This window comes from Nothoprocta perdicaria, unplaced genomic scaffold (assembly GCF_003342845.1).
Source record: "Nothoprocta perdicaria isolate Ctin4 unplaced genomic scaffold, notPer1 scaffold_0, whole genome shotgun sequence".
Taxonomy (NCBI): Eukaryota; Metazoa; Chordata; class Aves; order Tinamiformes; family Tinamidae; genus Nothoprocta; species Nothoprocta perdicaria.
In genome coordinates this window covers 11206838-11276820 of record NW_020454092.1, presented here as the reverse complement: position 1 = coordinate 11276820, position 69983 = coordinate 11206838, and the positions used below count along the sequence as shown (strand labels likewise).

Genomic DNA, 69983 nt, shown 5'->3' with positions numbered 1-69983 from the left:
TGTGCCTAGCCCTAGTTTTGCAGTACTTTTTGGTGGGGCTCTCCCTGCTATTTCCCATCTTGGACCAGCCTTTCGCTTGTGCCAGGACAACAGTATGTTCAGCTTCCTAGTGAACCAGATCGGGAACTTACCTGGCCCAAATACCTACTTTTTTTCATGATGGAAAAGGAAGAAAAGGGAGATTTTTAGCTTATTTTTAAGTTTATGCAGGAGACTTTGGGGACAAACTCCAGTTGTGCAGCCTTGCAGGGAGTTGCTGTGGGGCTGCTGATGGGCAGCAAGGGCCTTGCTTGAGCCAGCTCCCCCAGAGCTGAATATATGTGAATCCGTGGTCTTGGATGCTGCTGGGAAATCATAAGCCAAGAATTTAAGCCCTCATTTAATGAGGGAGCCCCATGGAAGCAGCATTTTCAGCTCTGTGTCAAACTCATTTCCACCTGGGAATATCTCAGGTGTTGCTCATTCACGTGAATAACTTGTCTCCCTTCCCAGGTATTGCCCAGAACTGCCTCCCTAAAGGCCACAGCTGGGCCCGGGGCCAGCACTTGGCCCAAAAACGTGATTTTCTGTAATTTTCCAGCAGATGGTGCTGCCCTATGCTGCACGCTAGCGAGGCCCAAAAGAAGCCAGGAAAATAATGTAAAGCCAGGCCTGCAAGGGGATGTTTATTAGGGCATCTTATATCAGCCAGAGGAAAACTCTCAGGAACACAAGATGGCTTTTCTGCTTTTCTTCCCCAGTGAGCATTAGGTGGTCTAATAGAAGTTACTGCCCTATAAACCTTGCTTTGTTTAGGCGCTAGCCCAGCCCCTGGGCAGCCGGGTTATTTCTTGGCAGTCACAGGGACCGTCAGCGCAGCCACCCTGGGGCTCTGCCGCCCTTTCACACCCAACTTCTGTGTGTTTTTAATGGGGTTTCAAGGTTTATCAGGGAGGCTGGGGGGTGAATGGCCCATATGGATACTCAGAGGTTCCGAATATGCTGCGGCTCGCACTTGGGTGCTGGTGTTTTGCTTCAGCTCCATAGGGGGAGAAGCCTTTTTGGGCAGGTACTGCAAAATGATCTGTGCTGACCAAGCAATAAGCCCTAAAAGGCCCTAGGACTCAGCAAACCCCATCTTTCAGGCTGTTTTTCAGGTCATCTGAAACTGCTGCTGCATGAATGCTGGTTTCCATGTTTCCATTTCCATAAGAAAGGCCAAAGTTAGGCAAGAGCTGGGGAAAAGAGACAACCCTGTCAGGTGCAGGGAGTCCCCAATGTAATAAACTGCAGCAGCCCCAGCTGGTGGCTTTTATAAACTGATCTAGAAGGGCTCATCGGAGCTCAGCCAGCCAAGATGAGCTAGAAGCAGGACCCAGCGGTTCTGCTTGTATTTGTATTAATTACAGCAGCTTTCACAAGTCCTTGTGAATCAGATGCGTTTGTATTGAAAAATGCAATTTTCAGGCCAGGTCGGTGCGGTTGGCCAACGTGGGTTGAGCTTTTCTCATTTGCTCCTAGCTTACCTGATGCACCAGCCAGCTGCCGGGGATCTCGGGACGTCCTCTGCCGTGCAGCACGATGTCTCTCATGGTGTCCACGCAGGGCTGCTCCTGCACTTTTGACCCAAAAGGGAGCTCATAGTTCTTTACTTCTGCAAGGAAGCAACAGGAGCGTTACAGGAGGTTTCTCGTACATTCTCTGCACTGTCTTGGTATGGCCCAATGGATAGGAATAATCTTGAACTAATCAGATAACCAAAAAAAAAAAAAAACTTATTTGGAAACTTTTTAGGGTTTAAGCATGGAAATAAAATGCTGGGAGATGGATGGTTCATTTTCATGTCAAAGGTGTTTTCAGAGATGGCATCGATGGGCCATCTTACTCCTGGACTCAAAAGCTTCTCCTTGGACTCAGTCTTTAAAYGAAGCACATTTCTAGCAGGTAAAACTTGGTATGCAGGAGAGGCAATTAYAGAACCAACCAAGCATCTGTACCAAGTTCCTGGTACAGACAGCAGCTCGTTTAGATGGGAAATGATTCTTCCATAAGAGCAACCTCCAGGCCAACGAGAAGTTTCATTCTGCACAAGCGCCTGTCTGCTGCGATTTCAGCCAGTTGCATTGTTCCCCACTGCAAGTACCAGGATGAATATGATTCTGGTCACAGTTTGAGGTGGTATATGAGGCTGTGAACCAAGTCCTGCTGCATCTGAGGGGCTACAGGCAGGTGAAACACGRTGGCCACAGCGGGGAAGGGCAGCACGCAGTGTGAGGGGTCTGGATCTGCAGCRAAGGGGAGCGATGTGGTGTGAGCTAGGCAAGATTCTTGGGTAGGGAGAAGATTCGGGGCAGCTTTCCTGCCAGGGGTCAAGAGTTCCTTCCAAGTCCATGGGCACAGCAAGAAAATGGGGGAAAGAAAAAAGGAAAAGCAAATAGCAAAAACAAAGGAGAGAGAGCTATAAAGAGAAGAGAGAGGAACAAGCAGGGTGACAGTCAGGGGATAACACCAAGGTGGTTAATTAAACGTTTTATAAAGCAAAAACTCTGTGGCAAGGATGTAACTAGGGAAGTGGCAGGGAACGTGGCATTGCTGGAGGCTGGAGTCCGTGTGTCTCTGCTGCAATGTAAACTCTCTGGCACGATCTTTAAAAAAATCCTTGCAGATGAGGAAAAGGGGGAGGTAGGAAGGCAGGAGCCAGCTCTGGCTCTTCCTGTTTGCTTGTTTGCATCATCAGCAGTTACTTGGATTTAGCTTCAAGATTGGCCTCACTTTGAGCGGGGGCTGGACTAGATGACCCCCCTGAGGTCCCTTCAAACCTCAATTACTCTACAAGCAGTGTTAGAGTTTGGATCGTTTCAGTGCTGCGGGGGCCAGACTGCAATTGTGTGTGTAAGGCCAAGTGACTGGTGCCTTTCTGTGTTTCATTAGTTAAAACAAAGGGATAAAGTCCTTACTCACCTCGGGTGAGTGTTTGTGTTACGTGTGTGCATGAGTGTCCCCCTGGGAGAGACCTTGTGGCTGAAATTGTGAAGAGCAGGGAGCTACCCTGGCTATCCTCACTGTTGAGGAGTAGGGTCCTGGGCCTCCCACTGGACTTTCTGGTCTAAATCAGGTCACTTTTGGAACAGAATTCTGGATCTGCATTTGCTGAACTGGACGTGGATCTGCCTGGAAATCTGGGATAAAATCCTGGCTTCACAGAGCTCAACAGGGAAAATCCCTCCAGGCTTCAGAATAGTTGTGATTTTGCCTGTGACCTGTTTTCAGTTGCATGTTTTCCCCTCTTGTTCCCATACTCTGCTTTGTAATGTTTTGTTACCAGGAAATACTGGGATAACAACCCCCCCCATCACAACGGAGAGCCAAGGAGACCTCTCTGAACTATCCCCACCAGGCCTGGAGGCCTCTCTAATTCCTGCAGTCCTCTGTGAGGTTCCTCGGGATCTTGTCACTGTGGTGGGAACTGTGGGGGACCATCTGGTCTTGGGACAGGAGAGAGGCCTTTCCACAGGACACAGGCAGAGCTGATGCCTTTGAGTGGGTCGTCCTGGAGCATGAGGCATTTGCCCAGCTGTGGACAGAAGTAGTGGTATCCCCTTCCCTGCTSCTTGACCACGGCGCCTGTTTCCCTCGTGTTGTGACACATGAGGCCATTCGCTGGCTCTGTCACCACAGCCCTTGGGGGAATCTGCCACCATCTACCCTCGGCAGCCCTGTAGAGAGAAGTCATGCGAGTCAAGTGCTGCACAGGGTGAGTCCCTGCGGTGAGGCAGAGCGGAGTCATCGCTGCTTCGGGGAAGGATGGTGTGAACCMCAGAGCAAAGCTGGCTCCTGGGACACCAAGACAGCAAAAATGCGCAAAAGAAATACRGTGCAATGCTCCTACCTCCTACTACTTCACATCTGGAGGCCATTTCCCATAAAACCAGGGCCATGGAGTAGACATCCATTTGCTTGAAGGACTCCAGATCCTCCAGGTTTACTCTGGACTCCAGGACCTCGGGAGCCATRTACCTGGCGGTGCCCACCTGCCCACAAAGTGGAGAGACATTAGCAGAGACCAACATGTGGCACCGCATGGGTGCAAAGCCCGGTGCCCCGAAGGGATGCAGCTTCTGCCTGGTGTTTGAGAGCCCAGGAGCACATGTGATGTTAGCAAAGCGCTACCCGGGGRTACAAGGAATTTGTATTCCATGTGTTCCCTTCCATGCCAAAGGGAYGGGGATCGGGTCGTACTTGCCTGCCCGCTGTTGGCAAAGTCATCCACCGTGAGGGAAGGGTCGAGGCGGATGGCGATGCCGAAGTCGCAGAGCACGCACTCCTGCTCGTTCTTCACCAGGATGTTGGTGCTCTTGATGTCCCGGTGAGCGATGGGGATCTTGGGGCGGCCGCAGGCGGTGTAGTCGCTGTGGAGGTGAGCCACCCCGTTGACGAGGGAGCCGGCCATTTTCTGCAGGTCCATCCAGCTCAGGAYGTGCCTGGACAGGTAGTCCTTGAGGTTGCCGCGGCTGTGGTAGGCCGTGATGAGCCAGTACTCCCTGCGGGGCCCCGAGCCCCTGTCCTCGGCCGTGAGGAACTGCAGGACGCTGTCRTGCTTGAGGCTGGCGTCCGTGAAGATCTGGCTCTCGTTTTTCCAGGAGGAATATTCCTCGCAGGGGAAGATCTTCACAGCCACTGTCTCGTACTGCCCCGAGCTGGYGTGGTTTAACTTGGCCCTCCAGACCTCTGCAAACTGGCCTTTGCCCACCATTTCGTCGAGCTCGATGGGGAGCAGCTCAGTGTTGTGGTTGAGGCTGTTGGCGCAGGTGGAGCTCAGCGCGGCCTGGTTGTCGTCCGCCATCACGGAGAGCTTCTCGTCGCGCTCGGCGGCCTTGCCCCGCTCGGGCAGGCCCGGGTGCTGCGGCTGCTTGTGGCCCCACGCCTTGGCTCGCTTCCTCCGCCTCTGCGTGCGACACAGGTAGAAGGTCACCGTGATCRCGACGGCCACCAGCAGCGGGGGCAGCAGGCTGATGGCCGCCACCGGGATGACCTCTTTGCTCTGCAGCATGGAGTATCCTRCGGGAAGGGAAGCAGACGTGAGCGCGCCGGAGCACGGGCTCTGCAACATCTTGTTCTGATCACGCGTAGGAGGAAAATATGCGAGGCGGGTAAGAAGGAGCAGCCGTTTGCAGGGACGCAACGCACCCCGCGCACAGGTCCCCTCGGAGCAGAGGGTAAGGACTCCGATGGGAGCCACCGCTTAGAGGGACACTCGTTCTAGCTCCATTTATCCAGGGAGGACCCAGGACTGCAGGGCTGAAAGAGACGCTGGTCCTTGGAGGACCATGGAGGTCTCATGAGCGTGGCCAGTGACCAGCACCTTCTCTTGTGGATGTCTCCTCCACAAGCCCATCCAAGGAGCTACTGGAGGTGTCTCCATGCAAGTGCCAGCATGAGCGGGCGGCCGTGACAGCCGCAGGTGTGAAGGGCAGGAGCTGCAGCCACGGGCCAGTATCTGTGTTTGGCTCCGCACCGTGCTGCGGCGCTGGCACCCGTCGGTAGCCCCGGAACGGTTGATTTGGTTTAGTKCTTCTGAGCCCCCATCAACCTTCTGATCATTGGGGAGAAGGGGGGAAAAAAAACCCCAACAACTCTCGCACAACATATAATTGTCTGATCCTTTGATGTCCGCAATTCCTGGAATAAACATGCTGACTTCAGTAGGGATATTCAAGTAAAATCTTACTCAGAGGTTTTCCTGCCAAGTATAATAACCCAGGGGAAGAGGGATAAGAATCATTCCATAAGCAAAGCTCTTGCTGTTTGACCTCAGTGTGTGCAGATCATAATTCAGGTTCTGGAAAAACAGAGCATTTAGCTATTTTACTTGGCAAATTTCAAAAAAATCTGCTGCAGCTAATTTCTGCAAGGCTGTGAAAGCGTTTCTAAAATAGGCATCAAGTTCAAACCACAAGATCAACCTAAACTGATATAAATCAATAACTAACTCAGGAATATGTTTATTTTGGAAAGCATTAGGCCTGGATATCACCTACTGCTTTAATGGATTTACCCGATGCTTAGGATCACATCTCTGAAACTTGAAAGAAAGAAAGAAAGAGAATTCTTTTTGAGAAAAAAAAAAAGGAGTTATGTGCACGAGTGCTGCAAACAGTAACTTAACACAACCTCAGCAAATTCCTTGGTGAGGATGCCCCTGCCTCGTGCAAAGCTCCTTGGTGCACTGGGGTGGTGGGAGAGCTTAGATCTGTCCCTGGAGAAATGGAGGGGGCTGCTCGGCTTCCTCTGCACGTAAATGTGGACCTCTAACCCCAAAGTCGTTGAGTGCCGCTGCTTGGGTCCATCCTCACGTGCCTACCTCGACCCCCAGCGCTCATCTGCATCCCTTATTTCTTTGTTCAGAGTCAGTCCATAGCAGCGGAGGCTGCCGTGAGTCAACATTTCAAGTCAAACACTAAAAAATTACTTAAATCGGGAAAGGGGATRCGAACAGCCCCTTCAGAGAGGGTCTTGCAAAGCTCTTGGCGTCGTTGGCGCTGCGAGGTGCTGATTTAGCCAGCGGTCTTTTGGTGTGAAGAGCTATATCCCGGTCTCAGCCTTGGGGTTGGAAGCGCTCGTCCCTGTTGTGCTTGGCCTGGGCCACCGGGCTCGGCATCATTTCCCTTCGTTAGAAGCAGCTCGTTTGCTCGGCCAATTTGCCCTTCGTGCCGTGCCCCTGCTGCCCGCCTTGTGCTGCCCGCTGCAGGTTATACTTAGCCTCCTTTTTGGCATTTTTTTTTGCTCTGTAATTACGGAAAACCAGAGGAATTTGGGGTTGCTTCTCTTGCGGGTTGGATTCAGCGCGGTCCACTCGACTGGTGCCGGGGGAAGCCTGTGCCTCCCTCCTGCACAGCAGAGGGTTAAACGAGACCCCAAAGGTTCAGGATTGAACAAGGAGCTGCATTTTCCTTAATGTCCATGCCTGGACCCTGGCAGTTCCAACATAGGGGCAGGGTTTGCTCAGCAAAGCTTAGTTCRTGCTTCGAGAGCACCGACTTGCTCGGGGGTCACATCAGCGCTGGGGTTTTGATGGCCAAAGGGCAGGCCATGAGCAAGATGGTGGCTTTTCCATCTCCTGATGTTTTCAGCACCAAATTGAAGGCATTTCTGGCATGGGTGGTTGGGCCAAACTGTGGTAACTGGCTRAAAAATGTAGCTACAGGAGGTCAAAGAAGATGTTGCAACAGCTCTACTTTTCCCTTGGAAGTGCAAGTCCTGCAGCTCCCAGTGCAGGAGTCAGGTACTGCGAGCGCCAGGCGCTTCTCGCCACCTTCAATRACATTCATCTCAGTGATGAGATCTTCACTCTTCTCAGTGGTGGCCAGTGACAGGACAAGAGGTAATGGGTGCAAACTGCACCACAGGAAGTTCCATCTGCATGTGAGAAGAAACTTCTTCACTGTGAAGCTGACAGAGCCCTGGCACAGGCTGCCCAGGGAGGCTGTGGAGTCTCCTTCTCTGGAGATCTTCCAAACCCACCTGGATGCCACCCTGTGCCGCGTGCTCTAGGTGTGCCTGCTTGAGCAGGAAGGTTGGACTAGCTGATCTCTAGAGGTCCTTTCTAACCTTAACCATTCTGTGATTCTGGTTCCTCAAAGCACTCACCGTTGGTGTGGTTCTCGAAGAGGAGCCTGTCATTGCATTCCTGCTCGTCCACGCAGCCGCAGATGTAGAGGACGCCGTCCTCGCTGGGCTGGTGGCTCATGACGCAGCGCGAGGTGTTGTAGTTGGGGACCATGAGGTTTTCGATGGGGTGCTGGGGGTTGTGGCACAGCGTGCTGATCCTGATGCTCTCGTTGTCTTGCCTCCTGCAGGGGACAAGGGAAGGGAGAGAGCATCAGATGAGAGACTCAACCTTCAGAAAGCAGCAGCCCTGGACCTGTTGTCCCAATGTCACCAGGATGCCATCCTAAGCTGTTTCCATTCATGAGTTTATAAGTCATGCAGTTGTTAACCTATTTGCAGGGGTATAAATTTTTACTCATATTTATGCTTAGAAGGGACATTTCTAACACTGTTTCCAAATGGTGACCTTTTCAGCACCCATCAAAGGCAGGACCTGAGCCAAAGACCCCAGTGGTTTCCGTGAAACCATTGCCATGGTGTTGTCACCATTCCCGACGTGCCAATTCCCGCCCGTGGCCTTCCAGGAAGCCTGTTCCTGCCTCGCACTGCGGTGCCCGTGTTTGTGAATGGCTGCAGTTCCTCAGCCGCTGCCGTGCAAAACCCAACGCGTTTTGCACCATGAGGTCTGGGTGCAGCTGCTGGTGGACACCAAGGAGGAGCAACCAGAAAGCTCCTGGTGGGCCAGGACAGTCACTGAGCAGAAGGTCTCCCTGAAACACTGGGAGAAAGTGTTTCAGGTCTCCCTGAAACACTTTTCCCTATCTACAGTCGAGATGCAAGATGTCCCAAAGCGCCCGTCGCGCTGAACTGCTTGCAGGTGTTCGGGTGGCACCACAGGAGCGAAAAACATSTCCCAGGGCCCAGTCCTGAAAAGTCACATCCAGGGCACCCCAAACACTCCCCAGACCCAACGCAGCCGGTCCCGGCTGCCGTCATCTCCCCCACGAGCCCCACACGGCCCTTATGGACCCAAGCGAGGCGAAGTGGGGGAGCCTGGAATGGGGGGATTTTTTCTTTTGGGTTGTGTGGGTTTTTTGTATTTTTTTGTAATTTTGTTTTCTTTTTGTAATTTTGTTTTCCTGTCATCGTTTTGTTCTGCTTTTGGCTCCTAACGTGGCAATTACGTTGAGGCAGGATGCTGCAAAGGGCCCGCGTGGCTTTGCCCCTAACTAGCAGGTTGAGCCGAAGTGCCTGGCCCATTTTCCCTTCTTCAGACAAATCAAAAGGGATAGAGGGGAAAAGTCGCTTTGCGTAGACCCTARATGGGCATTTTCTTTTTGTTGGTTTTCCCCCTGGGAAGCAAAATGCATCCGGGATGGCAAGTGGGGGATTCCAGAGCCTGCATTTAAAGCCATCTATAGCTTGCTYGAAAACTTTGTGGCCTGAGGACCAGAAGCATGGGCTGGTTTTGCCCGATGGATTCAACTTATGAAGCTACACAGGAGATTTCACGCAAGCGAAGCAGGCTCAGCACAAACCCACGGGGTTTCGCGTTGCAAACTGCATTTAATGCAGTCCCTTCGGGAAAAACAAAACGAAACAAATCACAGGCAAGATGACGTTCTTGCTGCGCGCTGCACGTGCAGGAGGGTGGCGGGGACRCCGGCGCTTACCAGATGGCCACGCAGATCTCGTAGGGGCTCTCGCAGTAGGAGTTGAGGTTGCAGTTGCTGTAGCAGACCCGCTCCTCGCAGGCGGGCGCCGTCGCGTCGCACCATTTGCACAGGTTGGTCTTGAGGCTGCGGCGCGCCCCGGCTGCGGGCACAAGGGGTGCRCACGGGTGAGCGCCCTAGGGCTTCCCTCTCACCACGGATGCTCCTTTGGGATAGGGCATCCGCCCGGAGCAGATGCGGCTGCATCGGCCCCGAGGAAACACATGCCGTGCGAGGGGAAGATGCCGCCTGCGCCCGGCCGCGCTGCGCGTCGCACAAGGGAAAAAGAGGGTCTATTTTTATACCGAGGGTGAATGAGCTGCTCTGGGGTACGGAATAAGGCCCAGCTAAATTTAAACTTCCTGCTGCAAGGCTGCTGGTGTGCCTTCAGAAAAAGAAAAACATCCAAAAYGAAAAATAGCACAAACAAAGCAGCTAAGAGGCTTATATATGTGTATATATTATTGCCAATTTTTGGTCTAATTTAGCAAATGTCCTTGGTGATGTGCTGTGGGGTCCCAGCTACCTGCTGTGGGGGCCTGGGGAGGCACTTGTGGGAGGGAGGGTGTTTTTGGTGGCCGCATCCCTGGATGCTGCAGCAGGAGACCTGACTACCGAGGAGCCCCGAGGACCAAGCAGGGTCTGGCCTGGGCCGTGGAGCCCCCTGCCAGGACGCGGTCCCGGTGCCGGGGCTGCTCCGGCCCTGCTGAAGCCAAGGGGCCTCTTTGGGGTGACCCGACTGGGCCCAGCTGCCCGGGCACCTCGGCAGGACGGCACCGAAAGGGTGACGGGGACCTGGGGCGCCCGGGCCGGGGTGCAGCTCCCTGGGCCTGGACTGGGCTTGCGGGCTTCAAACCTCAGCAGAAAAAGGGTTTGATCTGTGTTTGTATTTATYTGTATTTCTATGTATTTGTAAAATCAGGTTGATAGATATAAATAAACAGCATCACAAAGGTGCTGGTGTGAAGGTAGGGTCCTGCACGGCAGTGAGAGGGAGGCTAAAGAGTTAAATACAGGAACGTGATCCAGAAGTGCAGCGGTAAGCGGACCAAACGCTCGGAGACGAAGTGTTCCGAGGCAGCTCCGCCTGCGCCGCCGGCTCCGCTCCGGAGGAAAGGTCAGGGCGGGAGGATCCATCTTTCCTGCCCTCTTTCCATCTCTCCCGGCRGGTCGTGGAGGAGGATGCCAGGAACCCCGGAGCTCCCTGGACATGGGGTGTCCTGGAGCCCCCGGCTGCCGGGTGCGCTGTGGGCGCCGCAGYGCTGCCCTGCTCAGAGCCAGCTGAGCACGCTCGATATCGGTACACGGATGGTGTCCTCGGGGCGCGCGGGCGGCGAGAGCMGCAACGCGCTGCTGCCGCAAAGGGCTTCCAGATGTCGCCGGGGCGAAGGCGAAACATCAAAACACAAACTCCAAAAAAGAAAAAAACAACAACAAAAAAAGGGATAAGCAAAACTTGGAACAAACTATAAACTAATTAAATGTGGGCTGAGGAGCCCAGAAATAAATTGAAGCCATACGGAGGTGGCGGGAGCCAGTGGGGAGCGGGGTCGGCCGAAGCGGCTGTGCGAGGGCTGGAAGCGGCGGCTCGGAGCGTTYGCGGGCCCCGGTGCCCTGTCGAGGCGCAGGGCCCTTCCCTCGGCCACCCGTGTCCCCTGGGAGGCTGCGGGCGAAGCCGAGCTGCTCCGCAAGGGACATCCCCTGCGGTGCCCGCGTCGCGGTGCCGGGAGCAGCCGGGCCCGCGCAGCGCCGGCGCCTCGGGGAGCTTGGGGCACCTCGGGGCGCTCGGGGCACTGAGGGCACCTTGGGGTGCTCGGGGCACCTCGGGAGCCAGCAGCGCCTGCCAGGAAGGGAGAGCAGCCGGGTTCTGACCGCGCTTGGCACCAGYGCTTCCCCACGCCAAACACCCGTGCAGGCCCCACGCCCGGTCCCGTTGGCCCCTCTTCAAACAGGCTGGTAACCGCCACTTATTATTATTATTTTTCCCCGCTTTGTGCAAATTTCCCTTCCAATGAAGCGTGTAGCAGGCACCGCCGAGGCCGATTACGCAAGGGGCTGGGCCCGGGCCGGAGCAGCCGCCTTCCCAAATCTGTTTCAGATGCTGGAGTGACACCACGAGGCGGCCTCCCCTGGGCAGGGACGAGCCCGCAGCTCTGCAAAGCCCGCGTCTCCCCGGGGAGATGGGTTCTGCATTTCCATTTCCCCCACGGCCGGGCCAGGGGCTCGTGCCCGGGGTTACGTGGCGGCTGTGGGAGCCGCGCGCTGCCCTCCGAGGCGCCCGCCGCGCTCGCCCAGCCCATCGCGTGCGCTCGAAAACAACAGCAGCTCCCCTGACTCACCCGCCCCACGGCCTCCTCTGAGTCAGGTTTTTATTTCTGGGCTTTTTTTATTTATTTCGGGGGTTTTATTTCTGCTCGGCCCTGTGCGACGTGGCGGGCTGCCCGTTGCACGCACACACACACACAATCCGGCTTCACGCCTGTTTTTCCCCCGCAAAAACACAAAGATATCCACGCCATTAAGGAACAGGAATCATCTGACCCTACCTACCCTGCCTTTTATTTTCCCTTCTATAAACTCTGCAGATGAACTAAGGCYGGCTGTAAAGTAAACCTCCTTCCTATTTTTTTTCTTCCCTTTCCAGGCAGACTTTTTCTTTCAAAATAGCAATAGGGAGTCACTCACATCTTGGCTGGAGCGCTGAGCACGCGGCCGTTAACCCCTTCCTGCCCCCCTACAGTCCCTTGCTGGCTGCGAGCGGTGATGCCGAGGTGGGACGAGCGCCCTGGGCACCGAGCCCGTGGGCTTCACCTGCGTAGAGCTCTTCCCTATATAGATCCCTGCCTATAGGTCCCTTCCCCGAGGTCCTTTGCAAAAAGGTCCTTGCCTATAGGTCCTTTGCATCCCCCCAAAGCAGCAACTCCATGTACCAGCCCCAGGTCAGGAGCAGGGAAAGGGCACCAGCACTGATGGGGCATCCCCATGGAACGCCTTCTCTCCCACCACAGGAAGGATCCACAGTAAATAATTTAAATGTCACATCTCACTCATTTTCAAATGGGTACCGTGCTACAAAATCCCTGTGGGTTTCTCACTGGTGGAAAGTCAGCCCCAAAATGTTCTGCAGGGGCCAAAGTGAAGCTCCTTTCCAAAGACCCAGACATTCCTGCAGGGTTTTCCATCACTTCCATGCAGGCAGCRTGTGCTGGAGCACAACTGCAAGATGCTAGACAAGAGTGATGGAGACATGGGAGGTTCGCTGCTCCAGGGCCTCATAAACAAGTGCTTTGTTTACTCTCTCCATTAAAAARTTAAGGTAATAAAGTTCGTTTTGCTCTGCATTTTTAAACATCTTCCTGGATTGCTGGTGCTTCTTGAAATGTGCTGTGCTGAGATACCTTTTCTCTTTCACTTGGAGACGTCTATTAAATATAAAAATTACTGGACAGACAAAGTCTCACAAAGAAGTTCTACAGAAAGGACAGTAAAGTTTTTGAGAGCAAACAAAGCCCACTGGTCCAGAGGTCCTGGAGCTCCCTAAGTCCTGACCTAGCGCCGTGGGGAGAACAGCAAGGGATTTTCAACACCGGCCTTTGCTGTGTCTTCAAAACGATAGAAAACCACTGAAAACGCTTTGTGTGTTTTGAGTCGGTCTTGCCAATGCCCTTGTGCCTTCACCAAGGCATCGTGGAGTAAGGGCTGGCAGGATACCCTGTCAGTGCTGTTGACACCATTGTCCCTCTGGGCCSCTAAAGCACCTGCTTCACTCAATGCACCCCTCCTTGGCCAAGAGGAGTCATCACAAGTTCACCTGCAATAGCTCAGCTGACCATTAATCATTCATCAGCTGTTGGCTAATTAACAGGACCCACCGCGTGGGGCTGGGAGCCAAGCGACAGGAGGCAAGGGGCAACCAACAGCTAATGCTACTGCCATCATTTCTGTTGTGCTTGTTTCTCAGAAGCTACCAAGAGTTGTGTCCTATCACCTGGCTTATTTAAGTGCAGCTTCTGCCCCCTTAATATCCTTCAGTTGGAGGAAGGTCCATCCCAGGTGAGACCATAAAGCTGACAGTGAAAGAAGTTGAGCTGCAAGTTGGTTGCAGATATTGCTCTGGTTTGACTATCTCAGTCCAAGTAATGGTACCRTATAGAGGATTTTTTTTTTTAACATTATTACTGTTATCATGTTATGCTGTGATGTTTAATTTTTGGGTAAACTTTCCAGGCCCTGCAGGACTCCTGGACCTTTGTGGGTAGATGGAAGTGAAATTTAAAGATATCATCCAAATAGGTAAACATGTCAGAAACACTATCTGGGTCACATTTGGGCAACAGGGTTTGCTCTGTTTTAAGTAGAAAGGGTTTACTGAAGATTTAGATGAACTTCCTGAGGAGTGTTTGAAATTCCTGGCACCCATTCGAGTTACCATCTGGTGGAGGGCCTGTGATGAGCCAACACAGAGACATTAGGCTGGAGCTGCTCTTAATATCTTGCATGGAGTTCTGTGTCTGGCTAGGATGTATTTTTTTTTTTTTTTTTTTTTTTTTTTTTTTTTTTCACTTGGATTTGTGGTATTTTGTTTACCTGAGGAGAGCAGGGCTTGTAAGAGCCCGTGTTGAGCTCTGGGGCAGAGATGTCCTGCAAACTCTCCCTCTGCCTGCTGTCATCAAGCTGCTCCAGCACCGCCTGTTCCTCTCGACCGCTGAAATTATCATGTACAGTCGAGTTCTGCCCTCATTTAGAGCAGATCTACCAATAATTAAGTAATTAGTGCTGTTGGGGTGARCTTGGCCTTGAGGGGAGGCTGGGTGCAGATGCTGCAGCTTGCTCGCTTTTCCCAGAGCATGCACAGAGATAAGCCGGCCTGTTCTTCCCTGCCATTTCCTTCGTGAGCTCTTTTAAAAACTCTATTTTAAGAAGCTTGGGAATGCACTGTAATCTACATAAAGGCGTTGTTCATTGCGGGGTTTGGGTCGATCTGAATATTTCTCGTTTTCTGAAACAAAAAGGACCTATTGCAGCCTGGGCATATGTTGCTATCTGAAAGCAAAGTGGGGTGGTTTTTATGGGAATGGGACTACAGCTTTCCATGCATCCGGTGGGTAGGGCACAGGGAACCACTGGTTCTTGCCCGTGGGCGCTGCTCCTCTCTGCCCTTCCCTCCTGGAGGAATGGGCAAATGGAGACAAATTGTTTCTCAGTTCGTTATCCTCCCCTTGGAGACCTCATAACTTTGCCCTGCCTCTTTTTAGCCCAGCTTCCTGCCCGTGAGTGCCACCAAGAAATAACTTTTCCCAACATCTTCCTTCCACCCCGCAGACCTTCACGGGTGACGGAAAAGCTCGTGGTGCCACTTTGTGAGGAGGTGAGCGCGGAGCAAAAGCGGAGTCAACATGAGAGCCCATGTTCTCCATGGCCGGCGGGAGCCCGGGGCCGCTTCCTGCCTCCGTGCCTCTTGGCACACTAATGCCCCGGCAGGAACCGCGCTCCCAGGGGAGCCCCGGCCTCGTTGCTGCGGCCGCTCGTCCCCTCGGACGGTTTGAAGGAGGATGATTAATTTGACCGCTCGTGGCTCTGTGCGTCACTTGCTGCCGCGAGAAGGGCCCTGTCTGCTGTCCTGGGCTGGTTGGGGCTAGTTTAGGGATAGCTCTACCATGGGAAAGAAACCCTGGCTATGGCAGGACAGCAGCTGAGCCTGTTCCTTTCACCTGCATGTTCACCTTCTCCCAGGCAGAAGATTGCTGAGTGGCACTGGACAGATTTCTCTGGTGTCCCAGTTGCGTTGGTTGGTGACCCACACAATTCATTCCACCTACAGCCCCAAAAGGCACAGTTGCACTCTACCAAATGAGCCAAGAATTGGGTTGGTTTTTTTTGTTTTGCCTCTTTAAAGGTATCCCTGTACCTGTCTCAAAGCCTGTGGGAGCCCAGGGATGCTGTGTGGGAGCAGGTCTGAGCTCCCCAGCATGTGCAGAGCGGGTGTCCATGTGCTGGCCTGGCACAGGAGGGTACAATGACCTGGGAAAGGGAGGAAAGCGGCCCTGGATATCCACACTGTGAGATCACACAGCTGGTACTGGCTCCTCGAGGGGGTATATGGTGTGTGGATGGGGGCAGAGCACAAAGCACAGTCCCTCTGTCTCCTTTGGGAATGGCTGAAGCAAGAAGGGATCTGATGTAATAACTACCAGGGCAGAAACTTGGGTGTTTCCAGGCTCCCAGAAGCAGAGGCCTAGGAAAAGAAGCTGATCCTGGAGGAGGCATCTTCACTGGCCTGCAGGGGACCTGAAAAGSCTGGGGGTCTCGCACCTCGGGGCAAGGATGTGTCTCATCAGCAACTGGAGGAAGCCACCAGAGTCTGGGACTGGACTAGCGCCATGCTAGGCGCTTGCTTCTGCAAATAGCTACAAGTTGCACATTGCAAATGCTGGAAGAGTTTCAGTGTGTGCTTTAATCCTAAATCCAGCTGTAAACAGGCCTATTTGGGCGATGGTAACACTTTGGTTAAGGGATGTTTTCAGAGCTGCTAGAGTCCACATGRGTGATGGCCCTTGGTTCACCGTAGGGTGGCAGATGGCAATGTACAGTGGGGACATTCACTGCCCCGAAGATGAGACGTGTTTGCTCTTGAGCAAGTCACCTGTCAGGCGTGTTCCTGGCTTACCCATGGGAAGCAAAACACTGCCATGTAGCAGCTCCGTGGAAGGGTACGTCCTGGCCAGCGCCGCGGCGGGGAGTGCAGGATGCAGAGGGGGTTACCAGATRAGCAGGCTCTCCCACATCTCCCAAAACACTGACAGCCAGCAGCAGCTGGAGGAAGCTTCAGCCCTACATGGACAGCAGTAAGAAGTGGAAACCCGAAGAAGAGCAGGAAATAGAGCACTGATGGACCTCGCAGATCTTCTCTGGCAGCAGGACCATGACGGTCTTTTCCAAACCTGGGCATGCGCATCCRAGCAGGACCACGAGAGCTCGGAGCTACCCCTCCAGTACCCCACGCATCYCTGAGGATCCTTAGGGAATCGTTATCCTCCAGCAGGGTCCGGCACGGTGACAGTGCAGTGCTCATCCGCAGCTCTGATAAGCCGGGCCGCCGTCAGCGGCCTTATCTCCCTTGTAAACGGAGGCCTCTCCGGCGTTTCACTTGGCATGTTTGCTTGGAGCGCAGCAAAGTGTGTGGGAGCTGCTCACTGTCTCCTTGATGGGACTGCTCTTGTTCATGTATACATACACATAAATATATGTCTTTTTTGCAGTAAGATCAGATGTTCCCCCAAGTCATGACAATCCATGGGAGAGGTCACTAGCTCCTGGCAATCTGTGACATGGTGGCTCTTGACAGAAAGCAAATGTTTTTGAGGGATGAGTTATCAGGACGTGCTTTCCTCCCCTTGCAATGGGCAAATAAACCAGATAGAGCAAAACAAGGAATAACATGAAGATTTAGGGAAAAGGCAATGGAGCTGAGGGCTTCCTTGGGATAAAAACCACTGCCATCCTCCCCTAACTCAAAGATTGCTTCCTTGGTACTTGGGAGGACACTGGCTACATCTAGAGGTCTCCACCTTTAATAGGACATACAAATATCATGACTGCAGCTGGTTGGGTTTTTTACTACTATCTTTTTCACCCACAAAAAAACTTCGTGTTCATTGTTAAGTGTTGATAGTGGCAGGAGCAGGAAAAATCAACTTTGATATATATATTTTAAAGGTGCTCTTTGAGATATATATATATATATATTTCATTCTGCAGAATCACCTTTTAGAAAGAGATTTCCCTTCAAAGCCCCCCACTAAGATGCAGACCTGGCCGTTCCAGGGATGAGCAACCTGCCAGGAATCTGACTGATGTCTTTGAGATGTGAGGAGCGGCCAAGCCCTTTCTGTGACTCCGATGCAGCTCTGCACCACTGGCTTTCTTAGCGTTGAGGTCAGCCTGACTTGCGCCGATGGCCCCAGGAGAACCTCAGGATCCCTCCCTGCCTTTCCTCCCTGTCTGCCACGGCTGCAGCATGGCAGAGGATGTAGGCCTTGTGTCACCAGGGTTTCYGTGTCCATTTCCCTGCCTTCCTCGAGGGCTCCGAAAGGAGCCTGCCTGCGCAACGAAGGCCGGCGCTGCCTCCCTCATCAGCTCAGCTCTGATCCAGTGCTCCCCAGCCCTGAGCCGGGCCCTGCCTGGGCACGGCCCCCGTTATCCCCCGGCCCTCGGGGTTTGGTGCTAGCGCAGTCCTGTGCTCGAGCTCTGCTGACCTCAGAAATCAGAGGCCGACGTCTTGAATGTCCTGCCTGAGGAGCCTGGGATAGGTCAGGGATTTCTCGTGCAGATCAAAAGCGGGAGATATTTTGCTGACAGCCCCGGAGCCCCCCGTGGTGATTTATGAATTATATATGCTCTATATGTTTAGCCAAAGAGGCTCGCTGTGGGGAAGAAGGGCTGGCTTGTATAAGCAGGAAGGACCACGTGGCTTCAGATGCTGGCCTGCCAAGAGAGGGTCCTGTGAGAGGCACCGGGTGGTGGGATGTCAGCAGAGGGGCTGCAGCCTCCCAAGGGTGAGTGGCCAGGAGGGATGGGTTTGGATGGGGGATAGTCCATAACTACTTGCTGGAGGCTCTGGACAGACCCTCCCTAGCACATCCCGTGTGGTGCAACCTCCTCCTGACCAGTGCAATGTGCTGTGCTGCTTCTGAGCTTCACATCCTTGAGTGCCCAAGGACATCATCCCGACAGACTTCTTGGGCACTTCAGGTCCCCAGAGCTGTTGTCACCCCAGTGACACTTTGCCCATGTTTCTGAGAAACTGCTGCAAGACGTGTGGGACTCCTTCTTCCTCCCCTATGAGATCACATGTGTCTCCCTCCCATGCTCRTGACCTGAACCCTATTTTTGATCCACAGAAACAGAGGGAGATGTTGAGATTCTAAGCCAAACCAAGAGAGAAAAATATCTTAATCGTAAACTTTTAGGCCAGAGTGTTTCTGTAGGTACAATGCAGTGATCCCTAGAACAAGTGCCCAACTTCTGGAGACATCGCAGGACTCTTGGTCTTGCAGCCGCTGAAGCCTTCGAGCAACAGAAAAGGGTAGGAGATATTGCRAAGCAACACCCTCCAACCAGGGAGAGCTCCTTGTTTTTTAGTTCTGTCAGATGGCAACCTGTCCTCCCATCAGAGGATGGAAATGGTCGGGCACCCTCTTTGATTACAAGGAGAGACAGAGCCCGAATTCAGGTCTGGACTCCCCTGGTGCAGCCTCTTACAGGGAAGCAGTGAAGATCCTGAGGACACTTAGCTGGTGTTGACAGAGTTATTCTGGGAGAACTGGGATGAGACCAAGGCCGTTTTCATCACAGTAAGGCTTAAATCTCCACACTAAGAGCAGCGACTTTGCTGTTGTCACCAAACTCCTGCTGTTCCTCTGGGCTGGCTAAGTGCTGGAATTTGTTGCTTTCAGGATAATTGAATGCATATTTCTGGTCATTTGGGGGAACTTGCTGTTCCTTTTTTTGCTTAATGTCAGCACAAAGTGGGCACCCTGGGTACCTGCAATGTCTTGGGAGGGCTGCAGGGCTGCCCTCTGAGAACAGGCACGAGGGAGACCCGGGTAAATGTCACCAGGGATCGGGATTAGTGAGAGAGCCTGGCCTGAGCCTTTTTCCCCYCCTTATTTATCTCTTTTTACTCATACTGAGACAAAATTTTGTCATCATATCGTTCACGTAACCTTTCAGATGAACTCAGTAATCATGATCTGTTTTGGTTTGGCTTTTCTCAGATTAAAAACCTGCCTTTTAGAAAAAGGAAACCCTAAGACAAATAACTCCAAAATTAGGTATTTCTGAAGGGTAATTAGCGGTTGTCTGTCTTACCAAAAACAACCCCAGACTGTGCTTTAAGTAATGACTTCTAGCAGTACTTCCTTCAGTGTGTGCTCCAAATATGATTAATTTAGCAGGGTAACGTTATCAGCACAGCATCCTACATCTCAACCATTCTTCAAGGCTTTATCTACAATAAGGAATGGTACTTTTTTTTTTTTTTTGCCTTTTTTTTGGTTTTTTTTTTGAAAATCAGTCTGACCTTATGCTCTGAGTTTTCTCATCTGGGGCTCTCTGGCTCAACAGTTGCCTTTGGAGTCGTATTTGTGTGTGAATACATCGCTGGCTGCCCATCTACTTTCATTCCCTGCTTTGGTAGATAGGGGGACCTATATAAAGCAAATGTAGATGCAGAATCCCGACCACGGTTACTTCATTTGGGTGCAAAAACAAAAAAAAAAAAAAAAAACCCAACCAACCAAACAAAAAGCCTGGAGTTGTAATCCTAATACTTCCTTGCTCTGCTCACAAAAAGCAATTTTAGTTGCATTGAAATTTCTGTGTTGAGAAGAATGAGTCTGTTTTTGCAAAAGATTTCCCTGCAAGAAGTCCCATTGTCCGTGCAAATCTATAAATACATCCTGTATAGCGCTATACGAGTGTGTACACACACGTAGGTCCTGTATAAACAGATAGACGTGCACACGTACTTAGGAGATGTGTATATAGCACTCACTTATACACAAATCTATCCCCCGTTATGAAACAATCATCAAGATATAAACAAGAGAATTTAAGCTGCGGATGGGCACGTTTTCAAGTGCTGCTGGAGGGTTTTATCTACAGCAGTGAAGAAGTGCTATCAAAACCTAAACAGAGCACTTATTGCAAAGAAATCTTTACGTAAGTGCTGGAGAGGTTCTCTGCAGAGCCAGATGTTGCTGCAAAGGCAGCTCTCCGCCTCCCCCTCTGCTCTTTCCTGCTTTAATAGCTTGATTAATTCGGCACATAAACCCGGGCTGATAAAAGCTCCGAGCTGCAAAACTTCCCCACATCTGGATGCCGTTGGCGCCAGATCGGACGGCGACGCTTTGGTCACTTTCAATCTCCCTTTCCCTCAGTAAAATAAAAACTTCCAACAAGTAACGCTGACATATATATATATATATGTATGTATTTTGGGGGGCCATAAACGCTGACATCTGCGAGCACAGCGCTCGCCCTTTGCTGGGGGAGAACCCAGCAGCGGGAGCCTTCACCCCCCAAACCCTCCTCTTCCTCGGACCCCTCTGGCTCTCCGCTATCCGGAGAGGAATCCAAGATCCGTTCTTTTCCCGGCACGCAGGGAAAACAACCCCCGCCCGCTCGGAGCCGCAGCGTCTCCCTACTCACCCGGGAGCAGCAGGAGCAGCGGGAGCAGCAGGAGCGGGAGCAGAGCGGCGCTCCGGCCGCGGCCCATCTTGCGCCCGCCTCACGGGTGCCCCATGTCCCCCCGGCCCCGGGGCTGTCAAGCCCCCGAGCGAGCGGCGCCTCCGTCCTGTCCCGCCGGCCGCGCGTGGGGTCCGCCCAGGAACTGCAGCTTGTGCACAAACTCTCTCCTCCCGAAATATATACAAATATGGGAGGGGGGGAGCCGGGGGAAGAGCCCTGGCTCCGAGCAGCACATTTGATTTTTTTTCTTTTTTTTTTTTCCCCTCCTCTCTCTCTCTTTTTTCTTTTTTTTTTGGATTTTCCCAATGACAACGCTGAGCTGCTCCCAGCTCCGAGCAGAGCTTTGGAGAGGACCTTGCGTCCACCACAGGCGGCTGGGCAGAAAGCAGTGGCCACTGCTATTTACTGTATTTTATCCACCCGGATAAAACACGGGATATTAYGCTTTGATAGGCCAGGCTGCCGTTAATTCACTACTATTTTTTCTGTTTTTCCCCCCCTCTTTTTAGAAATGAACTCTATTTTTAAGCCCATTTCAATGGGCTGTATTTTTACTAGACATCACTGGAAAATTTAGGGAGCTTTTTCAGGAAGACTTTACCAATATGAGCTTAGCCTAAAGTAGGTGCTTTCATCCTGTCAAATCRGCACAGTTTAGGTGTGTGCATGCACGTGTTTCTGTATCAGGGCCTAAAATAATAGTGCTGAGCATTTAATGGTGCCTTTCTCCCCAAGATTGCAATCTGCTTTGCAAAACCTTGCAAGAAATATTACCCCCACTTACAAAGGGGAAACTGTGAAGCAGAGCAGAAACGTGGCTCGCCTTGGGTGTTAGCACTATCCATCAGTGCCGAAAGTAGGAGTAAAATCCTCAAATTCTTGCCCTATGATCTATCCTAGTCCTTCAGAAGGTATTAAAATAATGATCAATATGATTGAGTGTAGCAGAAAAAGAGATGAAGTTACTCAGCTTTTTGCCGGCAAAGCCTGCCTTAAGGTGTAGTATTTTTATAGTTACTGATAAATGCATCTATCACTTTTTTGATGTATATGTAGCATTATAAGTCAGCGAGTCTCCAGTCCCTGTTTTCTAGTTTATTTTATAGTTCATCAATCAGGGTGTGATGTATTTATAGACCCATATATATGTGTGTGTCTGTATGTGCGTGTGCCTGTTCATACTCAGAGAGTGTTTTGCTCGGCTTGACTTGAGGAGCCAAGTTCTTGCTTTGCAGAAAAGCTTTCTCATAAACTGCAACTGCTCATTTAATAAAATAATTTGTATTAATTATAATAATAAGGATTTTAAGACACTAGCTCTTGGGGTAAACGTGGAATATACCCAAAATAATGAATCTACAGCAATTTCTCTGACCAGGAGACCTCCCTCTTGCTCATAGCAATGGGGGCTCAAACCCTAAGAAAGGTGTAAAATTGTTCTCCATTGCCTAGCAGTCTTTAAATTGAAGAGGTTACCTTTGTATATGTTATGCTCTGTGCATGCAGAAGACATGGGCCAAGTGGAGCCATCATTGGGTGACCTGCTGCTCTGCAGCTCCTGGCCACCAGCTGCAGACTAGACCGTGGTGTCAGATGCTGACATGAGCGGGACTGTTTGGCTGGAGCCGGAGTGAAGCGTTGGTGTCACCGAACTACCTAGAGCTGGTAAATCTAGGGAAAAAAAAGTGACCCACTTTTTGGGGTGGATCTAAATGGGGTTGGATCTGTGGCTCAGAGGAAAGAGGTGAATACACCTGAGCAGCCTTGAGTTACAACAGCTGAGCTATGSCCTTTTGGGAACAAGGGCAAGCAAACCTCTAGAAACCTTTCAGAAAGCTGTATTTTCCAGGCAGTGTGTTGAATCTGTGATGTGCAAGGGTCCATGGGTGACCTGTCACCTCTCTCTTGCTCCTGGACTCTCCAGCAGTTCCAGATGCCTACGGGTCACTCAGAAGGACTGCTGCCTTTTCAGACATGAATGTTTCTTGTGTTGCAAGCCAGCAGGATAAGGCTCTGCTAGGAATGCTGCAGGCTACGTGTGATGGATGTGGGCCCTCCCTAAAACCAGGAACCCTCCCCTGCTGCACGGCGAAGCTGGAGAGAAATCGTGTCCCCAGCAGGAGCCCAGCGGGGCTTTAAACAGTGGACATTGACACACAATCCGGAAACATGAGTTCAGGGAGAATGAAGCAATATATATATGTGTTTATATATAAATATATGTGTGTATAAACAGATATATATGTGTTTCACCCTGGTGTGGTGGGAAGCTGGCAAAGGCTCCCTGCAGCCAAGCACGAGCGCACATCCATGTGGAGGGAGGCCCGTTTGCAAGTGCCCAGGTAATCCCAAGTAGCTGCTGGGCCAGTCCTAAACTTTCCAAGATGCGCCTGCCCTGGCGGGTGGGTGAAGTCAGGCTTCAGGGGCTGCAGCTTCTGCTCCTTCTCCTGGCAAAGGAGAGGGATGGATGGCGACAGGAACAGACGGGAGGACTCCAAGGTGAGGTGGTAGATCTATGGATGGATCTATGGATGGATCTATGGATGGATCTCTTAGGAAGAGATGTGTGGCCTGAGTTCACTGCACACAGAGGAAGGCAGTTGCTGTCCGCTGTGAAGCCAGCGGGGTTTCTGCAGAATCCCTGTGAGGGGAGGCTGTTGGGGAAGAGATGTTTGTCCTGACTTTGCTAACATCCATACCGATTTCCACACCACATTAACCAGGCTGTCCCTGCTGCCTGGTGCAACGTGCCCTCGTGGCTCATGTTTGTATTTGCAAACCAGTGCAGGACCTGCAGGCAGCYCTGCTGCAGAGGGAACCTGTTCACTAGGGTCATGCTGCTTGTAGAGCTGCATCTGGCTAGGTGGGACCTCCTGTAACCTGTGTTTAGGGGTGCAGATCTGAGGTTTCTGTACCCAAAAAAATCTCGCAAACAAATCTCCCTTGCATTTCCAAGGAGTCTCCCCATAGCTGACCAAGGAGCCACCAGCTCCCTTTCTATCCCCTTCGTAGCCCCTTCCCAGCCCCTCCGAATGGGCCCTTCTGTCACCGACAGCTCAGTCCAGGGGCCCCACTTGTTTCTCAGACCTTCTCCAAGGTAAAAATGCAAAACAAAAATCCACCAAAGTTACTCTGAGTGAAGCGAGTAAGAGCTCTGGGATCGAGCCCAAAGTGTTAAAACTCACATTATAGAGCTCTGCTTCAATGAAGGAACACAGCGACCTTTGGAGTGTGACAGGAAAGGAGAGATAAATGGTTATTTTTATTGTTGACTTGTTTATGCCTTTTGGTGTAAATTCTCCTGCTCCTCTACTAGTGGTCTGGACAACCTCATAACTCAGGACATGCTAACGGCAGGATTTGGGCTGAGGAACATAAGGTTTCTGCAGGAGGATTTTTAAACTGCATTGTGGGAGCAGATTTCCCTAAGTTCCCATTTAGGAGCTGCAAGATAGTTACTAGAGAAGCAAAACAAAACTTTGGCCACCTGAAACAATACGGCGGGTATTTAAAGGAAGGGTTGAAGCAGGCCAGGTTTCCACAGAGGAAGGTGAGGAGCTGCTATCAATCAGTGYGTGTGGAGCTCCCAGCACAGGCACTAAACACCGTGTGTGAGGGACCGGGCCAGACCCCGAGCATGAGGCTCAGGTGAGCCAAGTCTCTCGTTATTCCCAGGGACAAAGACTACCTCAGCGTGACAGGGAATGTGAAGGGGACAAAGGGACCCGCATAGCCAAGGCCTGCAGTGCAGAGTGTGTATCACACTGGCTGGTCTTTACAAGGGCCAAAGCGATGCTGAGTCTGAGCGCGTGGCTTTGGGCCAGGTCCGTAGGTGGAACTTATGGTTTATTTTACCTACATTTATCCATAAGATTGCAAAGAGGATTTATTTTATGCTTCAAAACTTCAAATGGTTTCACCTATCTGACTGGATGAGGGACTTAGCTACTTAAAAAGAGTAAACACAATTATATGCTGATACACTAATGTACGTGCGYTGTGGAGATCTACCAAGACATCACAGCTACCATGAAGTCATTCTGGCAGTTAATTAAACTACAGAAATTTCACTATTGTGACTCGYGCGTCTTACAAGCTTGGCCTCGGGGTTACAGTGCCAGCAGCAAGAGCCACCTCAGAAGGACACATGTCCYGGGGCAGTGACTTGTCCTGCCTTCGTGGGGACATGAATATGGGGACAGTGCTTCGATCCTGGTCTGAACTTGATCAAATTGTATTGACTGGTGGGAGTTGAAGGTGCTCCTAATTCCTCTCCGTAGCCCTGCTGGGTTTTGCATGGTCCTTTGCCTCAACTAATGCTCATTTGGCAGACAGGGAGGATAAATGCACTTTCTAGGTGACACTGGACATTTATGGGAGTCTTTCTGTAATCTAGAAATACGGGACTAACCCTACTTTCTTTGGAGCACATGCAAAATTATGCTCTTTGGCCAAACTGGCACCACGCTTAAGTWAAGAACTAATTCACCCAGTGTGAATGTTTATGATTTTTTACGTTGTCTTATTTTTATTTTTGTTTTCTTGTCCCCCCTGTCTCCCATATCTTTCTGCTTTCTCCCTTTTAAGGTTTAGGGTTGTCTCCCTGCTGTCTTTTTCTTGGTTTTGGAGCCATTTTCAGTAAATTTTCATTCATAATATTAACGCTCTTGTCCAACCTCTCTCAAAAGTGTGGATTGATTTTGGTTTTCTAGTTGATATGCACAGAGCCAGCTCTGCTGTTGCCCAAATGGAGGGGAACTACTGCCACCAATTTCTATATGAGCGGGACTTGGTGCCCTTTTTTCCCCCCTAGAAAGATTCCCAGAACTTTTTTCCATTCTCCCYTTTTCAGGAGTTTCTCTTTCTCTGAGTTATGTTGACTGCTAACATTATTTAATATTTTACTCTTTAATGGSCATTTCAGAGTCAATTAGTTGGGGGTCTGCAGGACGTAGCTAGGATAGGAGCTAGCTGGAAGGTGCACACTGAATGCGGAGGATAGTTAATCCTTTGGAGAAGTATGTTAAATAATATGTTGTAAAATAAAAGACAAAACTCTTGTCAGGATGTTGGGTCCTGAGCTCCAGCGCTCCACAGGAGCTCCTGCTCTCTCCCACCCTCAGTTAACAAACCAATGGATGTTGTTGCTGCTCAGGTAATGATTTAATTCAAAGTAATAAGAAGCTGAAGGGACAAGGAACTCTGAATGAGGTGCTGAAACTTAGGGTTGGAACAAAAGGGAAATCATCTGAATTATCTCCTATGATATATGGTGTTCTTTTTGTTTAAGATGTGTCATTTGCTAGAACTGTAAGGCCTGTCAAAAGGACCAAGTAGGAAAGGTAGAATAAAAAGCAGGCTGCTTCTGCCCACGTGTGACGTGAGAAAGGGTCTCGGATGGGCAGGAGAGAGCAGCTGCATTTGGTAAAATTAGGGTATTTTGTTTTTTCTTTTCTGTTGGCTCCAGTGCTCCCAGGCTCTCGTGTACACGAGGCCATTGGCCAGCCAGACGTTTACTTCTAGCATTAACCTTGGCCTATATACATAGCATTTTAATTCTTCTCCACATCTCTACTGTACTATTTTTTAGAAGTATTAAGAAGACCCAAAGCTGTTTCTGAAATAACTAACGCACGCTATAGCTCAAAGTACTGCTGCACTTCAGTACTGCTGTATTTTATCGATAATGCTGCTTCCCTAATAAAAATATTTAACACAAAGTATGATATCCTGTCTGAGTTTCACATAAATATTTCCATTATATTGCTGATATGGATCAGAAAAATTTCAGTACGCACATCCCGCAAATGCAAATGTAATTGATACAAGGTATGTATCTTAATGTACATCTTGAGTAAACACAAGAAGACCATGCCCTAATGGAAAACAGGCGCTGTGGTACAACGTGCAATCATGCTTTTACATCTGAACTGGGCTTTAGGTTTAGAAAACAAATCTTAAATCAACCCTACTCAAAGGACAAATCACGGTTCACATATTTGTAAAAAAACTTTTGTTCTAGAAGAGCCTTTGGTGAAAAAAGCTTGGGAAACGCCATCCAGCCCCAGTGGTGGAGGGGTGGGAAAGGAGGGACCGAGGTATCAGTTCAAACAATCTGAGGGAAAAGTTGAATAAACACTGAAGACAACAGAATAGAAACCAGACGCTAAGTATTCCTGCACGGGGTCTTCAAAGAGGGCCCTGAGATTTATTTTAATTGTCATTGAAAGAAAAAGATACATTTTTTTGGAAGGGGAATGTATGCAAATTCAACTGGGGTCAATACAGATTTCTTTTTTTTTCCTCCTTCTTTTTGAAGCAAAGAAGCCCCTACGGACTCCTTGACCCCCTGAGCTTGCGGCCAACCCTAGTTTGAAAAGGGGACATTAAAAAGAACAGAAATCCCTGTGAATATGAAATTGTGCCGGAATCACAGGATGTGAATCCGRTGAGAAGATGGGAAGCCTGAATGGAGCATTGAGGCTGTGCCGGGGTGCCCRAAACGATGGCCGGGGCACCAGAAAGGACCGGAGACCTTTCCCTCGGGAACAACCCAAGCACCAGGGCATGGGGCAGGATGAGGCGCCGGGCGCTGTGGCCCGGTGCGGGATCAGGCGGGATGGGCGAACCGCTCCAGAGCCCCGTCCTCAGGGCTGCTCCCGTGAGCGTGTAGCGGGGAGAAGCTGGGGCGGTTGCGGAGTTTGGGCAAAGCGGCATGGAAATAGCGGGCTGGAGGCTGGAGGCTGAAAATTGGGGAAAATGGGGAAAAAATGCAGATGCCTCCGTTGGTGTCCCCTGGGCGAGCGTGTTTCACACAGCGGCGACCTGCCGCACTGGGCCCGGCCCGGTCCGGTCCGGTCCCGGTCCCGGTCCCGGTCCCGGGGCGGCGGGAGGCCTCGGGAGGCCCCGGGGCGGCGCCGCCCGCCGCGCCGCAGCTGCGATGAGTTTGCCCGCCGGGGCCGGCCTCAGCGCGTGCGCGGAGGGAAGGCGGCCGAGCCCCTCGCGGCCATGGAGAGCGGCGCGGCCGAGCCGCGCGGCAGCCGCCCGCAGCAGCAGGACGAGGGCGACGAGGAGGAGGGCGACGGCGCCGCCGCCCCCGCGCCCCGCRGCGGCCCTGCGCCCGCCGAGCGGCCCCCGGCCACGGTGAGCGCGAGAGCGAGCGCGGGCGGGCGGCGCCTCGGGCCTAGCGGGCCGCGCCGAGCAGCGGGCTCGCGTGCGCGCGCTGCCCGCGCGGGCGGCGGCCACACGGGCCGAGCGGCGGCGGCCCGGCCCGAACCGAACCGAACCGGGCAACAGGTGGGGAGGGAGCCCGGCCCCGGTCCCGGCCCTGCCGCGGCCTCCAGCGCCGGCCCCGCGGCACCCCCGGGAGGAGCCGGGCCCTGCGCGGCTCTGTCCCCCCCGGGCGGCTCCGTCCCCCCGGAGGCTCCCCGGGCTCCCCGTGCGGGCCGGGTGCCGGGTGTCCGGCCTGCCCACCTGCGGGAACAGATGTGTAGGTAGCRGGGTGTGTGTGGATAACGTGGATTATGTCTGTATATTTGTGTTTATAACATGTAGTAACATAATACATGTTTATAAAACATATATGGAATATAAGTATCCTGTGTGTGTATATTGTACATATGTGTGTTAATATGTAGTATATAACTATAATACAGATATGTATAAGATGATTTTATTTCCTATTATATATGTGCTTTATAGATATATGTGTGTGTGTGTGCTGTTATATATACATATATGTGTGTGTGTATACATATATGTGTGTGTATACATATATATACACACACATATATATATATAAAATTTGCCCCCCGGAGCTGGAAGGTCTCTGTGTAGGTAAGGTGCCTTCAGGCTGTGTCCCCTTTCCAAGGGGATTCGTGGTGAGGGGCTCCTCTGGGGTCCCGAGGGTGGGTTGTTCCCTGGCAGGTGGGCAGTGGCTGGGTAAAAACTGCTACCAAAAGGGAAAAAGAGACAAAGTTAGTTCTCCTTACAAGCTTTTTTATCATTGTTATTGTTTTCTGTGCTTTACCACCTAATGACAGTCCTTGGTGTCTGCGAATGCTTGTTCTGGTTCACTTCCATGACTCCCTTTTCTCCTCTTTTTTTTTTTTTTTTTTTTTTTCTTTGGGAATCAATTTCTGAAACTTCAGCTCAGAGAGCATCCTGAAGAAGAATCAATGCCTAGCAGTGCCAGTGATGGTGTCACAACATCCTGCCATGCCTTTTTTTTTTTTTTTTCCCCTGTTTTCTTTTGCAAATATCTTAGAGAACACAGGGGTAAAATTGAGTGTTGTCAGAAGCTTTACCTGCCTGAAGTGAGCCCTCGTGCTGAGGGAGAAGGGGTGGCAGGGTTAGCAGCTTTACCCTTTTGTGGGTAGTGTTAACACAAATGTTTATTATCCTTTTCTGGAAAGATGGAAGACTGTTTATCRAAAAAAATAGAAATCACCGTTTCGGAGGCAGAAAAACGGACGGGGAGAAATGCCATGAACATGCAAGAAACCTACACTGCTTACCTCATCGAGACAAGGTGGGTGATGAGAACTCGCCCTTGGATGTGTCATGCCAAACACAATCATGAAAATCCCCTCATTCTCCTCTCATGAAAATATTCAGGTGCTGTTGGTGGGAGAGCTTAGTTGGTTTATGATTTGTAACATGAGATCAGTCTGCATTGGGGGATCTTTTCCTGTGAAAACTTGGTGTCTGGTCTCTCGTTAATGGTAGCATTGCAGAACCGTATCCTGTAGCTTTACATTTGGAGCTGGGAGCAAAAAGATGTGCCTGAAAGGTGGTGGTGGCTCCTTGGATGTGCATTGGATAAATCTGTACCTGTAGATAGGAAGGTTTAGGTGCAGACTGCTCAGTGAGGTCTGAAATATTGGTTAGACGTATTTGGTATCACAAGAAAGCAAGGAAACATTGTGATTGATGTAATTTGCACAAAATTTACAGCTCTAGCAATATTTGAAATGTATYTGATGCCAGAGTAAGCAAAACTGTGTAGATCTTCTCACTGGAGAGCTTGATGCTTCCAGATTTCTTTCATTTTCTGTCAACAAGTTTAGTATTACAAGTACGGCAAACACGCTCCCCTAAAGCCAACTTACAGCTTCAAGGGTTGAGTAAAGAGCAAAACTTGGAAATTTCTCTTGCAAGGAGTTTTCTTTAATCTGCCTGTGTGAAATCCTGTACATTACTGTTATTCCAGTTAGGGAGGATCGTGTTACTCAGCTGGAGCAAGAAGTTTGGTCTTTATTAGGAGTTTTTTCTCATGTTTTAACTTCTGGATCTTGCCTCAGAAATAGTGGACTCTGCAGAGGAGGCTCCAAAACAAAGCAATTGTACTTGTTTTAAAGTACAGCACTTAGCTGCACTTCCGAGTTTAAATTAYAATTCTATCATGTGTCTTCTAGTTACTAGTTAAAGGCTTTTAACCTCTTTAACCAATTAAGGGACCCACCAGTAATTGTTACTTTGCTGTACTGCAGACCATACGCAGGGATACGTTCATTGTATTTTGTTACTCTTCAAGAGCAAAATCCCTTTTAMCTATGGGATGTACTTTATTTTTTTTCCCCACGAATATTGTAGCTCTCAGCTGCTGAGATGTCTTTTTTTTTTTAAAGAATTCTGTTACAGTTTAGGGACATSGTTTCTTCTCACACCAAAGTGATACTTCTTTTTCTCCCCTGTACTGGTGCTGCTCAGTGAGAAGAGAGGGAAATCGGAGCGTTTCGTCTCTAGCTGTGATGCAAAACGTGCTCTAGGGACATCTTTACACGGCCCAGAACATGCTGTCTGCATCTCCTCTCTCAATCATCCTTATATTACTTGAAACTCACTCCTGCTGGTCTTTCCCAGTGGTTCGCTCGTAGTGGCATAGTATTCTGCTGCCCAGATTTCCTCCTTTCATTAAGATTTATTTAATTCTGTGGTCAGTGAGTACCAAGACTAATTACGTGTTTGTCGCACAGAATTATTGAAAATGTGGGTTTGTGACATCTCTAGTGAAATAGGTTCTGGATACCTTTTGCTGAGGAGGCAAAATTTCTAGTGTAAGTGTAATTGCTGGCTATTAAATGTGCTTCCTGCTGAGCCTGTAGCTGTAGGTGGCCTTCACAGCAATTTGTCTGTGGGTAATAGGATATGTTGTAGCTAAAGAATAAAACTCAATTTATAGTAATATAGAAGGAAGACCACTTAATAATAGTTGCATTACACTTATGTGAGCTGGGGTTTCACTGTTCCTGCTATCTAGGATTTAGTTACAATTTGAGTTGAAGAATTGCGTGCAACTTAGCGAATAAAAGACACAAGCTGGATGCAATTACGACCACTGTGTATTTGTTACAGAACAGGAGCTGAGCACCTAAGGTTTGAACATGCTGGTTTCATCAGCCCCAATAAAATGGTATTTTCAAAATGCAAGCAATGGTGTTGCCTCCTTTTCCAAATGGAAAAGATTTTTTCCTAGTGTTCTTTTATTTCCATGCAGCTTCTCTTGAGCTCTTACTTTTCTTCATCTTTTTCTTTTGCGATTGTTACACTTTGACTTCTTTCTTTGAGACAAAGCAAACTTCAGTGCTGTAGACCACAGGGCTTCAGCACATTTCAGGGTCAAGCTTCCTGCCTGAAAGCATCCCCTTTATTCTTGGTTTACACCTTTCTGCATTAGTGTAGCACATTTTTGTGGTGAGCTATTTCCTATCAATTAGTCTTGAAGTCAGTTTGCTCCACAGCTTCCGTTATGCTGTGCTGATGTTTAAAAATAACTTGGTCAGCTCCTACATTCTGCCTGTGAGAACAGATGAATGCTTCCACTTCTTCTGTGTGAAATGGCATTAAAGCAAATACTGTAATTTTAAGAACGCATGTGTAACTAAATATTCCTCCTTCAGATGGTGCTCAGCAGAGCACTTCCATGTAACTAAAAATATAGATATTCACCACCTCACTTAAATTCAGAGTTGCTTGGTTTCTGGAAATGTAGGTAGCAGCATCTCATACAAAGCTGTGCTTGAAACTGCAGGAAGAACTGAGATGGTATCAACCCCAGGGTTGGCTCCTGCTCTTGTAGCCATCACTTTCCATGGCAGGGCTGAGAACTCAGCAGAATGCAGAGCGCTTCCAGAAGCCCACACTGATGAGCTGCAGTTGCTTTTAGTTCTAAATAGCACAGGAATGCCTTTTTCCTTCCTAGCTCTCCTTTAAAGTAAACAATTTGTTTCCTAGTTCGAGGGCACCTCCATTGACTTAACTGTGGTCTGGGTCCTTGCTGGCTTTTGGATCTCTAGCCTCAATTTCCTGGTCACGTGGGCCAATAACCGTTTTTGTGAATGGGTTTTATTTTTGTTTTCCTAAAACCTTGTTAAAAGGTGGCACTCCTGGGCYGCATCATAGCGGGCTATTTAATGGCAAGGTTGCTGGTTTGCAGCGTGCCCAGGCTGAGCTTCCTTCACCTGCAGTTTGTCAAGGTGACTACGTTGCTCACTGCTCTCCCAGGATGGCTGAGGAAGCTCCTAATCTTATTTCTGTTCAGTGTTTCGGAAGTTTTTCCCCTAATTAGCTTAGGACATAAAGAAATGATGCCTGCTTCTCCTTTAAGGGCTTTGGCTGTCAATCCAAAGCGTAAGGAGCTCTCAGGAAGGAGTCTGAGAGACAAATGAAGCTGTAATCAGCAGCCTGCCAGGTCTCAGTTCAGCGGTGCTAAAGCTGCACTACAGAAGGAAGTTTTATTTGCAATACGAGATAGTGGGGGGGAAAAAAGGGAAGAGAATGTGTGACTTTGGCCTGAGCTGTAAACAGGGGAGAGGCAGGGGATGAAAGAAGAGGGAATGCTGTAAAGCTTACTTTGCTGCTGACTTTTGTGCAATTTATGTCTTACTATGATTCATCAGCCTGCCCAGTCTATTTTAGTTTTAAATAGCAAACTGTTTAGTCAACACAGTATCAAAAAAAAAAGTCCATCTGTGAAAAGTTTTCTGACAAGAAAACTACCTTTTTGTCATGCCAGGTATCTTTGGTGACTTAAAGTGTATGGTCATCGATCTTTATGTTCTTCTGCTTGTTCAGAGCCTAAATACAGAGAGATTTTCCTAGATAACTGATAGGAAAAAGTAACCCTGCCTGTAGACCACGTTCCTCTATGGAGAGAGTGAACCTTGCCCATCCTGAGGGAATGAAAGTGTTGGTTGCTGTACGCTGGGGGGTCAAAGGCTGAAAGCTAACATGGATTCTGCAGTTGAAGTGATTGCTTTTATAAGGAAATAAATTCAATATACTCCTCCTCTTCTGATATTTTGCAGCCGTTCCTCTTTTTATTGCATTAAGCATAGTTTAATGGCCCATTTAATATAATTAGTTTTAAATGGCAAATGGGAAGAGGTTAAGTAGATGGACTAAAGTTTTCACGTTGGCACTTTGAATTAAGGTAAATGAATGTGGCTTTTGGAGTAAAGTAATCTTCTAATCACTTACGATAACATCAGTTATGAAGGTAAAAGCTGAAGGTTTCAATTTTGTCTTCTCATTTTTTTTAAGCCAGGTTGATTCCTTCAATGAATAACATGCATTGTTGAAACTACTTAGAGGGGAAACGCATGGTTTTCCTGTCTGAAGAAAATACAAGTATAATGTTGTGCTTTTTTTTCTTTTTTCAAACCAAAACAAATTGAGACATTTGACTAAATGTCAACAAGTGATTATAATCTTAATTGACAGAAACTGGTCTGCAGCACTTGGGTTTAATGGTGGATTTCAGAATGTGGGCTAAAAAAACTGGATGGTAATGAAGGCATTAAGTGTAATGAGCAGCTCTGTGGGTTTGTGCTTCCTTCCTGCAATGGGGTTCCTGGGGAGGAGTGCTCTTAACTGGGCGTATTTTATGGTCTCATAATATAACCAGGTGGAGGTGTGTTTTGTGAGATTAAAGCAGAGATTTCTGCCGTCCTGCTTGCCGGTCCCAAATCCATCTGTGCAGTTTCAGCCTCTTTTTACCCTGTGGAAAAGGGCACCGTGTGGCTCTGCCTCCTGCCTGGCTCGTGACCGGTGGGAAGGTACCAGCAAGGATCCACTTTTCTTCCTTCACCCTCCCTGCAGTGTTAGGCAGCCTAGAATCCCTGAATTGAGTTGCTTTCACTTTATCAACGCCTTGGTGTGGCAGGGGGAGAGAAGATGCAGGCCTGCCTTCGCAGGGGCTGGCAGTTTTAAGCTAGGATTAATAATTTCAAGACACACCTTAAGGAATGTGCTCAAAGGAGACCTGGAGCATGAGAAGCCCAGCTGCTCGAGCGGCCGCGGAGGCGCAGCTGCACCTGCAGCACCTTGTCCTTGTCCTCCCGCTGGCCGCTAAGGCTGGAACCTTCAAGGCCAGGTTTAAAAACAAGGCCCAGGTTGTTCCCGGCACGGTGGCTGCGTAGGAGGCACTTGCTCAGGTGCAGCCGCCCGCCAGGAAGCTGCACAAACGTCCTCCAGAGAAATCCCTGGATCAGTGCCTGCGTTTTCCTATCATTTTCCCCCCTTTGCTTGTTATCTGTTTCTCTTGACTCCTTTTTCACCCACAGCAAGACTTCTTGTGTCACACAATGGTAACAATTAAAAAAGCCACACGTGCCTTTAAGGAAGTAAGAGTAAATATTCTTTAGAATAAGATAATTTGAGAGGAGAAATAATGGCAAATGTCTTAATATAGTGTGCTGAGGGGGTTGCATCGGATGCTGCCTAGTTTAGAAAACCAAAACCCAGTGTAGGTTTGGTCTGCAGGGCTCTCTAGCAGTAATTTAAGCTGCAACTTTCTCGTTAGGTTGTGAGATGAAGTTAGTATTTTTCTCATGAGGATTTTAAAGTTCAATTAACTTGGATTGAGGGAGGCCTAACTTCCAGTGTCCAAATCTGCCATGTTGGAACAAATTGGTGGTTCTTCCAAGTCAAATTTCGTAGCGGTTTCTTCAGTGTGGGCAGGAGGGGAGCTGTGGTGAGGGGTACCAGCCCTCCTGGTGGTCTGCTCCCTTCTGGGGTGCTTGGAGCTTCTGCTGGAAGTAACGTCTTGGAGTAGCGGGCTGCCTGCGCTGCAGCCGTGCCATGAAGGGGSTTGTTCCAGCACAGGGCTGGGCGCCTTCAGAAACCATGTCCGTCCTTGCTGGTGCTCCTAGGCCATCTTTTGGTTCCTGATTAATGTTCTGTCCCACCTCACCCCTCTGGTGTGAGTGGACTGAGATGTTACTGTTCTTTTTTGTTTGTTTGTTTTTTGTCTTTTTTTTCTTTGGGTTTAGTAAGTGGCAGGTTCCTGTCAATTCTAGCAAACACCTTCTTAAATGTACAACAAATGGTTCCAAATGAGCTTTTTTGCTGCCTCTTGTTCACAGTGAACTCTGCCACACAGTCCTGGAGCRCTAGGAGCGCAGTCTGCATTGGAGTAGCCTCGTGTGCAGGGTTGTGGGCTCCTGCAGTGAGGGCTTCCTGGCACTCACTGGCCTGAACCATTGCAGGCACTTGCTGGGCTGCTCCCCCATTAAAATACCTCACGATCCTTTTGCTCACTTGGCCTTTCCTCAGTGTTTGTAGGAGGCAGTGGGAGCCTGTAAACTAGTGTTCTCATCTGTGGTCTGKACTACACAAGTAGAGGTTATGTGGGTCATCAAATAGACCTCACTCCGTGAAGTCGCTTTAAATTTATAAATATGYTCTTCTTGCTTTCATTTTTTTTTCCTGTTTGTAGCAGGGTGGTATTTTCTATGTCTTTTGCCACACTTTTATTACAAAGGTATYGGAAATAATTACACTTTTAAAATGATGTTGCTAGTGACTGCAGGAATTGAAGTTTTAAGAAAAATACTGACGAACTATTATGTGCTAAAGCTGACTTTGCAAAAAGAGATGGATTAAGGCAGTTCAGGCTATGGAAGACCAACTCAGTAACTTTGTACTGCTTATTTATATTACTGTTACAGTGCTTGGTACGAGTATGTTGTATTAAGACCACTTGCAAACACATGCTGCCAAAATTCTGGATAGCTCTTTTCTGAGTAAGTGCCCTTGCAAAGGGCTGCCTGGAGCAGGAACTGCCTTCGGAGATACAGGTCTGGGCAGTCTTCTCTGTGCTGACCCTGTTCCTATCGTGGGGGCTTGCAAATGGTTCAGAAAGTGAGAAATGCAAAATCAGACTTGCAGTGCATCAGGAGCYGATTGGGTTACAGGCAGAAGAGAGAGCTTGTCCTGTAGGTGCACACAAAGCTGAAGCGAAACAGCCAAATGAGCTTTTCTAAGTAGCTAGTACCATGGAGGCAGAAACRTGTATTTCAAGCTGCCTGTAACAATATAAACCTTTAGAATGAGTTAGTGGGGTGGAAAATAATTGCAGTACTTTTTCCATAAGGGCTCATATTGGCAAGAATAAAAGTGAGAATGACCTTTTTGAAAACCAAGTGAAGTTCCCTGCTTGGAGTTGAGCTTTGGCGGCAGCTTCTTAAGCCTCCGTAGCTCTGCGGTGTATCTGGGATGTGTTAGGCTGCCATCAGTGCTGAATGGACACTTAGGCTGTACCTTCATTATGAGCTAGTACAGAGAGTCTTAAACTTTGGTTAACACTTAAAGGAAAAAAAAAAAAAAGTAAAACTGCTAAACTAGAGAGAAAAGGTATTTAAACACAAGAGCCCAAGGATGAATTTACTGAAGCCAGGAAATGCTGTGTGCAGGAGTGACAGAGCCATTTAATAGTTACAGGACTAGATCCATCTCTTGGGCCTCTGCTTCCTCTCTTCCTTATGTCCTGGAACACCCGTTATATTGCAGAGAAATCCTTGTTGCGATGCTSTCCAAGTGAGGGGGGCTGCAGCCTGCTTCCTTTGGGGCAGTGTGTCCCGGTAACTCCAGGTCAGCCTCCGGGCTGTTTGGCTGGAGCAGCAGCACCTGTGTCTGCCCTGCAGGTGGGTCCCCGTGGGATGGGGCTGGGTCCTGCAGGGATGTGGGGCTTGGTTTTCCMTTCCCCGTATTCACATGTGCTTGTGCAGTAAGGCTTGAGCCTGGGAAAATCATTCAAGACTGGCCAGATTATTTAAAATATCCTGCTGGGAGTTTCTCCTTTAGGGAAGTGCCTTTAGCTTTACACAGAGTAGCTAATCTTCAGAGGCATGGTAGCTTAATTCACAGATTCACAGAATATTTAAGGTTGGAAGGGACCTCTACAGATCATCTAGTCCAACCTTCCTGCTCAAGCAGGCACACCTASAGCATGTAGGTTATATTCCTTATATCTGTGTTAAATTTGCCTCCATCCTAGTGGTAATGTGATCACTAGACACACACTTCTAACTGAAGTGTTCTTGCACGAGTGCTGCATAATCTAAACACTGCAAAGAGGAATGTGGTGCTGCCTGTCCGACCAGGGCCGAGCCGAGGGCACCCTCGGCAAAACAAGCCACGGCTGCACCTTTCTCTGAATGCTCTGTACTACACAAGTGGGGCTCAGTGAGGCTTGGACTTCAGCATTCACCAACCTGTTTGACTTAAGTCAGTCCTAACTAGTTTTGATCTACAGCCCTTTGTGTAGAATCTTTGTGAATGTGTCTTTTTTTTCCTCCTCTTTTYCCTTGTAAATTTTTCTCCTGCAACTTCAGTCGCCTAGAATAAATGTAATTTTCTCAAAGCAGCTCTAGATYTCCAGGAAAGCTGTGCGTTAATCACCCTAAAAGATTCTGACGAGGTAATTCTGTGTATTGTGTTGCTTCCACCTCAAGATATAACCACACTTTTTAAGAGGTTGTATCAAGGTTGTTCCTTTCTAACGACAACACATATGAATGGCATGAATGACAAAGCCTCCTTGTATTTTGTTTAAATGTATCAAATATGTGGGGATGCTCAAGGGCAAGGATGCTTGTTTTTCAATGAGATTTTTAGAAATCCAGCCCTATAATTTAGCAGCTTCAAGTGTCAAATAATGTGTATATCATCTTGAGCACTTTACTCCAGAAAATGATTATGAGCTCAAGAGCTGTCTGGCCTGAATCCTACTCAAAGAAATGCCCTAGTGCAGTATGCAGTAGTGTGCTGTACGTTGTATATGTTTTTGTAGTTCATAATGGACTTTGTCCAGCGAGGACCAGGAGAACATGGATGTACTGGAGCAAGTCCAGCAAAGGGCCTTGAAGATGGTTAAGGCAGCGGAGCATCTGTCTAAAGAGGAGGAGCTGGAGCTGTTCAGCTGGAGAAGGGAAGGCTCGGGGGGATCTTGCTGCTAAACATAAATATCTGAGGGGTGGGAGTAGCAAAGACTCTGCCAGGCTTTCCCAGTGATCCCAGAAACAGGTAGAGAGGCATCGAACACAAATTGGAATAAAGGAAACTCGGTTTAAATGACTTTTGTAGTGATGAGGGGAGTCGAGCACTGGGGCAGGTTTCCCRTAGAGGCTGTAGAGTCTCTGTCGTTGGAGATACTCAGAGCCCCTCTGGACACAGCTCTGAGCAACCTGCTCTGGTTGGCCCCGCTTTGGTAGCGGGTCGGACTGGAGACTTCCTTCTTGCATCAAGTAATTGCTGAGTGWGAGAGCTGAGGTGGATGTAGGTGCCACTGGTGTCTTTGCAGGTGCCCCAACTGAAGGCTGTCCTTGCGTGTGTATTCTGATATACCAGTTGCCRAAAAATATTACTGGCTCGATGGTCAAATTCAGGATATCCCAAAGTACTTTTGTTGCTCTTACTGGCTTGTGTTTGAGGACTGTTCCTGCATCRAGTGTTTTATCTGTTACTTTTTATCCTGGAGAATCCCACGGTTTCTCCTTTTATAGTAACACAAGTTCTTCTGATCTCCTGATAGATGTTTGGCTTGGTGTTGCACAGCAGGTTCAGAGACATCGCTTGTGCAGCACCTGCTTATCCTATCTTAGCTCTTTCGTTAGACTACACATCCTTAGTCCTTGAACTTAAAAAGATACCCCTTTGAACAAAAGACTGGGAGTGCTTTGAAATTCCCTGTGCTTTCCAAAATTTCCTTTATACGCTAACATTTTCAAGTTATGTTTCTAATTGTTCTAGTTGTTGCATGCASCGTAGTGAGCTTTGTCTAGACTGGTTTTATTGAGTAGTGAGTTGAGTGCTCTTGACTCCTTGGGCTGTTCATGAAGTCACGCTGGCCTGTGGCCTAACCCTCTTCCAAGAGCAATCTGTGTGACTGCAGTGATGTGAACTAAGCCACTCGAGTAACTGTTTACTGGGCTAATGTTTCCTTGTGGTGGATGAAAATGAATCTTTTTCTCTGTTTCTGGCATGTGCAGAAATTTTGTGTGTTGTCATGCAAAAACTGAGGATTTTTCTTTTAGAAATTAAGTATGTAGAAGATGRAAATATGAAACTATTGGTAGTGGGTAAGTAACCATTACTGGGCAAGGTTTCAGGCTTACTACTACAGTTGTACTGAAGGGAGAGGGAGGTGGCTCCGCGATGCTCAGACTTGGTGTTTTTGTCTTTCAGAGCTGTGGAGTCCCAGAAYGAGGGCCAGTGCTCCCCAGTGGACTCCTTGTGGCGACGTTACAGTGAATTTGAATTGCTGAGGAATTACTTGTTAGTAACTTTTCCCCATATTGTTGTTCCACCTCTGCCAGAAAAAAGGGTAAGGTAGCTGAGGCTTGCTCTGTATTATTTATTTACTWCTGTTATTTATTTACTACTAATGCGCCTCTGTTTAAATAGGCTGACTTTGTTTGGCATAAGCTATCAGCAGATAATATGGATCCAGATTTTGTGGAAAGACGAAGAATTGGTTTGGAAAACTTCCTGTTACGTGTGGCTTCACATCCTGTCCTTTGTCAGGACAACATCTTTTATTCATTTCTAACGCAGGTAAAGTGGCATGTGCTTTCTAAATACATCCTTTTTAGTGATTCTTTCTTTAAGATAAGTCTCTTTTCCTTTTTCCCTCCCAGTGACCTGTAGCTTGTTTTAAGTCCAGGAGAAGGATGGACAACATGAGCAAATACAAGCTAAATGCATCTAATAGCCCATTTCAGTTGTGCAGCTGGCTTTCCAGTGCACCTTTTGAATATTATTTTCCAGCCTAGCTGAAAGGCTTCTCAGAGCATCTGTCTCTCTGGAACAGCATTTTGGAGGAACTTAACGTAAATTGGTTGGAAAAGCTTTCCTAGTGCTAAACCTGGAATACAGTTAGCATGCTATCCTGCTGGCTGCAGCGAAAGTACTGGCTTCCAGTTTGCTTCTGGGATGCACATGGTTTCTTCAGCTTTGTGCTCTGAATCGTAATCCATTCATACTCTGCTCCCAAGAGCTGCCATCCAGTTGTCAGCCAAGGCGTTGCATTCTGCAGGTACCAGCTTGGGAAGATGCTGGGCATTTCTTGGTGCTCTGAGGCTTTTACCAGAGWTTCCCCATAGCTAAGTGAGCAGATAGTTCATCCTAGCGCAGTATGATAATGTGGATGAGCCTGCTGGGGGCCTGAAAGCCATGGAAAAATGGCTACTAGGAGTGAATGAGGTGAATGTGCACACTGGAGTCGTTGCCCCTTTCTTCTTGCTTCCCTTCTAGATGTGAAGATGGGAGTTGTGATCTTTCCCCCTGCCTCTTGAGTGAAGCTGAACTTCTCTCTGTGCCTGTTAGCCCAAGGAAGGCTCCCGTGGGAGGGGGTGGCTCCTGGCAGGATCACCTTGTTTCCTTCCAGACCCCTGCCTGGGTTTGCTTGTGCATGCTTGAGATTCCTGTGCAACACTTTGCAGCCCTGGGCCAAGTTCACTGCCCGCTCACTTAGAGCGCTCTGGGCTAGCTCGTTTTGCTCTTAACTATTTAAAAGGAAATTTTAAACTATTCTTTATTATAAATCTATAATAGAAATGATTAAGGCATTAGAACTTTCTGCCGTCTGCTGCAGATGTCCTTGGAGCTGCTGATAGCCTGATAGTCAATGTTAGTTACTGCTCTGTCTGAAGAGCTGGGGTGTTTCTTTAGACAAAGCTCTGATCACCTTGGCAGAGAGGATGGGGCACACGATGAAAGGAGGAAGCTTCTGGGGAGGGCCACAGTGTGAGCAGAAATTGCTGATGTGTCACTGTGAGCCCAGATTCTCCCTGTGAGATGGGGAGAGTGAGTAAGACTGACCTGAGTTCAGTGGAGAGTCTCCTCTTCTTCCAGGTGTGATGTGGTTCTGATATGATGACCTTGAAAAGCTGTTGCACTCTTTGGTTGYTCTAACAGTACTTTCCTTGTGTTTTTAGGAAGGTGGATGGAAAGAAATGGTGAATGAGACTGGATTTCAGTTAAAGGTAATTACCATGGCTGTTTGGTGACTGCTGTGACAAAGAAATACTCCTAACAAACATAGCTGAGGCTATTGCCTCTAGAATGAGTAAAAGGCGTTACACAGGTATGCTCAACTACAATGCCAGGGTGTTCTGAGCATGTGATAGGTAAGATTTCAGCTGTCCAGTTTTGCAGCAGGTTTGTTCATCTGTTTGTATATTGGATGCTCAGTCTTGTAATTCTGCTAGTAATGTGGAATTCTGACCTTTATAAGGTTTGAAGCTAATGAACTTGGGCTCATAGTCATGCTTTCATATGTTGTCAATTAAGGTTATTACCACTTCAGATACTAGTGCCAAATTTAAGCAGAAAACATGCCAGCAGAAGATGCCACAAAAAAGTCAGGGGTGCCATCATTTCTGAGCCTGTTGAATTTGAATTTGTCTCAAGGAACTTAAAAGGCATTTGAATTTATTAAGTCCTACACGGTAACTACCTGGCAGGCAGGAGGATGTTGATTAAGTCTTGCCTGGGTGGCACTTCTGCAAGAGGACACGTGGGGAGTGATGGCAGGTGCACCTGAGCTATCTGTGATCTAACTTGTGAGTATAACACCATGTGGAGATAGAGCAATAAAGATCTAAGTGTAGGTCACGCGTCCCAGTGCTGGGGTTGGGAGTTAGGGTGCTGCAGCATTTTGTGTTCTTGTGTGATCTTAACTGCACTTCTTGACTGAGCTGTGGCACTGACTCTTCCTATAGGTGCCAACTTATAGGAAGCAAGTCCTTAGACTTGCAGGTATTATTCATTTGCCTGTGACTCTGTGGGTTGTCTTCACCTTGGTTGTTGGATGAAGGGCAGCTGTAGGTAACAAGCAGCTATTTTGATAGAGGACTGTGTTGGTGTAGAAAATTTCCATCAATAATGGTCATTCTAGTTGAAGGGTGAAACTCCTCTTCCATGAAGTTATTTGCAGGACATGTGGGAAGGTATCCATGGAGGTGGTTCCAGGTGAAAGGAGTCTGCGTTGGTGTTCAAAAAAATGGGTATTTTCTGCTTGGGACCAGAGTAGCAGGGGGTAGAACAGCCTCACACAGTGCCTGCCTCATCAGTACAACTGAGAGGACCCTGACGAAAAGACCCCATTCATCTGGGAGGACACAACATTCAGTTAGTTCACAGTAAAATCCCAAATTGCTCTTCAGGTTCATTAGTGCTGCCCCAAATATTTCTGTGTCGTATACCTAGTCGCATAACAAGCACTGTTGAACTAGCTTGCTAGATCTATGGGACAGAAATCATGCACAGCTGCGGTGCTGAACACATCACAAAATGTGTTTCTTCCTCTATGAAGGAAGATGTTTGAGCAAAAGTGAGTTCCAGACAGGTAACCTCCAAGTTGGGGTTTCCATGGAGTATGGAGGAGACCTGATAAACTTTGGGGAGACACTAGGTGTAAGATGCCAGAAAGAAAAAGCTGGGATTCTGTGGCACTTCTGTGGACTGGTGTGAGTTGCCTTATTTGCATTAGTGTGTTCTTAAGTGTAAGTACCTATTGCTTAATTTTTAATGTTAGATAAGAATCTCTTTAAAAAGTTTCATTTTATCTTCCTGTTTCAGATACTGGTAAACCAACGTATCAAGAATACCTTTTAATTAGGCATTGAGCTTTCTTCTGTAAAGACCAAACATATGCTGTATTTCAGAAAAGAATATTGCATTAAAGCAGCTCTACTCTGATATACAAATTATATTTTTCTCTAAAGTAGCTCATAAAATAAGAGARCATGGTATATGAGAGTTTGATTTCACTAGGGGACTGTTCATAGTAATAAAGAGCATGTAGAGGTCACTCTACCGCTGGTTTAATTTGGTTTGAAAAATATAAAATAGTTTGTCCATATGGTCTTATGTTACCTAATTGCATCATCTCAAAAGAATGTAGGGTTGTGAATCTTAACTCTGTGATTTGTGTAACGTTTTAGGAAGAGACTGTTTTTGTGCGATTCGGTATTATACTAGCTTAGTATTAGTGGATACTGTTTACATCTTAGTTCATAAAAATAGCTTAATTTTATAGCTCATTTTTCTACTTTTTATTAAAAAAGAAAATTAATATGCAGGGTAGGTAGTATCAGATTTATTCAGTGTTTGAAGCTTTAAATATTCTAAGAAGACAGGAATTTTTTCTGATGGTGCTGCAAGAAGGCTGAGATTTTTGTCACTGGAATTTAATTGTGTTAAATTAACAAAACTTTTCCCCCCCTTTTTTTTTTTTCAGGCAGATTCCAGATTAAAAGCTCTTAATGCAACATTCAGAGTGAAAAACCCAGACAAGTAAGATTCCTCATCCTTCTTCCTTCCTTCTCCCCTTTTCAGTTACAAATGTAACATCAGATGACAGAATACTTGATCTCCTTAAAATAAATTTAGAAAAGATAAATGATCTTTCTGCACTTTAAATCTTAACAGAAGTCCAATAAGGAGATATGGTATGAAGGGGCTGGAATCTTTTTTCTTGGAGGAGCAGGAATTATCCAGAAAAATGCCGTCACTTAATGCAAAATGAGCCTTTCCTTTTAGCTAGATTGGAAAAGGGGGAGGAAAAAAAAACCTTTACTTTTTTTTTTTGTAAAGAACCCTTTCCAAACATGARCAGAATGCAGACTGATAATAGGTCTTTCCACAAATCTGCTCGTGTGCAGTTCTGGACGCACGCACCCTGGTGCTGCAGTTCACGGTTCTCCCCAAGCTGCCAATTTTCACAGATGCTTTTGGAAATGCTGAGGTCAGTTCAGCTCTGTTACAGCTTAGGGAGCTCTGAAATGAGCATGAGGGCAATCTGCTGGATTAAAAACTGGTAGGAGCCTAAGTGTGTAGTAGGGGCCTCATTACACCCTGGGTGATGAGGATAAAATAGCAGAAAAACATGCCAAGTGCCTTGCTGGGGTTGTCTGCTGTCCCATAGTGCTGACAGGAGATGCTATTTAGGGGGAGGATGTGTGTGACTGCTTTCTGATGTCCATTCCTTGGCGCTTCCCAGCGTCTCTGGGTGTTGTATTAAGGATGTTAGAGGACTTGTATGTTCCTGATCCTTTTAGTATCTGTTTATAGACTATAGGTCCCATCGCTTTTTTGGTAACAGCAGGCATTATTGGCAGGTTCAGCCTGCTTGGGCAGCAATGGGACTTGTTGCTGGAGAGTAATGCAAAAGATTAGTGAAATGAATGAGATCCAAAAGCAGCAGTTCTCTCGGTATCTACAGGTGAAACTGCCCCCTTGTTTGTATCCATCATCCTCTGTCATCCTCTTCCCAGGCTGTCACTAGCAGCCGTTGGCTTTTCCTGCCATTGAGGCAGAGAAGCTGCCAGCTGTCTGCATGGATGGGAAAGACTGGTTCAAAATAAGATACTGCTCTCTTTGGAGGCAGCGAGGTAACCTGCTGTTAGGGAAGAGAAAGCTGCTGTGATGAGTGGCATGATAAAAAGCACAGAAAGATACAATACATGGAAAACATGAAGAAGCTGTGATGAAAACGATGTCCGAGTATCTAACTGAGGCTTCTCAATAGTTGTGAGTAGCCTCTTTCCCTGCTGTGTTCTGCCAGCTGCACGGCTTTGAACCAGTGCTCCTGAAAACCAGTGCCCTGAAGTGTGTAGAACGCTGCTTGCCCTGAACCTTAGTAAGCTGAGCTTAGTAAGGGAAGGGCCAGGTTAGCACCTCGGAGTGTGTGGGGAGCCACGCAGCACCGGGCAGGAGGGAGGCAGCGCGTGGGTGAGTGTCCCCCACAACCACCTCCGTGGGAGCGCGGCCTTCCCAGCACATCCAGCCTCCTGGAGCAGGGAGGGCCGAGGGGAAGGACGGCCCCAGGCTGCTTGTGCTGGTGGGTGGCTCTGCCTCTTACCCCCCAGCAAAGTTAGGGGCATCCAGCAGTCGAAATGGGCTGCTCTGTTAGCTCAGATCTAGCCTGGAAGCTAAGCCTCTTCCTTTAGGGTGCAATTAATAGCTTTTCTGATGGAATTACACAGTAACAGAAGCGTTGCTTTTGGGTACTTAAGGGTAAATTTGTAGTCCTGCTCCTGCAGGCCTCTCCGGTTCAGTCTGATGGCACCCATCCTCTTGTTCTCCATCTGTGTTTTGAATCAAAACAATAGCCTTCCTCTTGGTGAAAAGTTCCCTTAGAAAACACTAAGCCCTTTCCTAAGACGAAATTAAAACCAAAACTTTCCTTCTCTGTCAGGTTGCTCCCCGAAGTGGCTAGTTCTTTGTAAAATAGTTCTGTTCTCATGATACCGTCTCCCACAAAACAGCAAAATGGTAGTGTCCTCTCCACTCTGGGTCTGAGTAATATGTACAGTCAYTTCTTTTTAAGTGGTATCTTCTGAAAATGAAATATTTTTCTTTGATGTTACCCTAAGATAGTTTCCAGAAGAAACCTGGCAGTCTCCCTACAGAGGTCTCGTTTGATCTGTTCTTCATTTGCATTTGAAGTTCCACTAAAATAGCTCAAACTTCTTAAGTATCTAGACTGTTGGTAGCAGTGCAGAGCCAAAGCTACTGAGGGAAAAGAACTGGGCTCGTTTTGGTTAGTTATTCCAAGTGACAAAGCTGTGTCCTGCCTCACAACTTCTGTGGTGCCCTGGAAAGCAAACATCCCTCTGCGTGCCTCTCTGGGCTCAGTTTGGAAAATTATTTCATAATTGAGTGTTTTTCTTACATGAGCCTTCAACAGGACTTGAGCAGATGCTTGAAATAAACCTCTGATCTGTGACATCACCATTGAGTCTCCTGCAATATGTTTTTTAGAGAAACTCCCTTTTGAAAAAATTCTCAGCTGCTTTTTTCACCGAAGATTGGAGGGAGGGGATAGTGACATCTGTTTGTTTGTGCTTTGCTGAGACAATAAAATGAAAGCAGCTTGGCTTGAAAGTCATCTTTGGAGGAGGAATTGGCATGGACAAAGACTGTGCCCGAGGCTTGAGCAGTGGTATCAAGGTCCCAGGTTTGGGACACCTCCCTTTGGGGAGCAGGCATTCCCAAAAGCTTTCTTGCTGCAGAACAGGATAAATAAACCTTTCCGATGTAAATTTCTGGAGTGCAAAGGGGAGTATTCCTGAACTGAAGGCAGACTCTTTAATCTTTTGTTCTAAGTTCAATTATTTCCAATATCTTCACTGCTCGTGTCTGCAGCTGCCTGACATGCTGCCCTTGTGCATGTTTTATAACGTGTAAACTGAAAAGATTATTCTCTAAACCCCACTGTGCAGATCAATGCCTGTATTTTTTTCACATATACTTTCTCTGCTGGCTTTTGATTTTTTTATATACTTTAACCCTACGCATGTCATACTTTATAGAAGATGCCCCCTGAAGATAGACAGGGACAATAGAAATGACAGTAAAGTTTTCKCTTCCTGCATACAGATAAGAGAATGTTTTGGGGGGAAGGCTTCCTAAGGAAAAAAACATCCAGGGGTTAAATGAAACCCCTGGAATTTTGTACTTGGTCACCCAAAACAAGTGACCTGAGTTACTTCAGTAAGACCTCTTGGGTACACGCTCTGAGATGCAAAATCCAACTGTGCGTGTGGTGGGAAGAAGAAAATCAGCCTTTTATTTCTCCCTCTCTTTTATGCCTGAGTATCAGCCAAGAGACTAGTTTTAGTCTTCTGATCCTTAATTCCAGTTGTATTCTTCTCTTTTGTTTCGGATTGCTGTTTGGTGGTTTGGAGAGCCAGAAACAAAATAGCTCTCCATTTAAGTGAAAGATGCTCTTGTGCACCTTGTGCCTCCAAGGCTGCTCTCGAGCTAGGTGTTTGTGCCACAGGTAGCAATAATGTCTGTGCAAGTGGCTCTGACTGTGACTTATAAAGTTTCATACATAACTAGGTGCAATGACTATCCACTAACTCCTGCTTTTTTACATCCTATTTTTAAAAAGTAGCAATTTGATTAAGGAGGGGGAAAAAAAAACCATGAAGACTTTATTTCATAAAATTCTAGCTCTTAAATTGGTGGGAACGTTCAGCATTTGCCTATGAAAAGCTGGTAGCCGTGCTAGTGTTGGGCATTTGCCCTAGGGGAGTTAAACTTTGCCGTGGCTTCTTCAGCTCATTCCAGTTATCGGAGCTGATGCATCTTCTCGCTGGCTGTAGCCTGGTGGCTAATGATGAACTATCTGTTTCCTGCTCCCAGGAGGTTCACGGAGCTAAAGCACTACAGCGATGAGCTGCAGTCTGTCATCTCACACCTCCTGCGAGTCCGAGCTGTGAGTATTTCCCATGTGCGTCGTGACAAAGCATAATTTATTTATAAGGCAGCATTCCTTGTTTAGGCATGAGAACTGGTACAGATGTTCTAGGATAAGGAAACTCCACCTGAAAGGAGCCAGCTTAGGAGTTTGGGGGTAGAGGGTGTTAACCTGGTGCAGATTTTTTGGGGAAAAACTTCCGAATGTGACAGTGTAGCTTGACAGGCCCTGGAGGAGCCAAGYGTGTGTGTTGGGTTATCTGCCTGCTCCCTTATGGCCACCTGTGAGGAGATGCCCAGTTGTCTCTGTGCTCAGCAGGGAGGTTTCCTTTTGTTGGGTGTCTGGGTTGCAGAGGGGCCTGAAGAATAACTTYGTGGTGCTGACACACAATACACTGTTTTCCAGAGCTTGTAATCTGCACCGTGCACGTGTCCCCGCACACTTTTTTCTTTTCTTTTGGCTTGTACTTCAGTCTGTCACAAATAATGTTCTTTTTAATGATGAGAACAATTATGTCATGCAATCAAGATATTGTATGGGTTTAGAATGAAGATGAAAACAATAACAAAAAAGCCACAAAAAGGAAATAGGAAATTACAGCTGCAGTAATGAGAAGCATGGTAGTGTTCTAGAGCGTGTTCAACAGGGATTTAATTTTTGATGGAAGTGCTGCAGGGGCTGATGGTAATTGATTGCCCAGATGAGCCGAGGCACTTGACAGGATTATTCTCTGGTGTTCTAGTAACAGTGGCTTTTTCTCAGTGCTCTAATTTGCTTACACTTCCTTTTACTGCTTTGACAAGCAGCTGTAGCCCTTATGCCCCTGGAACTTATTTATTGGTGCATCCCAATTCATGGGCATCACCAGCGTTACAAGTCCCACTGCAGAATACACGTGTCATCTTTCCCTCTGATGTTTCACGCCAGCCTTKTAGTGCTGCCTGTGACAGGCACTGACACCCCAACCTGCTGAAATGCCCCATCCAGCCTCCCGAGCAGTGAGGTCTGCAGTAGAGAGCTCATTTCCTTTCCTTCCTCTCAGAGCATGGAAAAATCGGGTCACTTGGTGAGACTTTTAGGGAAGCTTTCCCTGCAGTTCTCAATGACAGGATGGATTTTTGTATTGCCATCTTTACATTAAAAAAGGGAAGCTTGTTTATAAATTCAGCACTATTCAGGTAAGGGAGACTATGCCTTGCATCGGGCTGTCAGAGTTAACTACCTGTATGTAGTCCTTGTAGATATAGCCTGTAAAAGAGGGCTTTCAAAGCAATACTTGGCATGTTATTTTTCTGCATAACTTTGCCACAGTCGTGAGGTCAGCCTTTTAGAAGCCTTATGCTGGTGAGATTTTGGGTGTTTTGTTTGTTTTTGGGACTAATATCTACTCTTGTTTATCCGTGTGAAAACAGAAGGCTTTAGCTTAGGGCTCATATTTGGGATTTTATAAATCAAATGCATTTTAAAGATTACCTTCTCTAAAATGTTCTAGAGGGTAGCAGACCGGCTATACGGTGTCTATAAAGTCCATGGAAACTATGGAAGAGTATTCAGGTAAGAATTCATGTAAGCTTTAAGAATGTGTGCAGTGAATGTAGTGAATGTACTTGTATATTATATTTTCCAAACCCTAGCAGCATGTCTGAAACACATTTCAACATTTGCCTTGGAAAAACTCTTGTATTGCAATACTAATGAGCTTTCTACTTTGAGTATAATGRTCTCTGGATCTACTGAACTTAGTCTTAACGGGTAGAATTTAGTTGTTTTTTATTAATACTGTTTTTTTATGCAGAGCTTAAGGTTCTGTTGTGTGGTTGCATTTTTAACCATTTCTTCAGAGTGCATTTTACTGCCTATTTTCATGCAGTTGTCAATTAAGCATCCAGATCCTCTTACATTAAAAATATTAAAAATAATAAAAAAGGGACTGAATAGATACAGTTGATGTTAAGTGAATTTGCCAATTGTTTTTTGATTTATATGAGTGAATTGTATGCTCCAGTTTTCTATCTCACTGGAGAGTTAAAGAATCTAAACTTCTGGTTAAGGGAAACCTCCTGCTTCTACAGTCAGTTCAAGTGCTAAATTTAATTCCCTGGGTTAATGGATTGCAGATGTCTTTCTCATTGGGGGTTTTAAAGTGAAATTAGGTGTAGTTCTGTAATAACACAAAGACAAACAAATGTCAACATTAGCAGAGTGGAATGTTTATGAGAAAGTGAAGGACAGAATAGATGAATTAGATGTAAATTATGTGAAATACAAAGGAGGGGGGACCCTTTTTCCCTTCTCTAAACTATTGCTGATGTAATCCTTATAACTAATAAATCTCATAAGATTTCAGAGCTGAACACAATTAAAATTGCTCCGTTTGTACTCAACTGTTCAGAAAAGTCTCTTGCCACATTTATTGCAGTTTTCTACTTTATCAGAATGATCTCCCTAATTGTGAATAGGGAGATATAGTCACGGGGTGGCTACAACTTGGTATCTCTCTAATGAACAGAACTAAGCAGCAGTCTGTGGTGAAAATAGAAAACACACAGCAAACAGTTTCAGAGGAGTTAAAACGCTTGCAAATGTCAATCCCCCAGATTCTGGTTTTTGAAATGAGAGGTTTCTATGTGAAGCGTTTTGAGTCTGAAGAGCTCAATKCCTTTCTGGTAAACAGCTTGGATTGGGTTCTGTTTTAGAGTTCCTTCCCTGTTGTTTTCCTTCCTTAAAAAAAATATTTTGAATACCTCTACCTTGTTCTCTCTCTCTTTTCTGTACACCTTTAAATAGCTAAATGTGAGTTTTTAAACAAATTCTTCCTGCTCCTAACAACCACAAAATGTGTGTGTTTAGAGGGCAAGGGCAGTTGTCTGCCAGAGCATCATGATATTAACTGGCCAAGATTGCTCCTTAGAGGAGGGGGAAACAGTTTGAGCACAAATTGGAGGCAATTTCTATTCAGGTGTCACCTGGAAAGAAACTGTACACAGGATGCAGCTTGTTAACTTCCCTTACCCTTCACGTGTGATGTAGTTTCTCGTTTGTTTTTCCTGCAGCGAGTGGAGTGCAATAGAAAAGGAGATGGGGGACGGGCTGCAGAGTGCTGGCCACCACATGGATGTGTAAGTAGGGACTGAATATCTGATAGTTTGATGTAAGCCAGATGCAGAGCTCCCCCTCCTTCCTCTCTTCTCCCCCAGCCCCAAAGTATGTACAAGAAATGTACTGAGGAGCTTGGGGGTACGTTTTTTTTCCTAGGTATACAGCATTTGGGTGATTTGGATGCAGAGGCACTTTTAGCATCCATGTACTGCATTAAGTAGCTCAGAAGGTCTCAGGAGAACCAGAAGGGCTTCTTTTTTATTATTATTTTGAAACTGTAGAAGCATTTGGAATTCTTCCAGCTTTTCTTTTAAGCTACTATGCCAGAGTTTGGTGGAATAGAAGTTTAATGCACTGCAGACCTGATGAGATCCATTTGTTTTTGAGAGCAGTGTTTTGTACCATGCAGTAGATGGTACACGGATTTGAACTTAATTACAGAAAGTTAACAACTTTAATTATTATTAAGTCAAAACTTTAACGAATTCTTGAATCAAATACTGACTGGATGTAATAAAGCTGAGAATCCTCCCTCTCTGCATCTTTGGAGACAGTTGGCAGAGTATGTGAAATGCAGCCTTCAGAATAAGAGTCTAGCGCTAAAGAGCACTCGCAGTGGAATTGTAGGCTCCCATTTTTGGTTTTTCAGATAGCAATATGCAGTAGGTAAAACAGCATAACTTACTATCATTCTGATTCCTTGTTGATGTTCAGGTCCTGCAGAAAAATAACAACATCCTTCAAGCAATGGTGACATTTCTTCATGCACCGTTTTTCTGTCTTTGTGCACTGTAATTCACATAGAAATAGTTGCCAGTTTCCAAAGCAGACTTGCACGTGCAGTACTGTTGGTCTGCTGGAATTGGTGTTGGGCCTTGTCAGATGAAAGCTTTGGGAGAGCCTTGCCAAACTGCCTTCAGCTTCTTCAGAAGAATTCAGGTTTTATCACATCTTTAAGAACTCGAACCCTTCCRAATAATGTATTCACACTCGTATGTTTTGGCTAATGTGACACTTTACACCTGAAAGAGCTTTTGTGCTTCCCAAGTAGAAGTCTCTGGAGGATAAAGAAATGGATAATACGTTTTACTTCAAGAAAAACAAAGGAAGAAAGATGGAGAGCAGTGTTAAGAATATACCTTCATTATGCAAAAATAACATTGTAGCATCCTCACGTTTCATATAACTACACTGAATTCTATGATAGTGAGGAGGTAGGGACATTTGAGTAGATTTTGCTGATGGAAATAAGCCACACAAGAGCGTGAAACATCTAGAGGTGCTTAATTGAATAAAAGAAATGGGATTGACTTCTCTGCCAGGAGACCAAATTTTCCGCAGATAGCAGAGAAGTTTAGAGTTTCTGTCCTTCTTGCAGCTGGAATTAAAGCTGCAGTGTAACGGGGGTGGTTTTTGGGCAACCTTAACCACTCCATGATCTGAAGTAGCTTCCACTGTCTGTCACATCTCGTGCTCTGACGGTCTCATCCAGAAATAATCCCGCAGAGAGAACCAGGCCCGAGAGAGAGGCTGTGAGATCCAGGAGCTCCTGCAGTGACCCGTGCGGTCTCCTGCGAGCCAGGTTCCTATCTGGGCTCTCTCGGAAGAGCAGCTTGCCAGCCCAGTTAGCATTCCCATGACAGCAAGCCACGAGGAGGCTGTGGCAACAGCGAGCTCCTTGGAGAAGGTTGCCTAATAGAGATGTTAAACTTCATAGCAAACTTGATTATCCTCTATGCACCCCATATGCTGTCGTCTTTGTTAGGTGTTTATTTAAATTTTTGAGTTGTTCTCACTTGAGAATGATGGAAAACTGCTTGGTATTTGGAGAAGGCATCCCCAAGCACCTTAGGGGTGGGCAAGATGAGGCTTGCTAAGTGGTGGAAAACTAGTATGCTGAGAAAGCTCAAGTGAATGGCTGTAATTCTACCATATAAAGATCAAAGAAAGAAATGTCAGGCCCCTGACTTCTGTCCTTTCTGCTATAAATGAGTGACCCTTTGTGTCCCAGTCGACTGGCCTGTCATTACAGATGGAGCCAGGCTGGGTGAGGAATGGGTTTTAGCTGGAGATTCCCACGAAGGGTGGAAATATCTAATGCATCTTTAGGACTTATTACAGTTTTTCGTTTAAAGGTTTTCCATGATTTGCCTACCTTTTTAGGAAGAGGTAGCTCAGTCAAATACAGGTTTTAAACTATTATTTATAACAAGTATTACTATGAAAGTGGCAGATAAGGCTTTGATTTGGTTGAGGTTTTTTGTGTGCTTTTCTGGGTGTGTGGGGCTCTCTAGAGACTTGTTCTGCCCCAAATGAGCTCTAGCACTGTGCTAATGTTGTTGAAACTGAAATGTGGTCCGTCTGCTGCCCTGAGAAATCTGACCACTAAGTAAATTACTGTACTTCAGGACTTGAAAAATGGAGCGTGCGCCACATATGAGCGATGCGGCTGGAGAATTTTCTCTCAAAACATGTATTTTTCAGGAGTGCAGATTCTTGCTTGCTTCATATTAGGAATTCTTGTTCTGTCTGTTCTCTTACCCCTTCCTCCTAAGCTGGCTGTTATTGCTGGCTGCTTGCTGTGTTGTGCTTGCTTATCACACCTCGCCTTGGTAGGGCTCTTTCTGGATGTGCTCAGGATGATGTTTTGATTCCACAGAACATCTAAACGCCTTATCTTACTTGCCAACTTGTGCATCAAAACCAGCCAATACCTACTTGAACAGATGAGCTTGCATCTATACCCTTCCCTGGGGCTTCACGTTCATGCAGTTACTCGACAAGTGGCTGTTGCTCGTTTGAAGAGCCTTAGCTCACATTCCCTATGTCACCAGACCCGATTCAGCTGTAGGATCTCTGCCAGATTTCTCCCATCTAGGGAAGGGGTCTAGCAGGACCATAGCTGCTCTTTCCAGAGCCCTCAGCGGAGGCGTCTCCAGTCCTCTTCCAGGTCACGTCACCAGTTCTCTTTCAGCTTAAGACTTTGCCACTTCTTCCCTAGAGCCAATTACTAGAAAGGAATAGGATTAAGTTGTGTATAAGTGAAATCTTTAAGGCCAGGAGTATTGACCTTTGGGTGGCATTGCTAGACAAGGATGGATGCATGCTCACCTCGAAGAGCCTCTAAGCCTGGAAATACTTCTTTCCTATTCCTCTTTTTTGGGGGATTGCCTCTCTAGAGTGTAAATAAAATTGGCAGAATAAATGAAGGCATCTGGGACAGGATCCCATTCATCCTGTTCTTCTGTATTGATACTTGGCCTGTGTTGCTGACTGAAGTGGCATCTCTAGTTTTGGTCACTGTACCAAGTGCAGTTTGCAGTTAGCTGCTTAGAGGTGGCCTGTCCTGGCCAACGTGTCCAAGCACAGTCACCCTGGTTAATGAGAACCTAGAGCTCACTGCCCCCTGAGCGAGATAAGCTACAGGAAAAGCCTGGTTGTGTTTCATAGATCCCATAGTTGGCCTAAGCAGTGAAACTCTTCCTGAGGACAGAAGCTGTGGAGTTAATCCAGACTCTTTTGCCTCAGAAGATTTCTGAGCAACTGCCTTTTAGGGAGAACTGCTGTCCTTGATTGTGCAGCAGATGGAGCAACAGCTCCTTCAGGTGAAGGTGAAGCGTTCAAGGAACTGAAGGACCCAATGCTGGGGTGTTCAGAGCAGGCCCATGAGTTGGGAGCAGATCTGGAAGGTGCTTTGTGAAAACTGCCCCCTTTGCTTTCCCAAAGATGTGATGTTCACGGCCCCAAGGAGTGATGCTCTCTGTATTGCAGCATTTCTTCTGCACTTTCTTGCCTTGGTGCTGACTGTTGACAATGCATTGAAGAAAAGGAATAAATTCTCCTCTCTTTTCCTGTAATAAGAACTGCCTCATCTTCAGCAGGAAATTTATGATAAATCTGGTACTTGTCAAAAGTTTTATTGTAGTAACAACCTAAGAAACAGGCTTGCGGGAGTGTTTGTACGAGCCAGCTCAGAGCTTAATTAAAAACAAAAGGGGGGGAAAAAAGAAACTTTTTAGAAGTGTCTTTTCACTGTTGCATTTAATGATTGTGATTCTGTCCAAGAAGTGTGTATGGTTTTGAAAGGTTAAACTAAGGACTTTGTTACTCAACAAGAGGCTGTGTTGTCACCAGATATGCAGCTTCTATCGATGACATACTGGAAGAAGAGGAGCATTATGCAGACCAGCTGAAAGAATATCTCTTCTATGCAGAAGCACTACGGTATGTGCAGAAATGGAAACTATAATCTCTTTAGCATAGTGCTGGTGTTGAGTTTCATCTTTTTATTCCTAAAGAGCACAGGATGCCAAACCAACGTTGTTTTATGATGTTATTTTGCTTACTCATCTTTATTTGCCATAAGGAGCAAAAATAGGTAGAACTGAGCTGGTTAATACTAAAATGGCAGAGATGTTAAACTCTGGATATGATGGGAGATAATACTGCCTGTTTCCTTGATTCCCTTGGGTTTATAGAATAGATGCCCCAGGGTGCTGTAAGGAAGCTGCAGTTTTCAAATGAGACGGGCCACAGAAGTTAGAACTGATACAGCTCTTACAAATTCCTGCAAGTTGTGAAGTGCCCTCTGAGATGTTCATTTGCTGAGCAGTATTGCTCAGATAACTGATGACTTTTAGATTAGCATTTGATTTTTAGGCTCACCTTCTAAGGGCTGTTCCTTGGGAACAGAGATAGGAGCCCGTGGTGGTGCTTGGAGCCGGGGTGTCCCCCCTCTGGGGTGAATTCCGGGTGTCACCGGCGCTCTGCGATCCCAGGGCGAGCAGTGCCCTCGTGCTGGGGAGCGCAGCCTGCCGGCCCCAGCACACCGGGTTCACACCGTGTTCAGGTACCTCCTGTCATAGTTGTGGTTTTACTCTAATGCATTTTGCAAAGTTGCTTTAAAGGAACCTCCTGAAGTAGGTGGTAAGGTTTGTATTGCCCAGAGTGTCTTGGAATGAGTCTAGGAAGAGGAACAGAAGAGCAGAATGGTGCTGCATTAATAACATTATACTTTGATCTAAGCTTGTGTGCTGCAGCATTTTCAGAGTTACACACTCTGATAAGGCTGTTAAACTCGAGCTAGAAAATAACTGCATATGCTGCCTGCCAAAGAAAATACTTGCATCACTTGTGAAGTTTAAATGGAGGGAGATGTAGCACAACAGTATTATGTGTCAGATCTTTTGTTGCTTCTTTTTTCAGGGCAGTTTGCAGGAAACATGAGTTAATGCAGTATGACTTGGAAATGGCTGCACAGGACCTAACATCTAAGAAACAGCAATGTGAGGAGCTGGCAACAGGGGTGAGTCTTTTTCCACTTTTGTCTCCAAGATGATGTGTGTGGATTGTATCTTTTTTCTGTTTTTGTTTTTGCCAAGTTGCTTGGAATGGCATCTGCACAGCACTGCTACGTACAAGGCTGGTTGCTGGTTATGGGAAGTAATATTGTATGGGCTATAGGTTTTCAAGGGTTGAAATAACTTGGTTCATGGTGACACATGCTGTTTGTCCAACTCCTTATTGAATAATGAGCAAATAGCAGGATACGGGAAATATGACCTGAGCAGATTGTAGCAAACTGTCATATCCCAAAGATAAAATGTTGACATTTCTGCAAGGTTTCTTCTGCCTTTTGAAAGCTCAGCATTAGTGATATGTGGTATTATACCTATTCATACACCATTTTATGCAGAAGATACTAGCTGAAAAGGTCTGAACATAYAATATAGCAATATTAAGAATTCTAAATATATTATGCATGTCTGCAGCTATTCACATTCCATACAGAATCACTTTTTCTTTTCTCATGTAACAAAACCCAAGACTTCAGTTTTTTCTCAGACTGGAGCAGAAAAAAGCTCTCTGAAAACTCACCAGTGTTGGTGGAATGACTCACCTAGGTCTGGTCTATGGGTTGTGCCCTAAGAATTTAAGCATCAAGTCACTTAACGTTTGCTTCTGAGGGGCCCAGAATCCCTGGGAATAGAAGCTGCAAGACAAGAGTCTTTCCTTCTTCCTACTTACTCCTCTGTTCAATCTGGTGTGAACCACCTCACCTCTCAGAGCAGCCTGACAGAGGGGCATCTGCGTATTGGCAGGGCCAAGGCAGTGTTGCCTTCTGGTAAYGAAAGGCACAACTCAGCTGAGGGATGAGATTTACTGCTAGTAAAGRTGGCAAAAAGCTGTTTTCAAGTGGCTGTTCTTGAGAATCCCAAACCTTGTGTCTCCTGCAGACCGTGAGGACGTTCTCGCTGAAAGGGATGACCAGCAAGCTCTTCGGGCAGGAGACGCCCGAGCAGAGAGAAGCCAAGATAAAGGTGCTAGAGGAGCAGATACAGGAAGGAGAAGAACAGCTTAAATCTAAAAATCTGGAGGGCAGGTAAAAGGCTAGATTTTTGTCAAAGAAAACARGGATTGTTTTAGCAAAAGTCATGGACTGGATGCTCTTGAAGGTGTTTGTGTTTTTATAARTGTTTTTAATATATTCTTGGTGTTTATGAGCTGTCTATAAAAGCTCCTGTCAGTTGCAGGTTGTGAAATAAAGTACAATACATGCAGCTAGCTCCTGGTCGGAGAGGAGGGCTTGTGTAAAACCTGATGACTTTCCCAGTTATGGAGCCCGCTCTAATGGCCAACTTGCTTGCTTTTATGTTCAGCTAGTAATACWTTTAGCAGGTGGGCTTGTAGGCCTGCAGCGGAGTAGCCTGAGACTCAAATCCTGATCTGCTTTAAATACACTATTTAGTTTGGTCTGTATGTACAGGTCCTAAGCTAATATTCTTCAGCTTCTCATATGGGGGACAATTGACTCCTGTCTGAAAGAGATTAGAAGCTCTGGAAAGCTGTGTTTGAATAACTGCAGCTTGGTATTCTAGTGAAATTTTCTTCAGGAATGCAAACATGAAAAGTGGGAGCAAACGTTCCTAAAGCAACGTGTTTGTGTTAGAGTGTTCATCGTGTAATGAAAAGGATAAATGTGGTATCTCCTGATAAGCAAGGATTAAAGCTGAAGAGATAAGACTGGTTCATGAATAGTTCATAACAACAAAACAATCAGTAAATGCAATTTCTTAATCATTTTGACAGAAGTACTGGACATCTGCTTTTGTAGCTCTGGAAGCAATTTTCAAGTGAATACTTGCCTTGTGTGGGAAGTCCAGCACAAATGAAAACTATGTACTACAGAAATCCTTAATTTTGGTTAAGGAGACCAGGAGACACACTGCTAAACAAGCAAAGCTAATTCCTGAAGTGAATTGTCTGAATAAAATTTATGTTGCAAATGTTTGTTAAACTTTATTGTCTCAAATTCTGAGACAAATGAGTTTTCAGGTCAGAGAGCCCAGGATTCTGACTTGCTGTTTAAAAAGCAAAAGAAACATTCAGTGTTGTGTGCTGAATGTTGGCATAAAGACACTTAGTCACTCCAAAAGAATTCCAGGAGAAAAAATATATTCTGAGTATTGTTGATTCAGTGGCAGTCTGCATGACTGAAGACTGCCGGAAATCTCCATTAAGTCAAATTGGTTCTTTAGGTGAAAAACCTCTTAGGAAGTGGATGGAGAATTAAGAAGTGGTGTCAGTACTGTAGTAAGTGTAAAGTGAAGACACCACGAGATGTACAATAATTATACAGCTTGGTTCATTGACTGAAAATGGAGCAGTTTGTCGTACAGAGCTTCGCTGTTGTGCCTTCAAAGGAAGGAAGGTGAGGGGAGGACACTAAGAGCATTTGCTAACAGCAATAACTGCTTTTCCTTCCAGAGACTTTGTGCAAAGTGCCTGGGCTGACATCGAGCGGTTTAAGGAGCAGAAGAATCACGATCTGAAGGAGGCACTCATAAGCTATGCTGTTATGCAGATCAGCATGTGCAAAAAGGTACGGTCAGCTGGTGAAAAGCCAGGCTGATAAATACATCGTATCAGCAGGGAGTTGGATGCAAACTTTCACTAGGAAGACTGCAGTCATCGAAATGAGTAGTGTAAAACCCCCTACCTGTTCCACCTTGCTCTCAGTGGCATCTTAGTTTTGAAATATAATAGGTCATGTGGTCCAATTTTGGTGCAGTCTCTGCCTTATTTTTCTGTGAAATTCTTTGGGACTTTTTGTGGAAACTTTCATGGGGAAAAAAAAGTCTATTTGCAAACAATGCTGTATTTTTGCCTCTTTATTTTCAACCTTCTTTCTTTGTTTTTTTAAGGGAATTCAAGTTTGGACAAACGCCAAGGAATGCTTCAGCAAGATGTGATTACCTGGAAGTGAATTCCTCCTCCAAGTGCCAGAGAATGGAAGCACAAGCATATGACACCAATGTTAAGTTGCTATATGACTTGCATATAAATCATGAAACAAATGAGTTGAGTGAATAGTTTTTCTTTCTGCTGATTGTAATTGTTAATAAAGGACAAAAAGGACATGTTCTTAAGCGTTTAGCTCTTGACTGCCACGTATGTGGCACGTTTTATATGTGGTAGCAAATAATTCAGGGGTAAAAAAAGTTAATGAAAACTACAGCTCTCTGTTGGGGCAAAGGTACAGGGAAGGTTATCCCGGAAAGTATGAACTGAACTGTTCTGTCAGACTTCTGAAACACCGTGCTCTGTATTGTGCAGATCATTTCCAGATGCTGCCCTCTTCAGCCCTTGCTGGTTAGAATTTGTAATGCTCCAGGGTGTCTTGTTTTTTATAATGGGACACGTAGTTGTGTTCTTGAGGCTTACACCCAAAGAGGACAAAAAATGGAATATTGTAACACCTAGGGTTTGTGTTTAAATGCCTTCGCATGTCCACAGAGAAATGTGCTTTTCCAAAGTTCAGGTTAAGCAGTCTCAAGCTCCTGAAATGTTTGAAACTCTCTACAGTAGAGGTGTTGTATAATGGTTTAATACAATATTCTGCATTTACTGGTTCCCACTTAAGCTTTTGTACAGGCACTGATTTCTTAGCAGATTTCCTTCTGCAAGGAAAGGAGACTGGTGATCCAGCTGAGCAGCAGAACCAAAGTCAAGGCTGGCAGGCAGCAGGCACAGCTCCTGCTTGGTCTGTTTGCACCAGATGTGGACCTGGCCTGCCGTGGTGCTGCGAGCACTGAAGCAGTTTGGTTCCTGAAAGAGTAGTCCTTAATGAAGATGCCAAAATRCAAAACCAGGTGGGATTTCTGTAGTACTTAAGATCAGTGATGTGCAGAATCCAGAGTGAGCCAAGGTGTCTGTTTGGATCTTGTAATGATGTTTCATTGTGTGTATGTGAGTGTGTGTATATGTGTGTATATGTGTGTGTATATATATATGTATACATACATACACACACCAGTATTAACATGATTTGCAATTACAGGTACTTGCAGTAAGTGTTTCCAGTTATCCCAAACACTTTCTATTGCCCGACACTGTTTTTCTCCCCACATACTTACATTCCTGAAGTCTGTGGACTTGTGGGATTCATCAGACCTGCTAATCCTGAAGAAATCTTTGTAATACTCTGTTGAAAATTGTGTTTAATTACTCTGGTTTAAACCAGTCTCAGATTTTGATTTTTTTAAGAGATACTCCAGAAAGTCCTTAAAAGTTACTCTGATAGATTTTTCAATACAGTRTTTACTGACATCTCCCATGTTGTTGTTGATCCTACTGCATTTCTTTTCTATAAACCTATTATTTCAAGAATTCATAAACCTGGTGTACACTACAACACAAAATTCAGAAGTGAATTTTGGGTCACTGATATCATGGGTCTCTGATATGTGCGTTAGCTTTTCTCAAAGCCTGAGGCAATGGCATTTCTGTCTGCTGAGAGCTGATCTTGGGCAGAAAGAGGTCTCTCCATTTAGTATTGGCAAAGAGAAATGTTTTGTTCTGGGAACGGTGGTATCCAGTTCTGAACGGACTCTTACATTCCAAACCCAAGCAGTTGAGCACTCAAAGCATTCAGTAAACCTTCTAAAGCAGTGGTGCCTTAATACAATACCACGAGGCGCTCAGAGTAGGTTCTTTTCATGCACTTTTTATTTTTATTTTTTTGGTAGATCTTTCTGGTGCCTCTTTCCACATTTCACTTGCTGTACAGCTTATTAAATGTATTAGTATGCCTTTTTTCTTCTTTGCTAGTTGTACTAAATTTGAGAAGGGAACAAAACAGTTCTTGTAAGTTTTGTGCCAAATAAGCTAAATAAAATTGCTCTTTGATATTTTTGTTATGTTGTTTTTGTAAAAAACGCTGCATCAGTCTTTCGGGTTCTCTTGTTCAGTTCCTGTCCATCCGAGCTCTCAGACTGTCAAACTTGGGTTTAACATTTAAGTCGTAATGGCAACATTTAACTCATTTGTCTTCCCTGTGAGGAACATGGTGCCTAAGTTTGACGTTAGATCCTTGTTGCAAGCCACTTTTGATGCCTTCCTCTGGGTTTTTTTGTGTGGTGTTTTTTGGTGGGGGGAGGTAGGGATTTTTTTTTTYCTCTCTAAGAGAAGCAATCAGACTTTAATGTGAATATTCATCTAGGTAGGAGAAGATGCATTTCAAAAAGGTTTGCATGGTTTGGCAGGATTTGGATAAAAGATGAGTTAGGGATAATTTGCAATTTTTTAAAATTGCACAGGCTCTATGAGGAGGCACTGTCTGCTTAATGGAGACCTGGTGTGGAACTGCTGAGGTAGAAGAGACAGGGATGAGGAAACCAGGCAGACTGAGAGCTAGTAAAGCGGGAGGCCAGGCTTAAGCACCGTGTTGAAGCGCTGTTGTACGTGGAGCTTGTGCCACCTCCGGGATCAGGGATGGAGGGATGAAAAGCAGGAAGGGGAGAGCGTATCGTGGCCTATGGCACATGCCAGGCATCCGATGAATTCCCTCGGGAAGCCGGTGGGGCTTGAGGAGGCCCTTCCGAAGCCATGGGGGTCTGCGAGGGAGCAGCCTGGGTGCAGGCGGGAGGCAGGGACTCRAGGAGTTGTGTGAGGGGTAGGGAGGAAAGCAGCGGGAGTGAACAGGGAGCAGGGGGACTGGAGATGGGACAGCGGAGCAGTGGGAGAGAAGAACAGATGGAGAGTCACGATGACAGGTTTCGTGTTCAGGAGAAGGGGAAGCCAGTGTTGTTGGCCTTGTTTTGAGGGGGTCTCAAGGACACCAGAGTGGATAGTACATAGCACCAATCCCGGCATCGGGGTCTGGAGCAGCCTTGTGGGAGTAACGTGGTCTTAAACCAAGGTTCAACACCAATAACGGTGTAGCCTTTTGCTTGCAGCTGCGAGCAAGAGGTTTAGTTTTGTCTGTCATKTTGTGCCTGGTTTTAACGTGGTTGCTTAGAGCTCCCTGGCAAAGCAAASGAGGAGAAGATGCTTCAGCCTGAGAAGCTCAGCACAGATCCCACAGCCACCCGCAGACCAGCCCTGCGACCCAGGGCCTCCTTGGGTGACTAACACGAATTTCAGGCCGGCTGCCCGTGCACCGCAGCCCGTGCACAAGCAGCCCCAGAAGCGATGAGTAAGTAGCTTAACTGCGGTAAGTGTTTCCATTATCAGCCCCCTCTTGGCATGCGATAACAACAAGCTAGAGAGCAGCCGTGTGTAAGCGGAGGGGAATCGTGGAAGGCCGTGTGGGAATGGAAGGAAAACGGGGCTCGGCTCGCCCTCTGCTGGGTCCGGGGCTGGGAGCGCCGGGCGCCATGCGGCCGCGTGTCCCATCCGTGCCCTGCTGTGGCTCTTATGTCCCCTGCTCTCCTGTGGTGTTCCCGTGGGACCCTCTGTGGCTCCCTCCAGGCCTTTGGTGCTGGTTTCGTGCTGCTYTGGGGGCGTGGGCCGCCTCTCGGAGCTGCTCTTTCCCTGGCTGGCTTCCCCGTGCTGTGCAAGGGAGCTGATTTCATGGGGTCTCCCTCACTCAATACTGATTACATATACACATAACTCATACATTATACACATAACACATTACATATACATAACACATTACTCAAGTTACTACTCAAAGCTCATTACTCATTTGCAGCAGACCAGCCTCCTCCTTTAATTCCTTAAGCCTTTTGCCTTTAACTTTACCTGTAATACTCAGCAACGGTCCTGTTATTATCCAGGTACCAGGTAAAAATGCTAAATACTCAACAGGCCACAGTCARTAGCAGATCTCAGCAGGGCCCTGCTGCTCTGAAGAGTTCCCACTTCCAATTTGGGGCAGTTTTAATTTATTTTTGGGTTTACTAAGGTGCCTCTGTACTTGCTTTKGCAGAATAGGGCAGGTCCGTGTAGAGCAGCTGTGGTGTGATTGATTGCTGCAGATATAYTATCAGTAATCTGAAATTGAGAAACCAGTAATCTATTTTAAAAAGTTAATTTGATGAKATGTGTGTTTTTATGAACATGTTGATTGGCATTAATCCCTTTTTAATACTGTATCGACTCTATTGTTTTTCCAGGGATTACTTTCAGGCTGACAGGCATATAATAATCCARTCTCCCTAATTATATATTTTATAAATAGGCAAAATATTAGCCTTCTCCCAGTCTTGTGGAATTTTCTCTGAAATTCAAGACTTGTTGAAAATCAGCATCAGTGCTTTGGCAATTGCTTGTGCTAGGATTTCTAAAGGACTTGAGGAAAAGCTACACAGATCTGCAGATTTCAGCAGATAATTTAAGAATCTGCTCTCTAGATCTGTATTCTGGATGCAATTAAGGAGAAATTACCTCCTTGTGATAAAGCTAAAGGCCAGTTATGGTTGATGAAGCCTGTGCATCTAATACGATTAGTTCTTAGTGTGCTCACAAGCTGAAATGAGTATTTTTACATAGTTTGTGTGTTATAGTTCTATATCGTTGCTAAAGTTTGACCAAACTCTCGGGAGTCTAAGATAGAGACTTGAGGTGCTTAATTAACCGTTGACACCAAGTAAGGTGTCAGGAATATTTACTGTGGGAGAAAATTCTTTTATGGACCAGGAGATACTATCCCTTTAGTCTAGGAATCCTCCCTTCAAAATCTGAAATGCTTTTCAAATTTAAATTTTGTCTAAATGACATCTGGCAATGATTGACTATTAGCTATTTTTAACTTTAAAATGTTAAATGCCTATAGCTTTGCTGGGTCTTTTTTTTGTTGTTTCCTTCAAATAAATATAATGATTGCAGTAACAAGGGAATTTACTTGTTGCTCCATTTCATGCTGTTTTTTATTTTTGAAACTTTCTTTTTTTTTTCTTCTGTGTTGAAGTCCAATGCAGAACTTCCTTTGCTGGATTAATTTAAGCTAGAATAAAAAAGAGCCTCTGTAGCTTTCAGAAGTGTAAAGGATTTGTTTAGGAGTTATCTCCGTGATCAGCGTCAGACGTGGCAGCGCCTTCCTGTGACGCATCACTAAGGAGTTAAATCACTCAACTCCTGTTTTTCGGTTGAGTTCATGGTCTGCAGGTCCTTCCTCCAACCAGAATCCTTTGAGCATTCCTGAATTTCCCCATGGCCAAGCAACTCGAGGGTTTCCTCCATTTAGCAGGGCACTAAATTGGCCCCTGCACCCTCTAGCTTACCAAGAGTAAAGCCGGTCAGCTTAGTATGGCCAACAAACCCAGGAGCAAAACTGCGAGACCCCAACCAACAAGGATGTCCACCAAGCAGCAGTCAGTCCGGCAGAATTCCTGATTCCAGTTGCATGAAATCCCTCCTCCTTCGTATCCTTTCCTACTGCGGTTGGATTATTTTATGCTGCTAGTGGAGATGCTTGTGCAGAGAGGCAGGGATCAGGGTGCTGTGTCTGGAGCAGCACCTCGCGAGGCTCTGGTTGGGGTTGGTGGTGGGATGTGTCTGTCTGCTGTGAATGACAGGCGAGTTCCCGGCTGCTTCAGCATCTCTGGGAGTTTCCAGGTGCAGGGAGGAGGCTCCCRGAATTGATACGTCCTGTGCTGTCAGATTCCGCTTGGAGTAGGTAGATAAGAGCATAGAGGAGAAACTAATTGTTAATAGATGTAAGTTTGGAGATAAGCGTACAGAAAAGAAACCACAGAGCTCTGCAGGCCCAACTGGAAGTTTGGGTAAGGCTGGGTTTGGCAMACAGGCTCAGCTTGCAGAAGAGTTTACTTCTAAACTTGGCTTCCAAGACTGACTTTCATGTGGTCCTCTGSTGATTAGGAGATGTCCAGCCCAGGATCTGAGCTGAGCTCACTCTCTTGGATGCTGCCCCCAGCTCCAAGGGGCAGCACTTGGTTGGCACCTTGGGTTGGAAATGGCCAGTGTGGGGTGGAAAGGCTCGTTTTGAGTCCTGTTTTGCCTGGACAGATGTGAACGTTGGTTCCAAAATGAATCCTGTCACATTTGCCAGAGGGTGCTCCTCCCTTCCCCTCTCACCACCTATGTTTTTGCCTTCCATTAACCGCAACGTTTTGGTGTGTGACTCTTTTCCCTAGGTGCTGATAGTACCGGTAAGCAAGCTTATGCCAGACTTACACTTGCAAATGTGTCATTACAATTCCTCCCACGTGTAGCCCACTCTGCGGCACTGCTCGGTAGGCATCCTGCCCACTTCCATGGATTACCTTTGTTCCGCCTGTCCTGTGGCTGTGCCTTTCATCCTTCCTTCACGCTAGTTCAGTGCCTCCTGCCTTGYGTGGGCGGCCGCTGCTTGCAAAACCAGGGGTATTCTGCTCACGTGGTGGCCACCCACAACGTGCAGGCAACCTTCCCTACAGAAGTGGAGCAGCGCTCTGCAAAACCTTGAGCTTGTGCTTTAGTGTTGCTGCATCCATGGTTTGCTTCTGTCCTTATCTGTTGATAAAGGATGGGAAGGATCTCAAGAGAGGCTGCTAAGACATTCCCATGCTTTAGCGTCGTGTTGCACTCTCTAAAGCCATCACCACCATGTCCAGTCTGAGAATTAATATTGTCACTAATGTTACTGCTCCTTTATTCCATGGCAGTTGCCTTGGGAAATTTCAGTTTATTTACATATTATAAATTGGTTCTACAGAGTCAGGGAGCTACTGTCCCTTGAAGACAATACCCCATTCTTCCAATACTCCAAAAGAAGTGTCTTTTTCAGCTGACTGAAGCTCTCCCTATGGTCTGCATGAGCTGCCTCCCAGGCTGGGTTGAGCAGGTATGTGATTTAGTGCTTGCTCTTCTTTCCATGTGTCTGCCATTCCTTCTCTCTCTGCCCAAAGCTGCTTTGTCCTTCCATATCATATTCAAAAACTGCTGAGACTCCTGTTTAGCTCTGGTAAGAACCTTTTCCCTTGAAAACATTTTTTTCCCCTAGCTTTCTTAAATAATAAGTAGGAAGCCTTCTCTGGCTTGGTTGTCCAAGAACTCTTCAGCAACGTTTTGGTAACGTTTATCTTCTAAACCACTAATGTTCTTCTAGCACAGTGACTAATGGCCACATCCCCTGCAAGAAGCCTGTCCTGCGCCACGTAGGAGATGCTGCAGCAGGCAGGCAGTGTGTTTCTGTGCCTTGCCACAGGATTGTGTCATATTCCATTCATGTCTGCACGTCCGTCACTGAACAAGGGGCATTTCTAGATCCAGTTAGTGGAAAAATAGATAATTGCACAGCTGTTCTTGAATTTAAGTGCAGTTAGAAGATTGCAAGGACATGTATACTGGAGGGAGAAGAAGGTAGAAGCACAAGCCATGAAGCTGCCTTCTGTCTGGCCAGTCTCATTGTTCTGTCATACATCAAAGATTTTCCTTCACCTTGAGGAGTTCAAAGGGCCTAATCTTCAGAAGTAGGAGCCCTTCTACAAAGTGTATCTGATCCGTGCTTTGCAGAAGATGGGATCCGGGGCTATTTTTGCATAGGCTCCTTGTGTCTATGCAAGGGTGTTGGATGTCAGACTAACCTTGTCACACTGCAAGGTAAGTGCTTGAGGTGGGTGAGCGAATCCCTCTCGGGAGATTCCTCTGCCTGTATCAACTGCATGGCGAGAATTTGGTTTCAGATTTAATCTACCCTGAATAATGAACAAAAGTTGCAGTAATCTCTAGTAGGTAGTTGTGGTTTGGGTGTTAAAAGATTTTTTTGCTTCTTTTGTCTGTGAATATTATGAACAGKGATTTTCACAGATCCTGGTGCAGAACTGGTCCAGAAATACTCAGTCTTTTGCTGCTGCCTAGAAAAGGGAATCCTCTCATTTCAGGGATGTCTCCTTTGTTTTTTTTTTCCTCAAAAATAAATGTAAAAATGTGCAACCGAAWGCCTCTGGCGCTTGGATTTGTGTGTCTGAAGCACGAGGCATCACATCAATCATAGGGAAGCAAGACACTGGTTGGAGAAACTCATTGCTTTGCGTTGGAACCCCCGTGTTTTGCCCGGGGCTGTCACCTCTGCTAGAGGCTCACAGAGCCTGCTGGAAAAGGAGAGTTAAGTGCAGGGATCGYGAGCAGCAAAGCTGCACGTGAGCGCGTTCCAACAGGAAAAATAACCCCTGTGAGTGCGCGAGGAGGCTCTGGTGCACGCAGGGCTGCACCTTAAGGAGGTCCCTGCGTGTGCACGAAGGGTGGTTGCTGCTCGCCAGGGGCTTAGTGACCCTGTGATGGTTTGGGTTGATCTGCTGCTGTTTCTGTAGCTTTCRGGCTTTTGCAGAAATGGGTGGGGGTTCTCCCCCTCTTGGAATTTTACCGCAAAATGGCTTGGGGACCGCATGGTTTTGCAGCTCTCCGATGCTGGGTCAGTACCTCGGGAGCCCAGGGGTATATGGGAGAGATGAAATGAAATAAACCCTATGCAGGCGAGTCACTTTGAATTCAGAGGTTTTCGGGGCAGAACATGAAAACTAAACAAGACAAACAAGAAAATGAAAACTAAGCTAAACAAGACAAATGAGAGGCATTCTTTTATAAAGGCATGTATAAAGGCATTCTTTTATAAGGCTTTTTTATAAATATATATATATTTACATATATATAAAAATTATTATAAAAGGGCTTCTCTTTTAACTTTCTAACATTTTCATGAAAATTGGGTGACTTATTCTGGCTCTTAAAAGTCAGGTTAAACCTTTGGGAAGCCTGCGACCGCTGCACAATAGTCACGCCTGAGGCATCTGCAAAGACCAGCTGTTTTGATTACCTGATATCGGAATATCCGCCAGTCCCGGCGTGATGGGGAACGGAGACAGGTTTTGCTCCGAGGCTCCACTCTGCGCTAGGCGCTGGCAACAGCAGCCGCGCGGCTGCTCGCGGGCCAAAGGTTTCCTCTGGTTCCCTCTTCTGACACACGGCAGCTCCGCAGCAAAGCGGCAGTGTCTTTGCAAGGGGCTGATTCCCATTTCTGGCCCAGAGAATTAAAATAATATATATATWTTTTTAATTTTTGCTTATGGTTAACCTGTCAGAGGAGAGATGGGTCTTGGCCACTCCATTTATATCYTAATCCAAACTTTCTCAGGGTTTGGAGCAGGCAGATTGGAGTTTTTCCTTTCGGTCGTATATAGCGCCAGAAGAAAATCTTTGTTCCAGCTGCTTTGAGAGGTTTTTTGGATCTCGCGTTTGGCTGGGGACCATCTCTGACAGGAACTCGATGTGCAGAGCCTGAACTTGTACCTTATATTTAGAAGAGAACAAGCAAAATGCCCCAAGGCAGAGGATTTGCAGTCAGGGTCCTCCTCTCTGTTCAGCGCTTTCCTCTGCCCCCTGCTTGGGGATGCTGCTTGCACCCCTTTTCTTGCTTAAAGTCAATGGCAATCAAGACCTGTTTTTCTTCGTTTTTATAATATTTTTTCTCCAGTTATTTGACAATTTATATTTCCCGGGTTTGTTGCATGCTCTTTGCCTCATCCCTTGTTTTCTCACAGACTTTCAGAGCTGTTAAGCAGCAGGTGCCCTCCTGGCTGTGGCACCAGCTTTATGAACCTCCTCATAAAATGTGACGTTCAGATGGTGCTCAGCCAGCGGTGACAGCCACGGGTCCGTGTGGCTGCTAGATACTGATGATAATCTGTGGCAGGTCATTAGATTGGGCTGCCAAGATGAATCAGGTGTCGATGTAGAAGAAGGGCAGGTTCCTTTAACCATCCCTGGCGTTCGCTTTGGGTGCTTGGGTGCCTTCACCCGCTGCTTCATCACACGYTGTCCCTCCGCTGTGGGGTCCTGGCCCTTGTCAGAAAGCTGTGGAGGGGTTCAGGTCACTAGGGGAGTGGGGCAAGGGGCCGGGGAGCTGCTGCTCGTCTTCCTCCCCTGCTGGTGCTTTCTGCCCTTGAGCTGCTCGCGTGGCCCTGCCGGGCGGAGAGCGCGGYGGCCATGAATTGCGAGCGCCTCGTTCCCACCACAGGTTGCTGCTCATGCTTCTGTTTAGAGGCCAAGCCAAGCAGGCTGCTCGCTGAGGGGGGCTGGCACGTGGTCCTGGGGCTGCCCTCTTGCGTGACRTCCTCCCTGTTGGGGCTGTGAAGGTGCAGGTGGCTCTTTGCAGGCCCAGACAAAAATGAGTTGCTGGAGAAACTTCACCAGCAGAGCTGTTGGTGCTGGGACACCAACATCTACGTTGCCTCTAAGGCCAGTGCCACGCGTACTTTTGTCAATGTGTAAAAAAATCACGATTTTTTTAGAGCATAAGCCCCAAATGGAGTCACCTGCCCTAGGCCGTGTGCTGCCCCAAGAGGCCATCACCCACGCAAGATGGCCGGAGAGGCCATCACCCATGCCAGATAGCGCTGTGGTGTCATCACCACGCGAGGCTCAGACCCAGCTCAACATGCAGCGATGGTTTACGTTGCACTTGATGATCTTAAGGGCCTCCAACCACAACAGCTCTGTGAAGCAGCCCTTCCCTCTCCTTCACGGGAGAGTTGACCCAGTGCAGGGGCCGTCGGCGCCCGGCTCCCCAGACCCCTCAGGCCGCGCCGGGGCTGTGGAGCTGCTCGCCCTGCAGCGCTTCCCTCCCGCAGACCTGTCCCARCCTGCTCCGCTGTTTCACAAGGAGGAAGGGGAAATGGAAAGACGAACTGACAGGGCCGCCACGGCCTCCTGCCTTGAGGAAACGAGGGSACGGCGAGTTCCCCATGTGGCCGCCGCCCTCTGCGCTCGCGTTTTGTGCCTGCTGCCGCACTGTGTAAAGGCGCAATGTGGTTTGAATCGGATTGACAGCCAGTGGTGTCAGTCAGGAGGAACAAACCCCGGCGTGTAGGCAGTGCCACTGAGCCCGCTCRCAGCTTGTAGTGAATGGGACAGCGAGGCTCTTTGAGCCAAAACAGTCTGCGCTCTGTCCTGGGCTGATTGCCCTGGCCTGTGACTTCTGCTGTGCCATGTCTAGCAGCCCTTGGTGGCACCTTCCTTCAGCAAGTCAGTGCTCTCCTCCCGTGAGCTTCCTTCAGCTAACTCGCTTCTTCCTTCAGCTAACTCGCTTCTTCCTTCACCGCTCTTGAGTAATAGAGATGATATTGCCTGGAGTAAGCATGTGCGTGGTCATAAAATCCTGCAAATGCTGTTGCCACATGGGCTTCCCTTCCTACCAGCATGGTGGGACTCAGTCCATGTGCCCTTGGTGCTCTCCTTTCCTCACCATCCAGCGCTCTCCCTGCKCTTGCCGTCAGCTCCTGGAGCTACYGTGAGGCTGGGGAGATGATTGGCTTTGTGATTCCTGTTACTGTGCAATAAATGCTTCTCTTTCTTATTTCAGACCATGAAAGGGGCTTTGTAGCCTGTGCGGCCCCCATGTTCCCAAAATCATGGTTTCAGTATTCTAGCTGCCTGTGCTCCTTGCTAACCACCAAGCCAGGGACTCTTAGGAAGGGATCTAGACCAATATCCACCAAGATAATATCCTGAGTGGGGCTACATCGAGTGTCATCTTATCTAGCCTTGCTTAGAGCCCAGGAGAGAAAAGRTCTCTCTGGAATAACAAGTTGCACCACTAGTTCTGGGACATGAGCAGC

General features: G+C 47.1%; 2 protein-coding genes and 1 long non-coding RNA gene across 5 annotated transcripts in view; 2 read left to right on the top strand and 1 right to left on the bottom strand.

Annotated features, from left to right (window-relative positions):
- LOC112954963 (TGF-beta receptor type-2-like) overlaps positions 1–11599 on the bottom strand; it is a 13804-nt gene extending 2205 nt beyond the window's left edge. Inside the window, exons 1-6 of the mRNA XM_026048281.1 lie at positions 11591–11599; positions 9261–9436; positions 7627–7829; positions 4223–5037; positions 3869–4010; positions 1506–1633 (exon numbers count right to left, since the gene is read on the bottom strand). Coding sequence (XP_025904066.1) covers positions 1506–1633; positions 3869–4010; positions 4223–5037; positions 7627–7829; positions 9261–9436; positions 11591–11599 — 1473 coding nt within the window. The remainder of the gene's footprint in view (positions 1–1505; positions 1634–3868; positions 4011–4222; positions 5038–7626; positions 7830–9260; positions 9437–11590) is intronic.
- A 1775-nt stretch (positions 11600–13374) lies between these two features.
- Positions 13375–16014, top strand: LOC112960267. 2 transcript variants are annotated; one of them, XR_003251731.1, is made up of 4 exons: positions 13375–13441; positions 13527–13592; positions 14622–14667; positions 15033–16014. It is a non-coding gene; the product is annotated as an uncharacterized LOC112960267 (long non-coding RNA). The 2 variants fall into 2 exon arrangements; XR_003251729.1 differs by having other exon boundaries at positions 14622–16014.
- An 11649-nt stretch (positions 16015–27663) lies between these two features.
- Positions 27664–59408, top strand: SNX4 (sorting nexin 4). 2 transcript variants are annotated; one of them, XM_026054464.1, is made up of 14 exons: positions 27664–27692; positions 28964–29079; positions 39018–39156; positions 39237–39386; positions 40769–40816; positions 43075–43130; positions 46989–47061; positions 48536–48597; positions 50097–50162; positions 54277–54366; positions 55348–55447; positions 56379–56524; positions 57910–58024; positions 58347–59408. In XM_026054464.1, the coding sequence occupies exons 2-14, from the start codon at positions 28964–28966 to the stop codon at positions 58392–58394; spliced, it is 1209 nt and encodes a 402-aa protein (XP_025910249.1). In that variant the 5' UTR covers positions 27664–27692; the 3' UTR covers positions 58395–59408. The 2 variants fall into 2 exon arrangements, with proteins under 2 accessions (XP_025910249.1, XP_025910258.1); XM_026054473.1 differs by lacking the exon at positions 27664–27692 and adding an exon at positions 27984–28038.
- The last annotated feature ends 10575 nt before the right edge of the window (positions 59409–69983 follow it).